This window comes from Stenella coeruleoalba (genome assembly GCF_951394435.1).
Source record: "Stenella coeruleoalba genome assembly, chromosome: 2".
Classification (NCBI taxonomy): Eukaryota; Metazoa; Chordata; class Mammalia; order Artiodactyla; family Delphinidae; genus Stenella; species Stenella coeruleoalba.
In genome coordinates this window covers 87219648-87291736 of record NC_137147.1, presented here as the reverse complement: position 1 = coordinate 87291736, position 72089 = coordinate 87219648, and the positions used below count along the sequence as shown (strand labels likewise).

The 72089-nt window shown below is 38.0% G+C and overlaps 2 protein-coding genes and 1 long non-coding RNA gene across 4 annotated transcripts; 1 reads left to right on the top strand and 2 right to left on the bottom strand.

Annotated features, from left to right (window-relative positions):
• Positions 1–18651: 18651 nt before the first annotated feature.
• On the bottom strand, positions 18652–39947 carry TERB2 (telomere repeat binding bouquet formation protein 2). Of its 2 annotated transcripts, XM_079912252.1 has the most exons (7): positions 39800–39947; positions 39602–39683; positions 38675–38814; positions 36376–36437; positions 32772–32857; positions 24682–24770; positions 18652–19363 (listed from the first exon to the last, which is right to left on the bottom strand). In XM_079912252.1, exons 1-7 carry the CDS (start codon positions 39861–39863, stop codon positions 19221–19223), a joined length of 666 nt encoding a protein of 221 aa, XP_079768378.1. In that variant the 5' UTR covers positions 39864–39947; the 3' UTR covers positions 18652–19220. The 2 variants fall into 2 exon arrangements, with proteins under 2 accessions (XP_079768378.1, XP_079768379.1); XM_079912253.1 differs by lacking the exons at positions 18652–19363; positions 24682–24770 and adding an exon at positions 29582–29969.
• A 36-nt stretch (positions 39948–39983) lies between these two features.
• Positions 39984–56646, top strand: LOC307181623. The gene is made up of 3 exons (XR_013826977.1): positions 39984–40094; positions 55266–55344; positions 56510–56646. It is a non-coding gene; the product is annotated as an uncharacterized lncRNA (long non-coding RNA).
• On the bottom strand, positions 45464–61929 carry TRIM69 (tripartite motif containing 69). The gene is made up of 5 exons (XM_079912250.1): positions 60170–61929; positions 56696–56998; positions 55902–55924; positions 55695–55819; positions 45464–46364 (listed from the first exon to the last, which is right to left on the bottom strand). The coding sequence occupies exons 1-5, from the start codon at positions 60557–60559 to the stop codon at positions 45823–45825; spliced, it is 1383 nt and encodes a 460-aa protein (XP_079768376.1). The 5' UTR covers positions 60560–61929; the 3' UTR covers positions 45464–45822.
• Between the last annotated feature and the right edge of the window lie 10160 nt (positions 61930–72089).

Sequence of the window (72089 nt, the reverse complement as noted above, 5' to 3'; positions counted from 1 at the left end):
CAGGAGAGGTGGTAACTCCCCTAATAAGCAAAGTCTTAGTAGATGAGTCACAAACAGAAGAACAGTACAGTGAAGATCTATTAACTCCTGTCACTGAGATTCCTAGAGCCATCTTGCACCCAGAAGATTCCCTGTTCTTGGATTTCCATGTTTCGCCTATCTTCCTTATTGCTACATGCCATCTTAAAATAAACTCCTGGGCTTCCCTGGTGGCACAGTGGTTGAGAGTCCGCCTGCCGATGCAGTGGACGCAGGGCCCGTGAGCCATGGCTGCTGAGCCTGCACGTCTGGAGCCTGTGCTCCGCCACAGGAGAGGCCACAACAGTGAGAGGCCCGCGTACCGCAAAAAAACCCCAAAAAACTCCTATTACTTGAGCTGGACTATTAATCCTTATTTCTTACAAAAGAGCTTAATTAAAACAAAAAGAATCCATGTGGTAGTTTCATCTCATTTTTAAAAATGGATCATGAAACAGTGGGGACTAAGGGAAACAGGAAACTATTCCTGGCACAGGGAATACCTTGGAGAGAATATTAAGGGTGGTGGGCAGAATCTGAAAGCATTAGTCAGAGGGCTGTGGGAGATCAGAACCAAAGGGTAAAAGCAGTAGGGTAGGGTAGGGCACTTGGGAACCTAGATGCCCATGATGGGTAGCTTTACTGTGTTATCAAGGGCTGAAGCTCCTCCACTAAGACTTTGTTGTTCTCACACCCTCAGGGTTTTATTTTAGTAATGCATATCATCTTAAAGTTCTTTAAAGAACAGTGAGCAATTTGATATAAGTGCCACCCTCACCTTGGGCAAGCAGTATACCAACCTAACTGATTAATGATCAAAGGCCTTGTTGTTATTATGGAAGACTCCACCAGACCAGCCCCTTATCTTTGCCTTTCAGAAACTTCAAGGAAGCTGCTTGAAAGAAACACAGAAGAGAAACCAACTCCCTGTCATGTTTGTCCCTGTGACCTTAGTCACAAGGAAATGCAGTAGGGAGAGAACCAACTTTCCCATCTGTGGCCTAACTCTGCCCCAGCCCAGACCCAAGTGATGACTGAAGTCCCTGAGGGTTTGGATCCAGGTCAGGAATGGTAAATACCACTGGGCCTGGGTCCTGGTTCAGTATCAAAATCTGTCTATGTGTTTTCCAAATTTTCTAGGTTCCCTGAACCTGGGGAACAGACTTCAGAACAGTGCTGCCCAACAGAAGTATAATGCAAACCCTGTATCTATTTTTTTATTTAATTAATTCATTAATTAGTTTTATTTTTGGCTGCATTGGGTCTTCGTTGCTGTGCGCGGGCTTTCTCTAGTTGCAGCAAGCAGGGGCAATGCTTCATTGTGGTGCACAGGCTTCTCAATGCGGTGGCTTCTCTTCGTTGCAGAGCACTGGCTCTAGGCGCGTGGGTTTCAGTAGTTGTGGCTCAAGGGCTCAGTAGTTGTGGCTCACAGGCTCTAGAGCACAGGCTCAGTAGCTGTGGCCCACGGGCTTAGTTGCGCGGCATGTGGGATCTTCCCAGACCAGGGCTCAAACCTGTGTCCCCTGCATTGGCAGGCGGATTCTTAACCACTGCGCCACCAGGGAAGTCCTGCTGTATCTAATTTTAAATTGTCAAGTAGTCACATTAAAAAGGTAAAAAGAGGGCTTCCCTGGTGGCGCAGTGGTTGAGAGTCCACCTGCCGATGCAGGAGACACGGGTTCGTGTCCCAGTCCGGGAAGACGGGAGAGGCCACAACAGCGAGAGGCCCGTGTACAGCAAAAAAAAAAAAAAAAAGGTAAAAAGAAACAGGTGAAATTAATTTTAAGAATATATTGTATTTGACCCAATATATTCAAAATATTATTTTCAACATGTAATCAATATAAAATTAATTCTTTGTACTAAATTTTCAAAATCCACTGAATATTTTATACTTAGGTACATCTCAATTCGGACTAGCCACATTTCAAGCGTCCAGTAGTAGCAACATCTGGCTAGTGGCTACTGTATTAGACGGCTCAGGTCTAGAGTAACCTGACTTGCTTCCTCCTTCCTATTCTTACCTCCTATTCCCATCAGGTGCAGGGATTTGAGGGGTGAGCCAGAAAAGTTCAGGGGCCTTGTTGTCACGCTGATGCTATGAGTCCAATAGGAAAAACAAAGCTGCTCGTCTTCTGAGCCATCATCATCTATTCCAGTGTCCCCCTACCTTCCCCCTCCTGAAATCAAGGACTAATGTTCTCAGAGAATTTGGTCTATACTTTATTATAGTACCTATTTCACTTTGCCTTACAGTCAGTTTGCCTTTCAAACTTCTAAACAAGATTACTAATGTCTTAATGGCATTTTTCCTATTCCTTGTAATCTCTCTTCACTAGGTTTAGCACTTAGTCTCAATAGGTGTTTGTTGATGAATGAATGAGACAATTCTTACAAGATTGATGAACATGCTTTATGGAAGCCTTCGTTTCATCTGGGACCTCCAGATTCATACAACCCATTTCCTGATTAAACAATGAAGCCACTCAGGGCACTGTTGGTCTCAGCCTGAAAACTGAGGGAAACACTTGCCTTTATCCTCTGGGGTCTCATATTCATGAATTCAATTTAACAAATAGTCCCTGAACAGCTCCCATGTTCCAGGCACCATGCTGGGTGCTTTGGGAGCTGCAAAGATGAGTAAAAAATATCCTTGCCCTCAAGTCCCTAAGTATCTAGTAGAGAGCACAAATAATTATATACAATAATTATACACAAATAATTATAATTTTAGATTGAGTAAACTAAGTTCTATAAGTAGAATAAATAGTCCTGTGGGGAGAGGGGGTAAGAAGAGGCACTTGCAAAAGCTTCATTCAGACTTATCCTTTGAGATGATACTTGAAGGTAGGACAGGATTTGAACAGTTGGAATGGAGGGAGGGAAAGAAACAGCTTTAAAAATTTGACAGATGGGAAGAAACACAATGCAGAGGAGGTATGGTGAAGAGACTAATTAAGACAAGGAAATGAAATGGACTCCAAAGAGCAGGGTGGAAGAAATCACAGGGTGGCAGAGAAAAAAAACCCATTAGAGGGGTTAGGGCTCCATAGGTCCTTCTTCTTTTTTTTTTTTTTTTTTTTTTTGCGGTACGCAGGCCTCTCACTGCTGTGGCCTCCCCCATTGCGGACACAGGTTCCGGACACACAGGCCCAGCGGCCATGGCTCACGGGCCCAGCCGCTCCGCGGCATGTGGGATCTTCCCGGACCGGGGCACGAACCCGTGTCCCCTGCCTCGGCAGGCGGACTCCCAACCGCTGCGCCACCAGGGAAGCCCCTTTCTTCTTTTTTTAAAAAAATTTTTTATTGGAATATAGTTGATTTACAATCTTGTTATTTACAAGACAGAAATAGAGTCACAGATGTAGAAAACAAACCTATGGTTACGGGTGGGGGGTGCGGTGCGGTGAGAGGGAGGGATAAATTGGGACATTGGGATTGACATATAAACACCTCCTTCTCAAACTCTTGTTTAAGAAGGCAATGCTGCGAAGAAGAACTCGCCTGGAGAGGGAGCAAAGCTGGGAATTCCAGGTGGTGAGGTAAGTCTGTGTCACAAACTCAGAGCGGCGGAGGCAGGGACTAGAGGTATGAAGAGCCCTCCGACCAAGGAAAGGGAAATCTCCTAAAGAATGTTACACAACCAGATCTGAGCAAAGCCCCAGAGTGACAAAGTATGAGTAGAGATCAGATAAGGCAAAAAGAACTTTATGTGACGTGGGCGATATTCTAGCTAGAAAGTACTGAATGCCCGGAGATCAAGGAGCAGTAAGAACAAGAATCAGACAACAGCCTGGGAGACAGAAGAAGAATGGAAACAGCCATTGACTGGGTTGGAGTATAAATTACAAGTTCTGACAGCCTTTTCCAAGCCACTAAAGTCGAGATTCATGCCTGGAGGTGTGTAGGCAGTTCTGCACACAAATGTAAGTTGCACCCACAGTGGCAGGAAAAATTGTACACTGAGGCAGGTGTACAAAAGGAAAGCAGAAAGAATCTGATTTAAGGACAAAACTGATTTACTTTCAATTTTATTTTAAAATTTCAAATGCATCTAGTGCCCCCAACCACTTTTACTTCAGAAAAAGAGAGACCAGGCCCTTTTACCTTTCAGAACACGCATACTAGGGCACCTGCAGAGCACGTTTTTGCATTCAGTGATACACACCCAGAGCTGTAAAGGAGACTCAATGGCTAGCTTACACTGAGCAGGTGACAACTACTAGGCCATGGGCAAAGTGTTTTTACAGGCATTATCTCATTTAATCCTCACAGTGTTACCTATGACATTATGTTATTATCTTCATTTCTCATATGGGGAAACAGGTACATAGCTTGGCAAGATCACAACACTAGTAACTCATGGGGCTGTAGGAAGTTTTTTATCTTATAAATTCATATTTTTTATAGTTATAAGACTAATCAGATTTCCTCTTTTCTGTGTGTCAGTTTTAGTAAAATATATTTCCTAGGAATTTAGACAGTTCTTTTTTTTTTGCGGTACGTGGGCCTCTCACTGTTGTGGCCTCTCCCGTTGCGGAGCAAGGCTCCGGACGCGCAGGCTCAGTGGCCATGGCTCATGGGCCCAGCCGCTCCGCGGCATGTGGGATCTTCCCGGACCGGGGCACGAACCCATGTCCCCTGCATCAGCAGGCGGACTCTCAACCACTGTGCCACCAGGGAAGCCCTAGACAGTTCTTTTAAATCTTCAAACTTACTGGCATAAATTTGGTCAAATTTATCTCATAATTTTTTTAAGGTCTATTGGGTCTGAGATGTATTCCTCTTCATTTCTGCTATTGGCTTTATATGCTTCTTTCTCTTTTTCTTAACTAGTCTTGCCAGAAATGTATCAATTTAATTAGTCTTTTCAAAGAAATATTTTCTTGATTTGCTGGTCCCTTCTATTATAGGTTTGTTTCTTACTTCATTAATTTCTCCTCTTAACCATATTATTCCCTTCCTTCTATTTTCCTTGGGGGTTTTTGGTGATTATTTTTCTAGTTTCTTGAGATGGATGCTTATTAGATCGATTTTTAGCCTTTGTTCTTGTCTAAAGTGTGTATTTAAGACTATACAACTTCCTAAAGCACACATCCCACATGTTTTGCTTGCTGCATCCCACGACTTTTGTATTTTATTATCATTTAGTTTAAAATATTTTCTAATTTCCACTGTGATTTCTTTTTTGATGCATGGGTCATTTAGACATATTTATATCTCTTATTATTCAAATGTGAGGGTTTTCCAGTTATTATTTTCATTGATTTCTTGCTTAATTGCACTGTGGTTAGAGAACATACTTTGACTATTTCAATTATTTGAAATTTGTTGAGACTAGCTTTATGGCCCAGCATATGGTCTGTAGAAGATTATATTTTCCAGAGATGGCCACAACAATATCCCAATGCCACATACCCTTTTGCTATGTGGCTTTGCCACTGGCCCATCAAGGGGCGAGTCTATGTTTTCATCCCCTTTAATCTAGGAAGGCCTGTAACTAACCAGGATAAAATAGCTGTCCTGGTAAATTTTCCTTCCAGCTTCTTGGAAGATGGGCACCATGTTAAGAAGGTTGACTACCCTGAGACCACCAAGCTGTGAAAGACTCAAGCCATGTGGAAAGACCTGGAGGATGAGATACACTGAGAAGAGAAAGAGAGGGCAAGGAGCACCAAGATGCCAGGACATGTGACTAAAGGAGCCATCTTGGATATCTGTCTGCAGTCACATAGGAGATGCCAAGTGAAAACCACCCATCTGAGCCCAGTCAACCCACAGAACCTTGAAAGATAATAATAATAAAGATAATAATAATAAAAAATTGCTGGGAATTCCCTGGCGGTTCAGTGGTTAGGGCTCTGCGCTTTCACTGCCGAGGGCCCCGGGTTTGATCCCTGGTCGGGGAACTAAGATCCCACAAGCTGTGCAGTGTAGCCAAAAAAAAAATAATAATAATAAATTGTTATTTTGAGTTCTACATTTAATGATAATTTGTAATGCAGCAATAGTTATCCAGAACATGGTCAATTTGTTTAAATGTTCTGTGCATATTTAAGAAGAATTAAGAACTGTAATTTCAAGGTGTGATGTTCTATGTGTCAATTAAGCCAAGTTCACTGGTTTGTATATCCAAACATATATCCTTAATGATTCAGTTTGCATTCCATAAATTACTGAGAGAGGTATTTTGAAAAGCTCTCAATATGATTCTGTATTTGCCTATTTCTCCTTTTAGTTCTATAAATCTTTGTTTTATTTGAGGCTAAGTTATTAGGTTAGTATAAATTTAGAGTTGTATATCTTCCTGGTGAACACAATCTTTTATCATTCTTACTGAAGTCCGCGCGCCCAGAGCCCATACTCTGCAACAAGAAAAGCCACCACAATGAGAAGCCCGTATAGCACAACAAAGAGTAGACCCCGCTCACCACAACTAGAGCCCGCGTGAAGCAACGAAGACCCGATGCAGCCATAAATAAATAAATAAATTAATTAATTAATTAATTTTAAAAATCAAAAAATAAACAGGGCAATCTGACTCTGTGCTCTTAGCCACTCCTTTTTATTGATATTGAGATGTGATGCCCTCTCCAGTGCAGAGAGATGAGTGCAAGTATCATTTAGGAGCATGTTTGCTTGGCATAATGAAGAATACAAAGTAGGAAATAAAAAAGAACAGATGGGTATTCCAGGAAAGATCTGTATATTTTAATAAAAGTATTAATAGCTTAAAGTGGGTTCCCCTGGTATAGACTAGTAACAAGATGATAGATACATCACTGGGCCACTAGGCCCTTCATTTGAGTCCTTCAGGGAATCACCCATGTTAAATAGGAAGTTATGCTAAATAGTATTTCTGGGAATAATTTGTACCTAGTTAAATTTTATATACACATAGGTGTGGAAGGTCCCTTAGAGATCAATTATTCCAGACCACTCATTTATAGTATTAACAGTTATTATCTTTGGAGGTAGAATTCTAAGGGCCTTTTACTTTTTATATTATTTATTTACATGCCATTTAATTTTTTATAGGAACACATCGCACATAATGAGAAAAATAAAAGAGTTAGTCCTGCTATGACAATTAAATGGGAGAAAGAATAGTCTTTTCAACAAATGGTATTAGAACAACTGAATATCCACATGCAGAAGAACGAATTTGTACTCCTTCCTCACACCATGAACAAAAATTAACTTGAAATGAATCACAGACCTAAATGTAAGAATTAAAACTATAATAGTCTTAGAAGAGAACATAGGACTAAACTTCATGATCTTGGTTTAGGCAAAGACTTCATAGATACAAAACTAACAGCACAACCAACAAAATAAAAATAGAAAAAGTGGATTTCATCAAAATTAAAAACTTGTGGGCTGCAAACAGTGCCATCAAGAAAGTGAAAAACCGGTCTCTGGCGTTTGAAGCTGATGCTCACAACAGTCGAGCTCCATGCCATAGCAACAAGAGGCGGCTATGAAATTATCACAAGACTATGGGAAATCATCTCTAGGGATCTTATAAGAACTTCTTATGAAACAAGATTCAAATTGGCTTATTCTAAGAGGTAAACATACCATAAGACCTCTGGATCTGTTGCGAAAATCAAGGATAGCAATGTTGCTATGCCATGAAATGACAGAGTGAAAATTTTCTTTGACTCTCAACTTTGCTTGTCTGGCCGTGTGGCTGACAGGGTATTGGTGCTCTGGCCAGGTGTCAGGCCTGAGCCTCTGAGGTGGGAGACCTGAGTTCAGGACATTGGACCACCAGAGACCTCCTGTCCCCACATAGTATCAATCGGCGAGAGCTCTCCCAAAGGTCTCCGTCTCAACGCTAGGACCAAGCTCCACTCAACAACCAGCAAGCTCCAGTGCTGGACACCCCATGCCAAACAGCTAGCAAGACAGGAACACAACACCACCCATTAGCAGAAAGGCTGCCTAAAATCATACTAAGTTCACAGACACACCAAAACACACCACCGGACGCAGTCCTGTGCACCAGAAAGACAAGATCCAGCCTCATCCACCAGAACATAGGCACCAGCTCCTCCCCCAGGAAGCCTACACAGCCCACTGAACCAAGCCTTACCCACTGGGAGCAGACACCAAAAACAATGGGAACTACGAACCTGCAGCCTGCAAAAAGGAGACCCCAAACACAGTAAGTTAAGCAAAATAATAAGACAGAGAAATACACAGCAGATAAAGGAGCAAGGTAAAAATCCACCAGACCAAACAAATGAAGAGGAAATAGGCAGTCTACCTGAAAAAGATTTCAGAGTAATGATAGTAAAGATGATCCAAAATTTTGGAAAGAGAATGGAGAAAATACAAGAAACCCTTAACAAGGACCTAGAAGAACTAAAGAGCAAACAAACAATGATGAACAACACAATAAATGAAACTAAAAATTCTCTAGAAGGAATCAATAGCAGAATAATAACTGAGGCAGAAGAATGGATAAGTGACCTGGAAGATAAAATAGTGCAAATAACCACTGCAGAGCAGAAAAAAGAAAAAAGAATGAAAAGAACTGAGGACAGTCTCAGAGATCTCTGGGACAATGTTAAATGCACCAACATTTGAATTACAGGGGTCCCAGAAGAAGAAGAGAAAAAGAAAGGGACTGAGAAAATATTTGAAGAGATTATAGTTGAAAACTTCCCTAATATGGGAAAGGAAATAGTCAATCAACTCCAGGAAGCACAGAGAGTCCCATACAGGATAAATCCAAGGAGAAACATGCCAAGACACATATTAATCAAACTATCAAAGATTAAGTACAAAGAAAACATATCGAAAGCAGCAAGGGAAAAGCACCAAATAACATACAAGGGAATCCCCAAAAGGTTAACAGCTGATCTTTCAGCAGAAACTCTGCAAGCCAGAAGGGAGTGGTAGGACATATTTAAAGTGATGAAAGAGAAAAACCTACAACCAAGATTACTCTACCCAGCAAGGATCTCATTCAGATTCAACGGAGAAATCAAAAGCTTTACAGACAAGCAAAAGCTAAGAGAATTCAGCACCACCAAACCAGCTTTACAACAAATGCCAAAGGAACTTCTCTAGGCAGCAAACACAAGAGAAGGAAAAGACCTACAATAATAAACCCAAAACAATTAAGAAAATGGGAATAGAAACATACCTATCGATAATTACCTTAAATGTAAATGGATTAAATGCTCCCACCAAAAGACAGACTGGCTGAACGGATACAAAAACAAGACCCATATATATGCTGTCTACAAGAGACCCACTTCAGACCTACAGACACATACAGACTGAAAGTGAGGGGATGGAAAAAGATATTCCGTGCAAATTGAAACCAAAAGAAAGCTGGAGTAGCAATTCTCATATCAGACAAAATAGACTTTAAAATAAAGACTATTAGAAGAGACAAAGAAGGACACTACATAATGATCAAGGGATCGATCCAAGAAGAAGATATAACAATTGTAAATATTTACGCACCCAACATAGGAGCACGTCAATATACAAGGCAAATACTAACAGCATAAAAGGGGAAATCAACAGTAACACAATCATAGGAGGGGACTTTAACACCCCACTTTCACCAATGGACAGATCACCCAAAATGAAAATAAAGAAGGAACCACAAGCTTTAAATGACACATTAAACAAGATGGACTTAATTGATATTTATACGACATTCCATCCAAAAACAACAGAATATGTTTTCTTCTCAAGTGCTCATGGAACATTCTCCAGGATAGATCATACCTTGGGTCACAAATCAAGCCTTGGTAAATTTAAGAAAACTGAAATTATATCAAGTATCTTTTCCAACCACAATGCTATGAGACTAGATATCAATTACAGGAAAAAAATCTGTAAAAAATACAAACACGTGGAGGCTAAACAATACACTACTAAATAACCAAGAGATCACTGAAGAAATCAAAGAGGAAATCAAAAAATACCTAGAAACAAATGACAATGAAAACACGACGGCCAAAGCCTATGGGATGCAGCAAAAGCAGTTCTAAGAGGGAAGTTTATAGCAATACAATCCTACCTCAAGAAACAAGAAACATCTCAAATAAACAACCTAAACTTACACCTAAAGCAATCAGAGAAAGAAGAACAAAAAACCCCAAAGTTAGCAGAAGGAAACAAATCATAAAGATCAGATCAGAAATAAAAGAAAAAGAAATGAAGAAAACGATAACAAAGATCAATAAAACTAAAAGCTGGGGGTTTTCCTGGTGGCGCAGTGGTGGAGAGTCTACCTGCCGATGCAGGGGACACGGGTTTGTGCCCCGGTCTGGGAAGATTCCACATGCCGTGGCGCGGCTGAGCCTGTGAGCCATGGCCACTGAGCCTGGGTGCCCGGAGCCTGTGCTCCGCAGCGGTAAAGCCCACAACAGTGAGAGGCCCATGTACCGAAAAAATTTTTAAAAATTAAAAAAAACTAAAAGCTTGTTCTTTGAGAAGATAAACAAAATTGATAAACCATTAGCCAGACTCATCAAGAAAAAAAGGGAGAAGACTCAAGTCAGAAGAATTAGAAATGAAAAAGGAGAAGTAACAAGTGACACTGCAGAAATACAAAGGATCATGAAAGATTACTACAAGCAACCATATGCCAATAAAATGGACAACCTGGAAGAAATGGACAAATTCTTAGAAAACCACAACCTTCCGAGACTAAACCAGGAAAAAATAGAAAATATAAACAGGCCAATCACAAGCACTGAAATTGAAACTGTGATTAAAAATCTTCCAACAAACAAAAGCCCAGGACCAGATGGCTTCACAGCTGAATTCTATCAAATATTTAGAAAAGAGCTAACACCTATCCTTCTCAAACTCTTCCAAAATATAGCAGAGGGAGGAACTCTCCCAAACTCATTCTAAGAGGCCACCATCACCCTGATACCAAAAGCAGACAAAGATACTATAAAAAAAGAAAATTACAGACCAATATCACTGATGAATATAGATGCAAAAATCCTCAAGAAAATACTAGCAAACAGAATCCAGTAGCATATTAAATGGATCATACACCGTGATCAAGAGGGGTTTATCCCAGGAACGCAAGGATTCTTCAATACACACAAATCAATCAATGATATACACCATATTAACAAACTGAAGGATAAAAACCATATGATAATCTCAATAGATGCAGAAAAAGCTTTTGACAAAATTAAACACTCATTTATGATAAAAACTCTCCAGAAAGTAGGCATAGAGGGAACTTACCTCAAGATAATAAAGGCCATATATGACAAACCCACAGCCAACATTGTTCTCAATGGTGAAAAACTGAAACCATTTCCACTAAGATCAGAAAAAAGACAAGGTTGCCCACTCTCACCACTATTATTCAACATAGTTTTGGAAGTTTTAGTCACAACAATCAGAGAAGAAAAAGAAATAAAAGGAATCCACATTGGAAAAGAAGAAGTAAAACTGTCACTTTTTGCAGATGACATGATACTATGCATAGAGAATCCTAAAGATGCTACCAGAAAACTACTAGAGCTAATCAATGAATTTGGTAAAGCAGCAGGATACAATATTAATGCACAGATATCTCTTGAATTCCTATACACTAATGATGAAAAATCTGAAAGAGAAATTAAGGAAACACTCCCATTTACCATTGCAACAAAAAGTATAAAATACCTAGGAATAAACCTACCTAAGGGGACAAAAGACCTGTATGAGAAATCTATAAGACACTGATGAAAGAAATTAAAGATGATACAAACAGATGGAGGGATATACCATGTTCTTGGATTGGAAGAATCAACATTGTGAAAATGACTATATTACCCAAAGCAATCTACAGATTCAATGCAATCCCTATCAAACTACCAATGGCATTTTTCATAGAACTAGAACAAAAAAATGTACAATTTGTATGGAAACACAAAAGACCCCGAATAGCCAAAGCAGTCTTGAGAAAGAAAAACGGAGCTGTAGGAATCAGGCTCCCTGAGTTCAGACTATACTACAAAGCTCCATTAATCAAGACAGTATAGGGGACTTCCCTGGTGGTGCAGTGGTTAAGAATCCACCTGCCAATGCAGGAGACATGGGTTCGAGCCCTGGTCCAGGAAGATCCCACATGCTGTGTGCAACTAAGCAACTAAGCTCGTGTGCCACAAATACTGAACCTGCACTCCAGAGCCTGCGAGCCACAACTACTGAGCCCACACACCACAACTACTGAAGCCTGCATGCCTAGAGCCCGTGCTCCACAAGGAGAAGCCACCACAGTGAGAAGCTCGCGCACCACAAAGAGTAGCCCCCCCACCACAATTAGAGAAAGCCTGCATGCAGCAACGAAGACCCAATGCAGCCAAAAATAAATAAACAAAATTTTTAAAAGTAAAATAAAAAAATAAAAATTCTAGAATGAAAAATTAAAAAAAAAAAAAAGACAGCATGGTACTGGCACAAAAAGAGAAATATAAATCAGTGGTACAGGATAGAAAGCCCAGAGATAAACCCACACACATATGGTCACCTTATCTTTGATAAAGGTGGCAAGAATATACAATGTAGAAAAGACAGCCTCTTCAATAAGTGGTGCTGGGAAAACTGGACAGCTATATGTAAAAGAATGAAATTAGAACACTCCCTAACACCATACACAAAAATAAACTCAAAATGGATTAAAGACCTAAATGTAAGGCCAGAAACTATAAAACTCTTAGAGGAAAACATAGGCAGAACAGTCCATGACATAACTCACATCAAGATCCTTTTTGACCCACCTCCTAGAGAAATGGAAATAAAAACAAAAATAAACAAATGGGACCTAAAAAAACTTAAAAGCTTTTACACAGCAAAGGAAACCATAAACAAGACGAAAAGACAACCCTCAGAATGGGAGAAAATATTTGCAAATGAAGCAACTGACAAAGGATTAATCTCCAAAATTTACAAGCAGCTCATGCAGCTCAATTACAAAAAAACAAACAACCCAATCCAAAAATGGGCAGAAGACATAAATACACATTTCTCCAAAGAAGATATACAAATTGCCAACAAACACATGAAAGGATGCTCAACATCACTAATCACTAGAGAAATGCATATCAAAACTACAATGAGGTATCACCTCACAGTGGTCAGATGGCCATCATCAAAAAATCTAGAAACAATAAATGCTGGAGAGGGTGTGGAGAAAAGGGAACCCTCTTGCACTGTTGGTTGGAACATAAATTGATACAGCCACTATGGAGAACAGTATGGAGGTTCCTCAAAAAACTAAAAATAGAACTACCATACAACCCAGCAATCCCACTCTGGGCATATACCCTGAGAAAACCATAATTCAAAAAGAGTCATGTACCACAATGTTCATTGCAGCTCTATTTACAATAGCCAGGACATGGAAGCAACCTAAGTGTCCATCGAGAGATGAATGGATAAAGAAGATGTGGCACATATATTCAATGGAATATTACTCAGCCATAAAAAGAAACAAAATTGAGTTATTTGTAGTGAGGTGGATGGACCTAGAGTCTGTCCTACAGAGTGAAGTAAGTCAAAAAGAGAAAAACAAATACTGTATGCTAACACATTAATATGGAATCTAAAAAAAAAAATGGTTCTGAAGAACCTAGGGGCAGGACAGGAATAAAGACGCAGACATAGAGAATGGACTTGAGGACATGGGGAGGGGGAAGGGTAAGCTGGGACGAAATGAGAGAGTGGCATGGACATATATACACTACCAAATGTAAAACAGCTAGTGGGAAGCAGCAGCATAGCACAGGGAGATCAGCTCGGTGTTTTGTGATTACCTAGAGGGGTGGGATAGGGATGGTGGGAGGGAGACGCAAGAGGGAGGGGATATGGGGATATATGTATACATATAGCTGATTCACTTTGTTATACAGCACCAACTAACACAACAATGTAAAGCAATTATACTCCAATAAAGATGAAAAAAAAGAAATTAAAAAAAAGAGTCCAAATATAGAATGGCAATTTCATAAACGCTTAATTAAAAAATAAATTTATACATAAAAAGAAAAAGGAAAGTAAAAAACAACTGACATAGTGGGGGGAAGTATTTACAATTTATATATATAAGTGACTTGTATCCAGAGTATATAAAGATCTCTTATAACTTAATAATAAAAAGACAACCCAAATTTAAAATGGGCAAAGGAAGAAAAACATAAACAAACAAACCAAAACAACAAAACAAATAAAATGGGCAAAGGACTCGAATAGCTATTGGTTGGCAAACTTGGGAGCTTCCCAGGTAAAATCTGTAACTGGTCCCCCTACATGGAGGGTAAGGAGAGACCAAAAGAAAAGGCAGACCACTGCAGATTAGAAGAGGGCAGTTTCAATAAGCAAGGGAAGTGACATATGAGGCTTGTCTTGTGTGGCCACAATACGAGTAGATCTCCACACCCATCCACTGGAATCTGAGAAGTTTATAAAGAGTCCTTAACTGGGTTCAGTCATGTATATTGTCCAGATGGTCTCAACAACACATTACTCTCTCAAGGATGCGTCCTTTTTTTTTTTCTCTTTTTTAAATTTTATTTTTTGGCCGCACTGCATGGCATGTGGGATCTTAGTTCCTTGACCAGGGATTGAACCCAAGCCCCCTGCATTGGAAGCACTGAGTCTTAACCACTGGACCGCCAGGGAAGTTCCAAGGCTGTGTCCTTGAAAGTGCCTCCCAACTGTGGGAACAGTGGGCAGAACAAACATTCCAAAGATAGGGGATGGGATGGTAAGCCACTGACCCCAGGTCCAGCTCACAGGTCAACCAGTGGTCACATCCTCTTGATGACCAACTATATCCCCAACAATAGACACCAATGAGATACCACTTCACACCTACAAGGATGACTATATTCAAAAAGATAGATAATAACAAGCATTGGTGAGGATGTGGAGAAACTGGAACCCTCACACGTTGCTGGTGGATATGTAAAATGATACAGCTACTTTGGAAAACAGTTGGCAGTTCATCAAAATGTTAAACGTAGTTTCCATGTGATCCAGCAATTTCATTCTTAGATATATACCCAAGAGAACTGAAAACACACATCTACACAAAAACTTGTGCATGAAATATTCATAGCAGCATTATTCACAATAGCCAAAAAGTGGAAACTCAAGTATCCATCAGTTGATGAATAGATAAATAAAATGTGGTATGTCCATACAATAGAACACTACTTGGCGATAAAAAGGAATAAAGTATTGATACCTCATGCTATAACATGAATAAACTCTACATTATGCTAAGTGAAAGAAGTTTGTCACAAAAGAGCATGTGTTATATGATTCCATTCATATAAAATGTCCAGAATGGGCAAATCTACAGAGACAGAAAGTAGATTAGTGGTTGTCTAGGGCTAGCAGTATGGGTGTGGGAGAGGGGCATAGGTGTTGACTTCTAGTGGGCAAGAGGTTCCTCTCTGGGGTGATGAAAAAGTTCTAAATCAGACTGTGGTGATGGTTGCACAACTCTGTCACTATACTAAAAACCATTAAGTTGTACCATTAAATGGGTGAATTGTGTGATATGTGATTATATCTTAATAAAGCTGTTAAAAAGAAAAAAATTACTATTCCATTAAATTGATACAATATGATTTAAGGTGCCATTCTATTAATTCATTATTAAATACTGAGGTCATTTTCAGTTTTTCCACACTGCTGAGTAACAGTGTAACCAAATATTCCATTTGAAAGACTATTTTCTACTAAAGCTGCTATAAATCTAATAGGCATGTAATGTCACTAAGGTCATCTTTATAACTTCAAGATCAATACTTTACAGATGTAAAGAACTAGTTATCTTCCACACAATTATCTTCCATAAAACAAGGTCAGTAGCCTGTTCTTAAGCCTCATTTATGGTTAGTTTGGCAGTAAGAGACACAAAACTATAGTGCCTTAAACAAAGGAGAAGCTTATTTCTCTGTCACATAAAGTTCTAAGGCTTCCCTGGTGGCACAGTGTTTAAGAACCTGTCTGCCAATATAGGGGACATGGGTTCGAGCCCTGGTCTGGGAAGATCCCACATACTGCGGAGCAACTAAGCCCGTGCGCCACAACTACTGAGCCTGCACTCTAGAGCTCGCAAGCCACAACTACTGAGCCCGCGTGCCTAGAGTCCGTGCTCCACAACAAGAAACGCCACCGCAATGAGAAGCCCGCGCACCACAACAAAGACCCAATGCAGCCAGAAATAAATAAATAAATAAATTTATTTTTTTTTAAAAAAAGTCTAGAGGTAGGCAACCCAGGGCTGGGGTGGCAGATATCTCCACAATGTCCTCAGGACCCCAGGCTCCTTTTAGTTTACTGCTTTGCAAATCGTAGAGTATGCTTTTACAGTTCAAATAGTAGCTATCACATCCCCATTCCAAGCAACAGGATAAAAGAAGTAGGAAAAATGAGTGGAAGGAAAAGGGCAACAAAGGGGACGTGCCAGATGTCATTAAGAAAAGTTCCCAGGGAATTCCCTGGTGGTCCAGTGGTTAGGACTTGGCGCTTTCACTGCCGAGGGCCTGGGTTTGAGCCCTGGTCAGGGAACTAAGATCCTACAAGCCATGCAGCGTGGAAAAAAAAAAGAAAGTTCCCAGAAGCCATTTCTACTGTGCATCCATTGACCAAAACATTGTTACACAGCTATACTTAATTTCAAGTAAAACTGAGAATATCATCTTTATTCTAGGTAGCATGTGCCCAGATAGAAATTAGGGGTTCTGTCATCATGGAAGAAAGGGTAACAAACAGACATTCAGAAGTTAGTAGCAGACTCTGCCAATGACTCATAGCTTATCTAATGACATAAAACCCTACCAAAAGCTAGAAAGAAAAATAATCTGATCACGAAGGATGAAATAAATAAGATGAACTAAGAACTACACACTAAATAAACAGTATGAGGAATAACTATGCCTAATAGTGAAAAGCATCATAGGAGACATGATTGCAGAAGGGCAGAGAAGTAACCAAAAGTTCTAGTGTGGGGCAGCATTTTAAACAAAATGGGAGCCAGAGGCAATCTATCAGATACAGAAAGGCAAATAAAAAGAAACAGTTTAAATGATCAATGAAAAAATCATACTGCTTTTCACTTCCCATTTATGTTCCTTAAAAAACTAAAAATAGAACTACCATACAACACAGCAATCCCACTACTGGGCATATACCCTGAGAAAACCGTAATTCAAAAAGAGTCATGTACCAGAATGTTCATTGCAGCTCTATTTACAATAGCCAGGACATGGAAGCAACCTAAGTGTCCATCAACAGATGAATGGATAAAGAAGACAATAGATTTTTAACAAAACAGTTTATCTTTGCCTATTTTATTTGTTCACATGCTTCTAATTCCTGAAAGGCTTATATTAGCAACTGATTTTATTGCTTCTGGTTCTATTTCAAGCATATATATTGCATCTGACCTTTTCTATATACACTTAAAGATATAATCACTTCTGTTTGGGAATCACTTTTGTTGTAATTTTTTATTTACTTTGTTAATACATGCACACTACCTATGTCAGAAAAATACCGGAACACTCCCAAGAAATCCCAAGTACATAACTTGGTGTAAATTTACTTAATCCTTTTAATCAATTCAAGATACACAGACAGGGGCTTCCCTAGTGGCACAGTGGTTGAGAGTCCGCCTGCCGATGCAAGGGACACAGGTTCGTGCCCCAATCTGGGAAGATCCCACATGCCGCGGAGCGGCTGGGCCCGTGAGCCATGGCCGCTGAGGCTGCGCGTCTGGAGCCTGTGCTCCACAACGGGAGAGGCCACAGCAGTGAGAGGCCCACGTACCGAAAAAAAAAAAAAAAAAAAAATACACAGACAGGCTTGGTTTTTACATAAGAAACATAATCAACTGGATGTGACTAAGATAAAGTGTTCAGGAGAGATAATATTTAATACGTTTCAGGAAAAAGATAATTGATACTTAGGTGTTCAGAAGAATTTAACCACAAATATGAAGATATATAAGCAAAAGTTACCATATGGGAAAAACAGAACTTTCTCAGCTGATGCTGAGATTAGTGTTAAAATTTTGTATTATGAATTTGAGTCATGAGAGAAAGTCCGGGGCCCACATATACACAAATGATCCAAACACTAAAAAATTTCATTTTCTTTAGATAATTCTACAACTGGTATGCACTTCCCAGAAGAAAGTACAGTTTTAATAAGATCATAGCTTCACAGGTATGTCATTTACAAGTCTCCAAAATGTAATAAACCCACCAGATTCTACATAGCATGATCATATGAATAAAGATAAGAAGCTGCCTCTTGAAACCACTAAATCTCAACACTATTTCAGCTTATTTAAAAGACAAGCCAAGCATGCTTGCTTGTTTCTGAGTCCCCTTTGCAGATCTGCTATTATAACTGACATAGACTACAGCGTATACCATGTGGGAGAGTGGGGAAGCACTGGCCTGGAAAATCAAGAGGGTTGTGTTCCAGTCCTGGTTTAGCTCCCAGTTAGTCACTCTAAGCAAGACAACTTCTCAAGGCCTTCATTTTCTCATTAAAAACAAACAGGCTGGACTCAGTATTCTCTAAGGTCCTTTCCAGCGCTGTGATTCTATGGCGCCTTTTGGGTTCATTTCAGAAGACATAACACTTGTTTACATTAAATCACTTCTGATACATTTATTATCAGAAACTGTCCATACATGAAGTCTGAATTATTAAAATGTTTTACTTTTACTTTCTTACATATTTTTCAAGTCCGAAACAGTAATTCAAAACTCAACTATCGCGTTCTAATTTTTTAGTCAAAATAAGATGACCAGAATCATAAAACTTAGCATTCACAACATTAACCCTAGAAAAAATATGCATAATTAATAGAACATTAAAGCCAAAAGAATATCTGACAGAGCGAGAGAGAAATTAAGACTTCTTATGAAGTATGTTTCATTGACAATTACTCCATAACAACTGTGCACTCAGAATTTGTGGACATAACCTTACAAGCAGGGGAAAAGTCCAGCCCAAATGTCAAAACACAGAGCCAAATGAATCTGAATTTCCTAAAGAGACATTTTGAGGAAGAATGAATTCTTTCTTCTCCATTTCCCCATCCCTCTGTCCCAAAGAGGAGAATTTAAAATTATGTACTCTTTTGGCAATATTTTACAGAAAATAAATGCCGAGATAGAAGGACAATATTTAACTTAGTATTTCCTCTTCAATTCGTTTTTTATAGCAGACATGTTAATTTCATTTTGAACATGGTATGCCAAATAACCTGAACTTCCAGGAATGAAGTCATGTAGCTCCCCAAGAAATTTCTTCATGGCATCAATTGATATATAACCTACAGAATAAAATATATATATAGGAAATTCTATCATATTATCTGCTTTTCAATGTCTTTGATTTATTAGATAAGATTCCCAAAGAATGTTTTTAGAAAAGAAGTAAAAAGAAGAAATACCAGTGAGAAGATTCTCCGTGAAACTTGATAATTATCAGGGAACACCTCCCTCCCCCCTTCACCACCATCCCCCCAGGCTTCTACCTCCTTTTAAAACACAGATTCTTGATTTGCCACTTTGACTACAGAGAGTGTGATGTACAGGTTAGGGATGGAACATAAAAGTACCTAGACCAAAATAACTGGGACATGTGTCTGGCTTAGAATGTAATCACTTAGAATTACCTATCCAACTAGCTACTCACAGCACAAACAGCTAGCTCATCTTCCCTAGTAGAGCAAGCGACACTTTCCTGCACTGCTAACACTGAGATAACAGTCTTTATTAAAAAATTAATAGGAAAATTGTTATCACTGCTTGGTCAACAAAGGTTACAGGTGTGAGGAATTCTGATGTCATTAATAATCTGAAATAGATATGAGAATCAAAAAGAAAACCTAGAATGGGGAGAGCTTAAGGACTCAATGACTTTAAGCAATATTTCCTTGATAGCAGCTGCTCATCTGAGTGATAATGTTTCATGTGTAATATATGTTTGTGGTTTATACTAAAGTTGAAACCTGGTTTAAAAGTAGATACTGTATGAAAAAAATTCTGGTAGAGCTCAGGGATGACTGAATTTAGACCACCACCATTATCACCAGGTTATCTATACAGTTTGATTGTTTATAATAATAGATAATAAATTCACAGTTAATAAATTAACTATGAAGCCAATCATATAAAATAGACTCCTATCTTTAAAGATATTTCAATCATAGCCATTTACTTCAGAAAATCTTTTAAAGCACAATTACTATACTCCATATTGTTCATGGTCTTTGCCTAACAGCTAGATTTCTATGTAAAATAAACTAGCACATAAAAATATTAATGTTTAATTAATTGCACATATACACTGTGTGAAGTTTCTAAAGATATATATGAGGATACAAAAATTTAAAATAATTACCATATTAATAAAAATATTCCTGTAAGTTAAAGAAGGATAGGACATTTATGCATAAAAATGGATTATTGTAGCAGTTTTGGAGTAGTTAGGACTTTAGGCTGAAGTTCACATACACCCAATTTAAACTAGCTTAAACAAAAGAGGAGTTTACTGGAAGGACATTGCCATATCAGTCAAACTATGAGGAAGGCAAACATATTGCTGGGAGTTGGAAATAACAAACATATTGCTGGGAGTCAGAAATAACTAGCACCAGCTCTCATGGCCATGTCACTAACCTCCAGTTTTTTCCTCTGCATGTTAGTTTCATTTTCCTCTCTTGACACAAGCTGGCTTTCCGTACATGGTAGAAAACATGCCCGCTGATAGCTCTTAAGTTTTATATCTTAGAGCTATGGTCACTTGAATAAGAATGACATGACTTGTTGCATTCCATGTCTAGAAATCCAGACAAAGAACTGTGATTGGCCCAGCTCAGATCAGGCATTCACTCCCAAACCAACTGTTGCGGGTAGGAGCAAGCTCATGTTTTAGAAAATGTAACCCAAATGAATTGGGAAGAAGAAAAGAGAGTTCTTAGGAAAGGCATTCTTGGTGGACAATTCCATATGAGTCTGTGGTAGCCAGCCCCCCCCAGATGGCCCTGAATGATCCCTATCTCCTGGTATTTACGAATTTGTGTAGTCTCCTCCTACTTTGTACTTGGGTTGGTCTATATGACCAGCAGCACTTGGCAGAAGTAATGATATGTCACTTCTGAGAATAGGATATAAAAAAGACATGGCTTCTGTCTGTCTTGGGCACACTCTTTCTCCCACTTGCATTTCACACTCTGAGGAAAGAAAGCTACCATGTTGTGAACAGCCCTATGGAAAAGTCCACTTGGTGAGGAGTCTAAGCCTTTTGCCAAAACCCAGCAAAAATCCAAGGCCTGCCAACAACCACATGCATGAGCTTTGAAATGGATTTTCCAGTCCCAGCTGTCCCTTGAAATAACTGCAGCCTGGCAAACAACGTGACTGCAACCTTATTAGAGGTTATGAGACAGAAGAATCCAACTAAGATGCTCCAGGATTCCTGGCCCTCAGAAACTATGTAATAGTAAGTGTCCATTGTTTTAAACTGCTAAGTTTTGGAGCAATTTGTTACACAGCAATAGATAATTAATACAGTATCTACTATAAGTTCCCAAACTTTTAATTATCAGAATTTTTGTTTAAAAATTTTTGCCTGCAAGATATTTATCATTATTAGTAATTTTTTTCCTTTTATTAATCACACATGTAGCTGTTAATCAGAACTTTTTATCATGGGTAATAACCAGTGATATCAGACCTAGAGGATTTAATTCCAGTCAAAAACAAAAAACAGACCAAAAAAAAATCCGTTGATATTTTATGGGACATTGGTAATGCCTGTATATATTTTTGGTTGTCACAACTTAGGGGTAACGGGGGTGGGGAAAGGTTTCTGGATGGGATACTACTGGCATCTAGTGGGCACTGGCCAGGGTTGCCCTCTCCAACAAAGAATACCTGTCCTAAAATGCTGGCAGTTCCAGGACTGAGAAACCCTGTTCTACAGTATAGTCCAACTTGTACTTTCTAAAACCAAACATCTAATTAGTTTTATTTTAAGAGATTTAACATTCACTGAGTTGAACTCAACCCATTTTGAGGAAGAGACAGTCAAGGTATAGTCACAAAAATTGATACCACTGCCTAAATTAGAACTCTCATTCACAACATTTTCAATTAACACAAGATGATTTTCCCAACAAGAAGTTATTTCTTCCTGTACAAGCAGATGGGCATGACAAAAAAGGAAGGACTGTCACTTTACCTCAAAATTAAAGACAAATGAATTATCTTTTTTTTTTTGGCCATACCATGCAGGATCTTAGTTCTCCAACCAGGGATCAAACCCGTGCCCCCTGAAATGGAAGCATGGAGTCTTAAGGGGCATGGAGTCTTAACCACTGGACCACCAGAGAAGTCCCTGAATTATCTTTTAAAAAATGAAGCTTTCTTCCAAGAAAGTGTTATTTTAAAATTTAATTTAGAAATATAAAGAAGGAAGATAATTATTCAATTGCACAAATTAAAAAAATCAAAAATTTTACTTCTACTGATAAAATCAATACCAGCTTACCACAGGTTAAAATTATACTTTAAAGATTCTACTAATGATTATTTTTACAGTTCTTTTTTAGTTTGCTTTTATATAACACTGTCATGTCTTTTTGAACAGTCAGACGGCAATGAAACATAGAGCAACATTGTTACTTGTCCAAAACTAAGCATTTGTCTTTATTATGTGGCTGATTTTAATATTTATCATTGATCTTTATAATATGTTATCAAACACTTGGTAAGTCCAAATGAACAAAAGATATTTAGTACCTGGTGATGGAGTTGCCTGAAGCAAAATCAATACCAGTACTATACCACAACCATGGTTTAAGGTACCTACACTTTATCTGAATATGTAGGTGTAAGGATAAATCTAGGCAGCAATCAGCTACTCCCAGTCTTAGTACTTAAGTACAGTTGACTCACCAGTAAGGTTGGGGTTAAGGGTGCCAACCCACCCTGTAGTCGAAAATCCACTTATAATATATAGCTAGCCCTGGGGATTCAAGGTTCCTCTTATCTGTAGTTCTACATCCACAAACTCAACCAACTGAGGATTATGTAGAACTGTAGCATTTATTATTGAAAAACATCCTCTTATAAGTGGACCCTCATAGTTCAAACCCATGTTGTCCAAAGGTCAACTGTACTTCTACTTAGTTCATTGTCCTTTGGAGTCAACAATTGCTCCTAAGAGTTCCAAAACTGACTTTTCTACTATCACAGTTGGATAGAAGTTTTCTTTGATGTCTCCAACACTCAGCCCAAAACTACACATTAAACGTTCTTTTTGAAGTGCTTTTCTGAAAGCTATTTTACATCAAATGAACAGAAGAAAAAAAATAATAAAACAAATGTCTAGACAAATTGGTTAGAAGGAACAGTAATATGAGAGAAGACATTTAGGAATTTGTGAACTAGCTGCAAGAGGTAGTTTTGACACTGCTAAATAAAGAGAAAATGATAAATGTACAAATGATTTTATAATGAAATGTCAAAAAGCCTATACTGTTTAATTGCAGTGTCTTAAAAACAATTTTTTTAAAACCTCTATTTTTAAAATTATCAATGACCCTGCTGAATACTACCCAGATCAAATTATCCAAATATTATTTCCTTATCTCACCTCACGTAGCACTATCCAAATCCCAATGGTCACTTTTCAACTAGTTCCCTTGTTTGCACCCTCTCAATGTCAGCCTCAGTTAGCTGTCTTCTCTTTATGTTGGGCACTAGGAAACCCAAATATGGAGTCCATTGACACCTGGATGATCCATGAAAGGGCTTCTGGGCATAAGTGAGCCTCTTTAAATTACACGTAAATTTGTGTGTTATGTTTGTGTGTGTGTATGCTTAGGGAAAGGGACTTATGTTTCATCAGATTCTCAAAGGAAACTATAATTAGAATTGTCCATACAATTAATCTTCCAAATTGGGACACTTAAGAGTAAAGCAGAAACTAACACACCATTGTAAAGAAATTATACTCCGATAAAGATGTTAAAAAAATAAAAAAGAGTAAACGCTAATGCCAGGACAACACGCATAAATTGGGACTGTCTTATGTAAACAGGGGTGTGTTTTCACCTTACCCATAGACCAGGATTTTTTTTTAACATCTTTATTGGAGTATAATTGCTTTACAATGGCGTGTTAGTTTCTGCTTCATGACAAATTGAATCAGCTATACATATACATATATCCCCATATCTCCTCCCTCTTGCGTCTCCCTCCCACCTTCCCTATCCCACCTCTCTTGGTGGCCACAAAGCACCAAGCTGATCTCCCTATGCTATGTGGCTGCTTTCCAGCAGCTCTCTATTTTACATTTGGTAGTGTATATATGTCCATGCCACTCTCTTACTTCGTCTCAGCTTACCCTTCCCCCTCCCCGTGTCCTCAAGTCTATTCTCTACGTCTAGGGGCAGGACAGACCAGCATTTTAACACAGAAAATATGGAGCCTGTCTTTGGATTAGTTCTGCAGATTAATTTATTTAACGTGTGAATGATGTCTTCTATTAGCATGTATAATAGAGGGGGCTCTACTTTGTACAAAATATTCCCTTGTTTCTTCCCTACTTGGGTTGACTCTAAATTTTATTTTAAATTACCTGTTACCATGTTGTTCACTGGATAATTCTGAAGAGGGAAGTACATCTGCTTTTCTACAACTGGAGTCCTTATAAAATGCTTTTCTGTGCTATAAAATATGGAAACACATAGAAAGTCATGTTTATATTTTTTTGGACTTGTTTTACAAATGAGAAATGATTCCAGGCAATATATATAGCAATCTAATTGCTCTGTGATCAGACTTCAGTCTTACTGGGTGAAAACATTAACTACGAACTTCTTTGTGCTTCTAAGTAATACAAGGGCCCATACAGATATTTTTGGCTTTCTGGGCTGCTTCCTAAAACAAATATTTACTGAGTAAATACAGATGTGGGTCTTTTTCTCAATATTTTTGAAAGTATAATAATGCAATAATACTTTATAATTAGATAAAAAACAGATATACATATGTAATCTCAAATATGTTAAAAGAAAAGGCTCCATTTTAAATAATCACAGCATTTATTATTATTCAGTGTTCAAATAATTGGAACTCTATTAATTCGTATTTCCACACTTTAAAATAAATAAAAAATGATGTCTGGGAAAATCATGAGGTATACTAAGTGACTTCTGAGTTAAAAAGAAAAAAAGTTAAATTATTCTGAGTGTGGTTGTATAGTATATAATTAATTATATTCTAATGTTTAAAGAGCTAAGCAGTTTTCAACTAAAATATCCTATTTTCTAACTGCCAAATAACAATTTACTATATTTAGACTACATATAATCCATAGGTAATACAATTGTATGAAAATAAAAACCTTAATAAAAAATTGGAGTCATCCTTAAATTTATTTTCCTAAAAATTCTAAAATTACACTGAGTAATAACAAAGGTTTTACTTTCAATTTGTTTAAAAGTTAGAGTTCATCTAAACTCTTCTAAAAGAAACCATAGCTCAGTTAGGATGAGATCCTACAAATAAAGCAAAACAATATTCCCAGAAAACTCAGGGACTAAACAAGGATACCCATTATCATTGCTATTATTTGCCATGGCTCTAAAATTTCTGGCCAAGCAAAAAGAGATGAGGGAGGGGAGAGAAAGAAATGGAAGAGATATCTAGTGAAATGGAAGAGTTATATAGTGAAACGGAAGAAGAAATAGTTTCATTATTAACAAATGATATAAACGTGTACCCTGAAAAGCCAAGAGAATCAACTGAAATATTTTTAGAATCTTAAAGATTTCAAGTGGGTAAATATAAGACAAATACCCTCAAATAAATGACTTTTCTATGTTAGCAATAACTAATGAAGGAAGAAATGATCCAATCCACAATAGCAACAAAATTCATAAAAATCTAGGAATAACATAATAAGCAGTTTCTGATTCTATCTGTTGAAAAATCAGGAAACTTTACTAAGATATAGAAAAGAAAAATAAAGAAAAACAAAAAAGCATTGTCTTGGATAGGAATATTGAAAATTATAAAGACATCAATTCTTCTCAACCTTTAATATAATTCTCAATAAAATCCCAAAGGGATTTTAGTGTTTAAGAAAAAAATAATTCTAAAATTCACATGAACAATCACATGTTAGAAGATCTAATAGGAGGCAAGAACAAATTTACAATAGAATGAAAAAAAAAACCTAGGAATAATCTTAAAAGAAGTATAAGATTTATATGAAGGAAATATGAAAGTGTTTTTTAAGGGCCACAAAAGAAAACTTGAACAAGTAAGGAAAAAAATACCATTTTCTCAGATAGGAAGATTCAGCATCAAAGTCTCCCTAAATTAATCTATATTTTTTTGTAATGTCACTAAAAATAACAACAGAAGTTTTTGTTTTAATATGAACAAGCTGGTTCCAAAAGTCAGATGGAAAAGTAAACCAGGAAGAATAGTTAACTAAGAAAATTTGGAAAAGAGTAAGGAGGAGGAACTAGCTCTAGATATTAAATCATATTATAAACAACTGAAACAGAATGGCACTGTTGCATGACAAATTAATGGAATCGAATATAAAGTCCAGAAATAGACCCAGATACTTATGTGGATTTAACCTAGGATAAAGGTGGCATTTCAGTAGAGTGGGGAAAAAGATGAATTATTCAATCAATAGCCAAGAGTAGGTAACTATCTGAAAAAAAAAAGAAGGTAGATCGCCACCTCATATCTTACACCAAGATATATTCCAAACGTATCAAAGATTTGAATTTAAAAATAAAGAAATCACTAAGAAGAAACCATAGCAAAATAATAGTAATCTTAGAGAAGACTTTCCTAATTATGACATAAAACTCAAAAAGCCATTAAAGAAAATATTAATAAGAATGAATACATATAGTAAAAAATTTCTGAATGCAAAACCCAACATTTTTAAAGTCAAAAGACAAACATAAGCTAATAACTGTAATTTATTTCACAAAAAATTAATTCTCCTAAACGTAAAGGGTTCTTGCAAAAAAATAAAAGTCAATAGAAAAACGTGCAAAGGATATGAACAAACAGTTCACACAATAGGAACTATAAATGGTTCTTAAACATATGAAAAGACATTCAACCTCACTCATAATGGCAATTCAGACAAAAAACTAGAGTAAGATACCACTTTATATCTATCAGATTAGGAAAGACCAAAACATATGTTAGCACACTGTGTTGGAGAAAGTATAGAAGAAAGAATGGTGACTAACCATCCCAGTTTACCCTAGATTGAGGGGTTTCTCAGGACATGGGCTTTTCAGTGCTAAAACCAGGACAGTCCCAAGCAAACCTGGATGGCTGGTTACCCTAGCCTGGAAAAGGTACTTAAATACACAAACAATAGGAATGTAAACTGGTTTAACCTCTATGGAGGGCAATTTGACAATGATTGTATCAAGGATACAAAATGTATATGCCTTTTGACCTAGCAATTCCCCTTCTAAGAATTACCCTAAAGACACTCGCACACATGCAAAATGACATTACATGATCAATCACTGAAGCACTGTTTTTAACAGCAACTTAGAAATTACCTGAAAGTCCAGTAAAATAGGAGACTAGTTAAATAAATTATGGTAAATCCATACAATAAAATAGTACACAGCACAAAAATGAAAAAGCTCTTTATGTAGTAATATGGAATGATCTCCAAGGTAAATTATTAAGAGAAAAAAGGCAAGGTGCTGAACAATGTTTACAGAATACTACTATTTGTGAAGTAGTATATGCATATATAAGAAACTGATAACATTGGGGTTGCCTCTGAGAGGGAAACTGGCTATCTAGGAGCCAGTATATTTCATAGTTTCCCCTTTTGTGTATCTTGGATTTTGAACCATATGAATATACTTCCTAAAAAATAATTAAAATTTGAAAGTAGAAAAATAATAAGTAGGCATGAAGAACTAAGGAAGAGATTTTTAAAAGGAGAGTATCACACTGGTCAGAATGGCCATCATCAAAAAATCTACAAACAATAAATGCTGGAGAGGGTGTGGAGAAAAGGGGACCCTCTTGCACTGTTGGTGGGAATGTAAATTGATACAGCCACTATGGAGAACAGTATGGAGGTTCCTTAAAAAACTAAAAATAGAACTACCATACGACCCAGCAATCCCACTCTGGGCATATACCCTGAGAAAACCATAATTCAAAAAGAGTCATGTACCACAATGTTCATTGCAGCTCTATTTACAATAGCCAGGACATGGAAGCAACCTAAGTGTCCATCAACAGATGAATGGATGAAGAAGATGTGGCACATATATACAATGGAACATTACTCAGCCATAAAAAGAAACGAAGTTATCTGTAGTGAGGTGGATGGACCTAGAGTCTGTCATACAGAGTGAAGTCAGAAAGAGAAAAACAAATACCATGTGCTAACACATATATATGGAATCTAAAAAAAAAAAAAGGTCATGAAGAACCTAGGGGCAAGATGGGAATAAAGACGCAGACCTACTAGAGGATGGACTTGAGGACATGGGGAGGGGGAAGGGTAAGCTGGGACAAAGTGAGAGAGTGGCATGGACATATATACACTACCAAATGTAAAACAGCTAGCTAGTGAGAAGCAGCCGCATAGCACAGGGAGATCAGCTCGGTGCTTTGTGACCACCTAGAGGGGTGGGATAGGGAGGGTGGGAGGGAGGGAGATGCAAGAGGGAAGAGATATGGGGATATATGTATATGTATAATTGATTTACTTTGTTATAAAGCAGAAACTAACACACCATTGTAAAGCAATTATACTCCAATAAAGATGTTAAAAAAAAAATTCCCTGTGCTATACAGTAGGTCCTTGTTGACGATCTGTTTTATATAGAGTAGAGTGTGTATGTTAATCCCATGCTCCTAATTTATCCCTCCCCCCACCTTTCCCCTTTGGTAACCATAAGTTTGCTTTCTATGTCTGTGGGTCTGTTTATGTTTTGCATATAAGTTCATTTGTATCATTTTTTTAGATTCCACATATAAACAGTATCATTTGAAATAAATAAATAAATAAAAATAAGAGGAGAGTAATGAGTTTGGTACTTACTTGCCTTGTCAGGTATTAAAATACATAAAGTTATATAACTTAAAAGAATATTATGTTTATATCAAAATAGATCCATAGATTAATGGAATAAAACAAATAGTCTAAAAACAGATCTCCAGACATTAAACACAACATATGAGAATGGAAATCACATCAGTTGGAGATAGATTTATTCTTAAAAAACTGGTGGAAAATTCTTATTTGTAAGACAAAAATAAACTTCGATCTTCACCTATTACCATACATCAAAATAACTATCTGCAGAATTAAAAACCAATTTGATACCTGAATGGGAAAGGACTTTTCTGAACATAAAAGCGATAGAAGAAACAATAAAGGAAAAGTGATTAGTTTAACAATGTAAAAACTCAAAGCTTGTATCTCTAAAAAATATAAGCCAGAGAACAATCTGAGGAAATAATGTGACAAACTGGCAAAAGGATAATATAGCTAAAAATGTCAGACAAGTTGATAAGAAAAGCAATAAGACTCCCAATAGAAAATGGAGAAAGGATAAAAACAAGTCACAGAAAAGAAAATGTAAAATGCTAATAAATTCAAAAAGATTCAAACCTACTAGTAATCAAAGAAAAATGCAAATTAAAACAAGATGCTGGGCTTCCCTGGTGGCACAGTGGTTGAGAGTCCGCCTGCCGATGCAGGGGACACGGGTTCGTGCCCTGGTCCGGGAAGATCCCACATGCCGCAGAGCGGCTGGGCCCGTGAGCCATGGTCGCTGAGCCTGCGCATCCGGAGCTTGTGCTCCACAACGGGAGAGGCCACAGCAGTGAGAGGCCCGCGTACTGCAAAAAAATCCCACAAAAAACAAGATGCTATTTTTCATCTATTAAATTAGCACAAGCCTTCTTATTAATACTCAATATACTGATGAGGATGTGGTGAGACCAACACTGGTGGCAGTTTTAAATTTGTACTTTTGAGGAAAGCAACTGACAATAGGCATCATGGCCTTTAAAAACACTCATACCTCATTAATACCGTAAATTCCACATCTGAGAATTTACATTAAGAAAATTATCAAGGGAATTCCCTGGTGGTCGAGTGGTTAGGACTCTGTGCTTTCACTGCCAAGGGCCCGGGTTCTATCCCTGGTTGGGGAATTAAGATCCCACAAGCTACATGCCACAGCCAAAAGAAAAAAAAATCTAAAAAGTAGAGAAAGATTTATTTTTAAAAAGATGTTCATGAAGGTGCCACAAGAGTAACAAATTGTAATTTTTAAAAAAAAATTAAAGGAAGGTGGTTAAACAGACAATAAGATTAAATGCCATATACAGCCATTACAAATCATAATATTAAATAAGGTTTTTCAGAATGGGGAACTGCCCATAGAATATTAAATGGAAAATCAAGAGACAGACTATATCTGCAGTCTGACCTCAACTCTGCTTAATGTGTATGTCTATAAAAAGCTAGCAAGAAATGTACTAATGTTGATGGTGGTTATCTGAGTGGTGGGTTTGCTTATAATTTAAATTTTCTTTATTCTTTTCTTTTTTAGTAGTTTTTCTTTTTTTAGCATTTTCCATCTTGACAAATTACATGCTTTATATTTATAATAAAATAATTAAGAACAAGAAAAATAAGCAAAAATTCATGCCATTTTCAGAAGATCTGGGAACTTACTGGGAAAGGAAAACAGCATAGTGATTAAGAGTTTGGACTCTGGATCAGCTAGAGTCGGTGTCAAATTATGTTCACTACTTAAATAATATTGGGTGAATTATTTAGCTCTCTGAACCTGTTTCCTCAATTGTGAAATGAGGCTAATGCTATTTAACTATCTTATAAGGTTGTGAGCATCAAATGAAATACTGTGAACTGCTTAGCTCACAAATGTCTTGTATTTGGCAAGTGTTCAAAAACTAGCTCACCACTTAGTGTTCACTATCACTAGTAGCATGCCAAAAAAATAAACTTCGAGTAGGGACAAAGTGTATTTTATCTATGTTTGCACTGCACCCTCTGGTGGTTCTACAAAGAAAAAGGCTCTAACTAGACACCTACTTTGTCTATTTTTGTTGTTGTTATTGGAAAATACTGGACATATTTTCCCCAGATTTGTAAGCCCTCTTTGTATATTAAGGAAAATAGCCTTTGTCAAATACTTTTTCAAGTGTATATTTTTCTTTTGTCTTGGTTTATGGTATTTTTATTTCCATGTGCAAGTTTAAAATATTTTTGGTAGTCATATTATCAATCTTTTCCTTATGCTTCTGCATTTTGCAGGACAACCATTTCTTTTTTCTTTTTTTTTTTAATTCTTTTTTTAAAAAATTTATTTGCTTGTGCCAGGTCTTAGTTGCGGCACTCGGGATCTTTAGTTGTGGCATGTGGGATATTTTAGTTGCAGCATTCAGGCTCTTAGTTGCAGCATGCAGGATCTAGTTCCCTGACCAGGGATCAAACATGGGCCCCATGCATTGGGAGTGGAGTCTTAACCCCTGGACCTCCAGGAAAGTCCCAGGACAACCATTTCTTGAAAAAAAAAAAAACCATATATATCTGATGTCTTTCCAAGTCAAGTGAATCACTGGGAGTTACTTTACTTTTTAATTTCTATTTCCCATTCTTCTCTTACAAGGTCACTTAGGATAACCATTTTCTTCTACTTCTATTTCATTTTTCTTCCTCTCCTTACCAGCTTCTTATCTCAGAAACCATAACAAGTTCAAAGGAGTGCTATACATAGAGATCCCAAAGACCTAGAATATGGATACTCAAACCCAAGCGGTGGATTATCTAGAAGTCATAGGACCATGAAGCAATAGTTTACTAAACTTAAAATAATTAAATATAAAACTTTATGTTAAATCAGATAATAACTTATTTCAAATTAAAGAAAAACAGGAGGTACAAAAGGTATAAAAAATTATGGGAAAAAACTTAAAATTAAAAAAACTATATAAATTAAACTCATTAATTCTTATATTGAAGAAAGATCATTTTTATTTCAGCAGCTAAATACCAGACTTTCATATAGTTAATGCTCCCTATGAACATATGAAAACCACTGAACTGGAAAATACGGAATTAGGACTAGATAATGAGTAAGTCTGAAACAAGGGGGCCTCTCAGAGATTGGACCTAACACGATGGCAAGTCCATGTCTGTTTGTCTTTTAAGATATAATTTTAATTTCTTAAACCAAAGTAGCCACTTTACGAACAATTTGGGAAGGAAAGGGGGAAATCACCCAGAACTCCCAATCCTAATAAAATTACTGCTAATATTTCTTTCTTTCTTATTATAATACATAGTTTAAAAATAATGTAACAGTGATCAAAATATACATAAAATTTTTGTTTATTTTCTGCAAGGATAGTCTAGCATAATAGTTAAATGCATGCATTCTGGAATTAGACTGACCCAGTTCAAATCCTGCTTCTTCTCATTTAGTAAAAGTTTGTATGACTTTGGGCAAATTACTTAATCTATATATACTTGATCTCTTTTTCTGTATGGCAATGGTGATAATGATATCAATCTCATAAGACGACTGTGAAAATTAAATGAGATAAACACACAGTGTTCAAAGGTGTCTATACTTAATTGAATATCAGTGAAGTATACAAATTCAGTACCTTTTAGATAATTCTTTTTTGTGATCCGTTGCTAGTACACTGCTTTCCCTAAGGGACTTTATTTCATTTGGTGTTACTTCATCATGCTGAGAGCAAAAGAAATCACATTTAAAAAAATCAGCACACCAATGATGCAATCAATAATTTTTTTAAAAAAGTAAAGAAAAAAATTGGCAATATATATCAAGAGTCACAAAAATATTTATACACTCAGGTCCATCCCATCTAGTTTGGTGGGAAAAACTCACAAAATTTTGTACACACACACATACACACACAGAATTATATTATATATTTCTAGAGATACGTAAAGAAAGAAGACCAGGATTTTTAAAATATCAGCTGTGTTTGTATTAGATAGTAAAACTGACTGATTTTATTCTCTTTTTGATTTTTTGAAATTTTCCCTAATGTGGTCATATTACTTTTTAGTTTAAAAAAATAAGGAAACCAAAAAAAGTATTATTAATTTAAACTTTCTTAAAATCCTTGACTTGAAAACTCCTAGGCTTCCTGTGAGCTACAAATCAAAAATATGAAGTAAGCTGAACAAATTAAGTTTCCCCTTAAAAATTAAAGTGGAGTATTTAGCTATGAAGTTACAAAAGAACTAAATGTATATTAAGCTTTTCCAAAAGATTATGTGAAAGTGACTGACCTCAGATACTGGTACCTATCACATAATATGTTTACTTAATATGCCATTAGGAAATTTCTATATTTGGGTCACAAATCCACTCCAAACAATAATAATGTTCCCCAAATTACCTTCCAGGTTTACCCTTTATAAAAAATATTTATTTCTTTATTTGGCTGCATCAGGTCTTGGTTGCAGTGTGAAGGCTTGTCTGTAGCTTCTCTCTAGCTGTGGCACGTGGGCTCTAGAGCTTAGTTGCCCATGGCACGTGGGATCTTAGTTACCTGACCAGGGACTGAACCCACATACCCTGTATTGGAAGGCGGATTCTTAACCACTGGACCACCAGGGAAGTCCCCAGATTTACCCTTATTATTGCCATTGGATGAAGTACCTTCTACTTACATATTCCATGGTTACATTATTATAATTGGATAATACTCAACATCAATCAATATTTGAAAGAACAAAATCCTTTATCGTATAATCATACAATTTCTAGAGTCAACAGTCAGTACAGGCATGTGCTACTAATTTTTTAGTAGAAAGAAACATTAGATTGGATTGGAGCTGATAAAATCTGGTTCCACTTTGCTAACATCTGGTTATGTGAACTAAGTCAGGTCTTTACCTTCTTACCTCAGTTTTCTCATTTCTAAAACAGAATGATTAAATTAACGAACTTTAAGGGCCTTTCAGTATACTCAATAATTATTATCAAATAATAACCATTCTACCACCACTCATGTCCCTGGAAACACTCTGACAAGTCAAGGATTAGATATTTGATCCTTAGTACAACATAGCCAACGATACTAAAAGAGCTATTATTTTCAGATGATGACGCTTTGGGAAGAAATAACAAGTTAATGAAAGGAATACAAAATGCATAAATTAATTGCTGGGCTTTAGACATAGAGATTTTCTCTCTTTTTATTTTGAAAAAATTCAAGCTTACTGAAAAGTTAAAGAATAATACAATAAGTACTATATACCTTTTGCCCAGATTCACAAAGTGTTAACATTTTTGCCACCCTGCATGCCCTCTCTCTCTCATTTTTTATTTTTGCTGGACCATTTGAAAATATTTGCAGATATTATGACATTTCACTCAATCTTTAGCATGCATTTTCTAAAAAAACAACAACATTATTTTATCATTTTAATACCACTATCATAATTAAGAAAATTAACATTAACTCAATATCACCTAATATATACATTGCATATTTAAATTTTTCCGACTGCCCTCAAAATTTCTTTTTTACATTTTTTTAAATTAAAAAATCCACAATCCATTCAAGGTTCATACATCACATTTGGTTCTTATGTCTCAATCTAGAACAGTCTGCCCTGTTTTTTTTTTGTTTCTTTATGACATCGTTTTAAAGAGTCTAAGCCAGTTAGTTGCTTTGTGACATGTTCCATAATCTGGAATTATCTGAGTATTTACTCATGATTAGATTCACAATTTTGAACAAGAACACTACAAGATAATATTGTGTACTTTTCTTTTTTTGGCACCATGAGGTGGGCGAGATCTTATTTCCCTGACCAGGATTCGAACCGGGGCCATGGCAGTGAAAGTGCCGAGTCTTAACCACTGGATCCCCAGAGAATTCCCTATATTGTGTACTTTTTATTATATCACACCGAGCTGAACATAACAAGAGGTTGTTCCAATATTGGTGATGCTAAATTTTATCAGTTGGTTATGGTGGCGTCTGCCAGGTCCCTCCATTGTAAAGGTACAAGCATTGCTTGCCTTTGTAATTAATAAGTAATCATCAATGAAGTGATCATTTTAGATCATGATTTTAACACCCATTAATGACACTTGCCTAAACCAATTATTTTACTGGGGGTGGTACAGTGCGAATTTTCTATTCTATCATCCTTTCTTCGTTTATTACCTTTTATTCTGAAAGGAAATTTTCCCTTATCCCACCCTTTCCTTCCTTCCTTCCTTGCTTCCTTCCTTCTTCCTTTTCCACCTTTGTTCCTCGTTTCCTTCCTCTGTTCTTCCTTTTTTCTTTCTTTATGCTTTTGGAGTATCACTATGGAATCACGGATTTTTAAAAAAATTTAATGTATGGGCTTCCCTGGTGGTGCAGTGGTTAAGAATCCACCTGCCAATGCAGGGGACACGGGTTCGAGCCCTGGTCTGGGAATATCCCACATGCCGCGGAGCAACTAAGCCTATGTGCCACAACTACTGAGTCTGCACTCTAGAGCCCGGAAGCCACAACTACTGAGCCTGCGTGCCACAACTATTGAAGCCCGCGCGCCTAGAGCCCGTGCTCCGCAACAAGAGAAGCCACCGCAATGAGAAGCCCACCCACCACAACGAAGAGTAGCCCCCGCTCGCTGCAACTATAGAAAGCCCGTGAGCATCAACAAAGACCCAATGCAGCCAAAAATAAATAAATTTATATTTAAAAAAAATTAATGTATATAATCCATTATTCTTTTTGATGCTCAAATTATCCCAAATTTGGCTTTGCATAAAGATTCTGAAATAAGTCACAAGCACAGGCAAATTTGAGGCAGGATGGCAAAAGCTAAAAAACTTTCAGTATTGCACACATTTATTAAGGGGTATTATTCATAACATTTAACAAATGGTACGACACAGGAATTAATCAAATAGCATCTACACTGGCAGTAAAGAACTGGTAAATACTGTGTACCTATTACTCCCTTAATATTACTGAGATTTCCAAGTTTTTTCAAATTTTCAAGTTTTTACGTGAATAATTTTATTCATACAAAAAAATCTCAATTTTACTAAGGTACTAGTGTAAAAATAATGTCAAACTAGATATGTTCAATAAAAGCATGTCCTTTAAGTTCCTTACTCTGGGTCATTGGTGCTAACATATCACAAGTAAGCATTTTTAAGATTACATTGCTTTCAAAATTTTTTGAAACTGTAGATTCTAATCGAGCACCTTAATTTACTCTTACCTTTTCTATCAGAGAATGTTGGTCTTGTTCCCAAATAAAACTACCAATTTTTCTTCTTATTTCTGTAGTAAGAAAAACAAATCCAATACTGTTTTTTAAAAAGTAACTTTGTAGAATTTTCTGAATTTTGTTTAGGTTTCAAATTTCTAAGTCAGTATTATTCCACTTGCATCAAAAGTACCTAAGATACTTGTTTAAAATGCAGATTCTTATTGAGCCAGATCATTGAGGAGAAGCTGGGGAATTGCATTTCTAACAAACTCTCCAGATCACTCCAGTGCATTATGAGAATCATTGTTGTAAACTTTCTTGGCTGTAATACATATCTTCATCTGATGTCAGTGTCTTTAGGCCAAGCATTATAAAGAAGACAACTGTCTAGTCAAAATAAAAGGCATAGGGCTTCCCTGGTGGCGCAGTGGTTGAGAGTCTGCCTGCCGATGCAGGGGACACGGGTTCGTGCCCCGGTCCGGGAAGATCCCACATGCCGCAGAGTGGCTGGGCCCATTCCATGGCTGCTGAGCCTGCGCGTCTGGAGCCTGTGCTCCGCAACGGGAGAGGCCACAACAGTGAGAGGCCCGCGTACAGCAAAAAATAAATAAATAAATAAAAGGCATAAAATTCCTGAATCTGTAGAGTGCTTCAAGAATTTACTTTGTTAAAAAAGAGGTTGGATGAACAACATGTCTAGTGGGCGTGGTAGTACAGGAATTCTACAATGCTCAGCATGTCAAAGGACTATGAAATTATCTTAAATCAATGATCTCAAAAGTTTCCACAGTATACCACTCAAGGACAAAAAGTTAACATTCCTCTAGACCTAAGCTGTCCAATATAGCAGCCACTAGACTAGATACATATTGAGATGTGTGGCTAGTCCAAAACGAGATGTGCTGTAAGTTTAAAATAAACAATGGATTTCAAATCCAGTATCAAAAAAGAATGTAAAATTTATCAATAATTTTTATATTGATTATATATTGAAATGATAATATTTTAGATACATTAGGTTAAATAAAATATTTCTTAAAATTAACTTCATCTCTTATTAGTTTTAATGTGGGTATTAGAAAATTTTAAATTAGTGTGTGGCTTACACTTGTTTGCCTCTCACACTTCTACTAGACAATCCTGGTCTAGGTGAATAATAATGCATACTTTTCATTTTTAAAAAGGATCATGTTTTCATTTAAAACAATTTTTTTTTAAAAATTGAATGCATTTTAATGTAAGATGCTAAACACAAAGACTTAATAGGAGTGATAATTTAAAATTAGATCAGATAGTCATTCCACAATATAAGTTCCCTGAAGGTGGGTATTCTCTGATTTGCAGTTTTTGAGTAAATCAATTCTCCTATCCAGTCATTAATTTATTTGCATAACCACTTAGAACAATTTATTTTTATAAATTATAACTAGGTCTCACCAGGACATCAACTATAGAAGGAACCCAATCTTTGGGGTTTCCAAAGCTCTTCTATAGAAACATTTTTCAAGTTTTTTTGTTTTTTTTTAAATACTCTGCTCACTGGGAATTTTTACTACTTTCAGTCTGTCTTTCTAGGGATGGACACATACACATCGAAAAACACATCAAGAATTGGACAATAATGCAAGACTTACAAAAATGGGATATTTAAAGTTAGTCCATAAAAGATAGGTAGGATTTGGACAGAACAGGATAAGAAAGGGGGTTCCAAGCAGGGAAAACTAAAAGGACCAATCTCAGAAGCAATTTATTCACTTGCCCTTTACTTGATAGGGTTGCTGAAATAATTAATGTGAAAGTACTTTCAATAATATAAAGAACAATATAAATATATGGGTTTATTATCACACTGAATCTTGAAATATCAGGAAAAACATCCAGAAAAATAATGGTGAGATTCAAAACTAGCAACGAACATTTATTATATACTCACAGGTCAGACTACTTAATATATTATCTCATTTTATCCTCAAAACAACTCGGGAGGTGACAAAATTAGTAAGTGTTGGATCCTAGCCAGTGAACACTGTGAGGACAAGATCTGTATCTTACTCACCACTGAATCCCCAGCACCTTGGTTGAAACGTGGCACACAATAAGAGCTCAATAAGAGCTCAGTGAACGTGTGAATGAATGATAAACAAAGCGAGGATGCACACCCAAGGCAATCTGATCCAAAGTACATGCTTTTCTATTTATATTAAATGATACAAAACACAAAAATCTCTGAGAACAAAGATCAGTAAAGTTGGGTGACATAGCTGGATTTGGCAGTCTAACAGAGATTAGATGAAAGATCTTTGCTAACCTTTTTGAAGGCATTCAGGAGGAAGAATAAAATGACCTAAAGCCACCGAGTTTTTTATTTCAGCATCAGCTACTGCAGAGAGATAGCAGGCGTGAAAAACTGTAGCATTATCTTCTATGTAATCAAGACTCTGATATATTCTAGGAGAAAGAAAATATTTGAAATTATGCAATGAACAAGAATGTATTCAACATTTCAAAACAGAATAAATGAACAGAAAGAGAATTATTGGTAGGTAATCAGGAGACTGGGGGTGGGGGAGTGAAGGGGTGAGAAGGGGATCAGCCAGGACGGTGATCAGACGTCTGTTTTGTAAACATAATCGGACCGCAATGTGAAGGCGGATCACAGGTGGACAGATTGGAGGCACAGCAACCTCTCAGATAGACTACTGTGATTTGGGGGTAAGAGGTAATTTACGCTGTATACTAAGATAGTGGCAGGAAGAACAAAGAACATTTACAGGGGCACAATCCATGGTGTTTGGTCATGGATTAATTGGATTAATTAATGGATTAATGGGGATAGGGGTTATTATTCAAAAGAAATTACCAAGGTTTTAAGTTTAAGAACACAGCAGCTGGTACAGGTATGAGAGGCAATCAGGAGATTTGGTTTAAACATGTTGAATATGAGGGTCCTTCAAGGCGCCACGGGGATGTGGGAGATTCAAATAGAAACACACCACTGGAACTCGGGAAAAGATCTGAGGACCAGGTAGGAAGCCATGCCATTGCGGCAGAAAAGAGAGGAGAAAGGTTAGCTATTCCCGCGCCTACTTCCTCCCCGCACATCTAGGATTGGACTGAAACCTTGCTCGTTTCCAGTATCTTCCTATTATCAATATTTATTAGTGGACTGCAACTTCTATCTCCAAATCCTGGCTCCTCATGACCCAAAAGGTACTGCCTGGTGGGCTTCAGGTACCTCAGCGTGTCTGGGTGTGAGGCATCGCAGCTGAACAAGAAATCGGCGGCCCTCGGGTCACTGATGGTCCCCCCTTCGGCCACTGTGGAGGCAAGAGCACAGGGTAAGCCCATCAAGTGTCCTGCGGCCAAGGTACCAGAGGGAGGAAGGGGTGCTCCCCTCCCCACCTCAGCCACCCGCTTCTGCCCAGCTTCCTACCCCAGAACTGCCTCAGGTTGCAGCTGACGCTGCGGCAGAACCAAGCCCGCTGCCCTTGAAACATGGCGCCGCCTCACACGCCTCACAGGCGAAGAGGTGGGGGGAGGGGGCCAGGAGCCGAGATCACTGATTGGTCGGACGTCTGAAGCCAGCTCCATGATTGGTTCTCAGAGTAATGGGCGGGGAAAGCCTGAGGCGCAACGGAGAAGGTTCCCGTCGCTGCCAGCCTGTGCGGACCAGCTCGTGGTATTGTGAGGAGGACACTCAGCTTCCCCGGACTCGGTGGAGGACGCAGGTCAGTCGTGCTTGTGAAATTTAAACCCTAAGTATTAACAAAGTTGTTGTGCTGTGTTATTATTTTGAAGCAAAACTCATTTTATCACTTCATCTATAAATGTTTCAGCTGGAATCTCTAAAAGATGAAGACGTCTTAAAAAACAGTACCATTGGGGCTTCCCTGGTGGCGCAGTGGTTGAGAGTCCGTCTGCCAATGCAGGGGACACGGGTTCTGTGCCCCGGTCCGCGAAGATCCCACATGCCGCGGAGCGGCTGGCCCTGTGAGCTATGGCCGCTGAGCCTGTGTGTCCGGAGCCTGTGCTCCACAACGGGAGAGGCCACAACAGTGAGAGGCCCGCGTACCACAAAAAAAAAAAAAAAAAAAAAATCATTGGACTTCCCTGGCGGTCCAGTGGTTAACACTCCGCACTTCCACTGCAGGGGACAGGGCTTCTATCCCTGTTCCGGGAACTAAGATCCCACATGGTACATCCCACATGCCGAATGGTGCAGGCAAAAAAAAAAAAAAATTAAAAAATAGCAATTCTTCAATATAGTCATATATCACCAGTGTTCAAATTATGTTTTCTTTATAGTTTCCCCATCCCCCGCCTTACATAAGTTTTAATAAGCTATATTTTTCTGGCGTTGGGTCCACTTAATCTAAAATTTCAAAAATATTGATATAAAGTTGACCATAAAACCTTATATAATATTTTGTAATGTCTGCAGGCTCTGTGGCAGTTGTTCCTTTTCCATTTCTGATATTAGTTACTGATGTTAGTGCCTTCTTTTCATTTCTTAGTCTCACCAGAAGTTTGTCATTTTTTTTTTTTTTTTTTGCGTTATGCGGGCCTCTCACTGCTGTGGGCTCTCCCGCCGCGGAGCACAGGCTCCGGACGCTTAGGCTCAGCAGCCATGGCTCCCGGGCCCAGCTGCTCCGCGGCATGTGGGATCTTCCCGGACCTGGGCACGAACCCGTGTCCCTGCATCGGCAGGCGGACTCTCAACCACTGCGCCACCAAGGAAGCCCGAAGTTTGTCATTTTTATTAGACTTTTCAAAGAACAAACTTATGACATTTTTTATATGACTCCCATATATTTCTTTTGTATATCCTTAATTTCTGCCCTTATAATTTCCTTCTACTTTTTTTTTTTGGCTTTAAATTGCTGTTCTTTTTCTAATTTCTTGAAAGAGATGACTGATTTTCATCCTTTGTTGTTCTAATATGTGCATATAAGACTTATCGATTCCCTTTAAACTGTGTGCCAGTTTTTCAGATGTCATTTTTCATTATCATTCAATTCAAAATATTTTCAGATTTCCAATAGGAGTTTTTTTGATCCATGGGTTATTTAAAATATTTTAAAATTTCCAAATACATGTGATTAGTTATTTTGTTATCGATGTCTGGTTTAAATGAATTAAGGTCAAAGAATATAGCTTGTGTGATTATAATCTTTTTAAATTTGTTGTAATTTTCCTTCTGACTGAAGTATATGGTCAGTGTTCTGTGTGTGTTTACAAAGAATGCCCTGCAGCTGTTGGATGTTCTCAGGTGTTGGGTACACTGTTTTAACATATGTTCATTGAGTCAAGTTTGTTAATCATATTGTCTGATTCTTCTATCAGTTACTGAGAGAGGCATGTTAAAAATCTCCTAAGTTGTTTGTAGATTTATTAATTTATTGTTAATTACTGCTTTATCTATACAGAAATTATGTTGTTAGGTGCATGCAAATTTATACTTGTTACTTTTAGTTGATTGAACAAGCATTGAAATATAAAACGCAGAACTTTAAAACATGTAGAATAAAACATAGGAGAATATCTCTCTGACCTCTGAGAAGGATTTTTTTGTAAATGAGACACAAGTATTAAGCCATAGGAGAAGATATTTGCAGTGCAAATAACCAACAAAGGATTGGTATCCAGAACATATAAGTAACCCTATGAATCAATAAGAGACAATCTGATGCAAAAATGGGCAAACATCTGTATAGGCATTTCACAGAAGAGGAAACTTAAAGTGGTTAATAAAATTATGAAAAGATGCTTCAACCACAGTGGTAATTAGGGAAATGCAAACTAAAACCAGGAGATACCATTATGTGTACCCACCTTACTGATAAAAACTGAACTGTCAAAGACATAGATTAATGGGAACTCCCACTGCTGGTGGCAGTGTAAATTGGCACAATAGAGTTGACCAACTGTTCAGCATTACTTACTTGAAGATGTGCATACCCTATGTACCAATGCTTATCAGGTGTAAACCTAGAGAATTCTTGCTCCCATTTACCAGGTCACATATCCAATAATGTTAATGGCAACATTGTTGCTAATAGCAATAGCAACAGCAACAATTAAAAAAATGAAACAACTAGAACCAACTACTTACCTATTAACAGTAGTTTGGATGTTTAAATTGTTGAATTTTCATACACTGGAATACAACATAAGTTTGAATTTTAAAAAAGCTAAGGAAGGCGTACAACATGATTCCATTCATTTAAAGTTCAAAGAACAGACGTAATGATACTATACTTTCTAGGAATACATACATATGTAGAATGGAAAAAACTAAACAATACATTTGTTGGAAAAACATACCTATGAATTATTTGCAAAAAAGAAAAATCCAGACACAAAATGTAGAATAGTGATTACCTCGGGGCTGGGAGAGATACATAGGGGCCTTCAAAGGTTTTGATACTGTTCTATTTCCAAAGCTAGATGGTGAATTAATGAGTGTTTGTTTCTTCGTATTATTCTCCAAACTGTACATATACATTGCATACATGCTTCTGAATGTATTTTACAAGGCATTTTCCTTTTGAGGTTCTCACCTCAGTGAATCCCAACACACTGACTGGGGCCTCTTTATACTCTACTTCATTTTTTGGTTACTATCAGCCTCATCTCCTGTGGCCTGAGAGAAAACAGTATATAAGATAGCCCCAGTCATGCTTCTTAGTGAATACTATTCAGAGTCTATTTCTAGCAGGGAAATCCCGTATTGGTGTTTCATAATTCATACTTGTTAGAAGAATTCCTGCCTTTTTTAAAATGTTATTTTATTTATTTATTTATTTACGACTGCGTTAGGTCTTCGCTGCTGCGCATGGGCTTTCTCTAGTTGCGGCGAGCGGGGGCTTGTGGTTCACGGGCTCTACAGCACAGGCTCAGTACTTGTGGCGCACAGGCTCAGTTGCTCCGCGGCATGTGGGAACTTCCCGGACCAGGGATCGAACCCATGTCCCCTGCACTGGCAGGTGGATTCTTAACCACCATGCCACCAGGGAAGTCCCGAATTCCTGCCTTTAATTATAGTCTGAGTTCTAAGTAGAGGGATTGTTCAAATTACTCAGTATAGAATAACCAATTATAAAAATAACCAATTATCTGGGAAAACTGGGGGAAAATTTGTGTCATCTGTGTTAAGACAAGTACTGGAGAGCTGAGATAGTATATCAGAAAAAGTATTAAGGTTGACTCCTACAGATAGTGGAAAATATGTATACACCTGTGGCCTGTTCTAATTCCCCTGGTGATCTGAATAAAACATGCATTTTTTTCTTTCCCTTTTTTTAAACACAGCTTTATTGTGGTATAATTTACATCTCAAAAAGTTGCCCATTATAAGTTTACAGTTCATTTATTTCTAGTATATTTATATAGCTATGCAACCATCAATACAAAACATTCATTTTTAAGAAGTATATTTTCCAAATCTAGATTAGAATTTATATCCATTCCTACTCATCTTTCATTATGTCCAACTTAATCTGTCTTTTCCTTAGAATTTTCTCCTATTCTGGTGAATACTGACCTCCCCTTTCTTTGAACTCTGTAGCACTCGTCTGTCCCCAAGGACAGACTTTAGATATCAGTTATCTAGAATTCTGTCTATGGCTTAACTAGACCCTCTTCTTTCTCCCAAATTCTTTGTCACATTACTTGAAATTTTACAGTGCCTAAAATCCCACCATTAGAATTATTTACTTATTTATATGGACTGTATATTAGCTAGTAAGTAGTATTGTGTTGATGTTAAATTTTCTGAATTTGATAATTTAGTACTGTGATTATGTAAGAGAATACCTTGGTTCTTAGAAGATACTTGCCGATGTATTTAGGAATAAGAATTATAATGCCTGCAACTTAATCTAAAGTAGTTCAGCAAAAATAACATTAGTAATAATTATACTCACACACAAAATCATATGGGGTGGATGTGGGGGAGAGAGACTAAGAAAATGTAGCAAAATGTTAATAACTGGTAATGTAGGTGGAGAGTATATGGGAGTTATCATATAAATATGTAATTTTTCCTCTACATTTGAATTTTTTTTAAAGATTAAAAAAGGAGAGAAATCATGTTCCTTTAGTTCAGTGGTTCCCTGCCCTAGCCACACGTTAGTAAGCTTTTAGAAACTACGAATGCCTAGGCCCCATCTGCTAGAGATTTTTATTTAATTGGTCTTAGGTGGGGTCCAGGCACCTGAATTTCTTTTATATCCCCCTAGATGAACCTTTTTCTTTCTTTTTATGCTTCTTTTATATCCTTTGAAACATCTAGCAAGGCTCCAGGCACAAAATAGGCCCTTATTACATTCCAGTTAAAATGAATTCATTTTTTTTTTAAAAAGGTAATTTCTTAAATGTAGCCATAACATGTCATGGCTGTTTGCCCAAATCAGCAGCTATAAATGTATGTATATTGTATATACCAACACTACACGAATATTACCTGTAGTTGTATGTATCCTTCCCACTGTGACAGATAGGATAGAGGGCTTTTATCCTGCCCAAAGAGCTGTGCTAATTGTAATTTTAGAGGGCCATACTGCAGGTCCTAAGTACTGCCCCCCATCTCTCCCAAAAAACCTGTCAGATATAGAGCATGAAGCCCAGTTAGATGGGACTTCCAAAGGAAGGGAAATAAGGGTGGTTCATCAAGGGTACTGCTGAGATCAATAAGCCTAAGAAGTTTAGGCTTAGAAAGAAGGAACAAGCTAGAGGATGAGTATATTGGAGAGGACACAATGAAATATATGGGTATTTAAATTATAGGCAGGAATGACTAAAAGGATATGATCAAAAGTAAATGAAAATACTTAAATGTATTTGAATACAGAAAAACAAGTGCTCCATAGGTAGGTAAAGCAAGAAAAAGGGACTGAGAAAGAGTCAGAGATTTGCTGGACTAAAAAGTATCTTGAGAGAATTCAAGACAAGAATATAAACTAGCCCAGAACATTTTATTCTTTAAATCTCTGGAACAATTTTTTTTTAAATTACAGTAACAAGTTCCAGAAAATAAATGTGTTGCAAAATGTATATTAAAAGATAATTAAATAGGAAGAAGAGCACACATTAAAAATTAGTCTATTGAGTCATTATGTTGGAGAATAAGGACGGTATGATAGAATTTCTGAGCACGTTTTAAAAGGGTTCCTGAGCATCACAAACTCAAGTTGCATTTTGCTCCAGTTATAATAGGATGATGATCATGCTCATGAGAATGGCTCCTGTGTCATAGTAGACCCCAGAGAGTTAGAATGACAGCTTGAAAAGCTCCAGTGAAATCCACTTAGAACAGTGAGAACAGAATTCAATTTGTGAATCCTCTTTTCATTATTCCAGAGTTCCCCATAAATTGGGAAGAGAAACCAGTGAGACTGGTAAACTATTTCAATACCTCTTTAATAATGCTCTGAATTTATACAATAGTATGACAAATTACTGTGGATGTAAGATATGCAATGGTTCTTTATTCTCTCCACCATCATTAAGGCAAGGGCAGAAGTAGGGATAAAGTTTCTCCATGAAGGTGCTACTGAAGGTGTAAATGTGGGTCATAGTTTTAGCATTGTAGAAGGATACCTGCCCTCCTTCATAATCCAGGTATATGCCCACCTTGTTGAGATTGTTAGTCAGTTTCATACTACAGGAAGGCAAATCCAGAGCCTTTAGATCAGTTTGGTTCCTTAGTCTTAAAAGCCAGAATCCTTGCTCAGGAGTTAGAGGACAGCTGCCCTTCCGAAGGATGGATTCTCTGACGACTCCAACTGTCCATTTTGTCTTCTTTGCTACTTCTACTTCCCAGTACCACCTTCCAGATGTGAAGCCTTTTGAGCCCAGCACAGCCACACTTGAGTCAAACCTCTCTGGATCATCAGGCATTACCTGCTTCATGTCACCATGCCACACACTGGTTTGGTTTTTGGAGAGCACTAGATTTGGGTGAGCAGTTTTAGGGTCCAGAGTTAATGGAGATAGGCCTAGTAAGAAAATAAGAGAAATCAGGGAGGGCATGGGGGAAAAGGGATGAATGCAGGTTCCCATAGATAGTATTCACATAGACACCAGTGCTTTATCTCCCCATGCCATATACTCTTAGACAGGCAGGTAATTACTTATATACTTTATATTGTTTTGATATCCATGTGGCTATATTCTAGACATTTTTATATTTGTGGTAAAAATCAGACTTTACTCTGAAGCAATTATTATACTCTAATAAAAAATGCAAATAAGATAAATCTGTACTAATAAATATAAGAAAATACAAATGCTGAAAGGGTAAAGATTAGGTAAGTGGGTCCTAGGAAAGCTTTCTAAGGGCAATAACCATTTTAGTTTTGATGTAACATCTATGAGATGTATCAGGATGCTTTGGGTAAAAAAAGGCAAAAAAGGAATGAGTTAAAAACAGTAGCTTGCATGAGAGAGAAGATAAGGGCTTGCCCGTTAGAAGCAGGTGAGACTGAGCTAACTGGCACAGAATTTAGAGGACAATGGTGATAAGTTTACATTTGGTTTAATAGACACTGGAACTTTTGAGGTCTGGAATGGTTGATGCCACTGATAATCAGAATGTGGTTCACAAACTGTGTAGTTGCCAGTTTGTGACAGGATAGTACAGAATTGAGAGTAAGCTCTTGGAAACTTTCATAGAATTCTGACAGTAATTTTGCCAGTTGATTTTGTTAAAAAACTGGGCTTGCACTTTGTAATCTTTGTTATTTTAATTCCACTTTTCAAGTAATTAATTTATATCGTATTCTACAAACATAATCAGTTTTAAAAACTGATCCTTTATCACAGGTAATTTGAGAAGTATTGGTTTAAACAAATCAATAGGCAGCAGTATAAAAAAGAACTTCTAAATAAAGAGAGATTGGAAGCATATCAGCAAGAAGGTGACACAAATACTAGATGTGAGGTAATTGAACCTTGGCACAAAATTTGATACAGGAAACACAAAAACTATTGTATGTTCACATCATGGACACAGATACAAATATGCATACATTTGTTGTTAATGGATTTACTTATACTTGGAAGGAAGATCAATCCAGTCTATCTCTCTCTTCTCAGAAAAGCTTGAATCTTTTCCATCATCCCAAGGATTTTTTCTTTCTAACAAGAGGCTTTGAAGAATCCTGAAAAGTTCCCATATAGGCTGAATCTTCTCTCTCACACAGATCCTCATCCACTTTGGGTTGTTACTTTTTCCAGTATGAGAACTAGGATTTCTTTGGAGGTATCATAAAGAATTCCTGCCAACCTTTTAAGAACCACAGTCTGCTCTCATCACCAAACCTCTGACACCTCCAGCTAGCTCAGCCGGCCTTGGTTTTGAGGATTCCTAGGAGTCAGCTTTGCATCCCCGCTTTTCTTCTTATGCCATGTTCAATCCAACAGTAAGTTCTGTCAGCTCCACATTTAAAATATATTCTGAGCCTACTCAGAATATATAGACAGATAACTTCCACAAATACCACTGGCTTCGAACTACTGCAATAGCTTTTTAACTGTTCTGTTTCCACTCTTGCCTATCTGCAGCCTATTCTGCCCATAACATGAATGAGATCATCCAGTTCTCCTACTCAAAATGCACTTATGCTTCCCATCACCCAAGGTAAAATCCAGAGTCCTTACAGACCAAACAAGACATACATGATTTACCCACTTCTTTGACCTCATTTCCCACCACTTACCACCCCCTCGCCCCATTTAGTTTGGTCCAACCACCTTTGCCTTTTGGCTGTTCCTTGAACATACTAAGCTCATTCCTACTTCAGAGACTTTACACTTTTCTTTCCTTGTCCCTAAACACTCTTTCCCCATATGTTCACTCCTTCACATCATTCAGGACTTTATTCATGCAAGTTCAGTAAAATGTTAATGATAGAATCTAGGTAGGTGTAGGAGTGTTCATTGTAAAAGTCTTTAAACTTTTCAGTATGTTTAGAAATGTCCACAGTAAAACATAGGGAGAGGGGACTGTTTGCTCAGAGAGGTTTTCTCTGGCCATTCTAGCTAAAATAGCATGTTCATCTGTCTATCACTGTTTGTACTCTTATCCTGCTTTATTTTCTCTCATGAATAATTATTTACTGAGTATACCATGCTTTGTTTTCTTCACAGTAATCATCACTATGTGAAATTATTTACTTGTTCATTGTCTCTTCCACTGGAGTGTAGTCTCTAGAAGGGCAGGGACCATATCTGTTTTGTTTCCTCATATATCTTCAAAATTTGGAACTGTTCCTAGGTATTCAAGTAACTATTTATTAAACAAATAAATGAACTTCAATTAGAGTTCCATTTGAAACCTTGACACTAATTAATTTCACCATGCTTCATATTCCTGTTATCCTTGGCATAAATGCCCAGAATGTAGACTCCTCTAATGATTTATTCTCTACTGTACTTTTATCCCCACTCTTCTGTTCTTTACCTCCTCTGCCTTCACCCATCCTTCCACTGTTCCCACCCAACCCTTTCCACTCTGCCCTTTAGAACTACCTCCCTAATTATCTCTCCTGTATCCTCAGTTTACAGAATTCTCTCATCACCTCCTTAATTTAACATAAATCTGGCTGGTTCTTCCAAAAAACAAACTAACTAAAAAACAGCTTCCAGAAGTTCATGAGACTATTCATTTTCTAAATTCAGATGCCAGAGATCAGGTTGCCACCACTGCTACTTCCAGACCCATACTCTACTCCTCATCCTCATGTAAAAACATCACTCTTCATTTGAGACTCTTGTCATTCCATTTCATATTTCCCTCTATCTCTATTTGATGCTATTATGTACAAAGTTCCTGGTTATACCCCCTGCACTTTGGGTTAACCTTACTTCTCTACCCCAAATCCAGCCCATCATCTCAAGTGATTTTACTATCTTTTATATACAGCTACTCTTCTATTCTTGCATGTCCTTGACTTTACTGCTGGTGACTTTTGACTCCATTACATCCAAGCTGTCCATATCAATGACTATATTCTGGATCTTGTAGTCATCAGGAACTATTCATTCTCTAAAATCTTCAATTCAGATATGCCATACTCTTTATTTTTTGAGCTTTCTCACTCTCATCTCTCCCTACAACCATTACTTGACTTCATTAACATCTCTGGTCCCCTATCTCTCTTTATTATCTCTCTTTCCTTCCTGGCTTAAAATCCTTCCCTAAACAGTTAGCAGTGATAGCTTTGTTGTCAATAGCCTCAACACTTTTATCCTCTTATGCTATTTCTGCAGCATCTGCCATGCAACTCTCTAACCTTGGATTTATTCAACTATTCAAATTAACACCCCAATTCCTGACCATTGCAGGAGGAAAATCACAAAATTGTGCATACAGGTACCACTACAAATTCATTATTTCCACTCTATGCTTGGCCATCAGCACTGCCCAGAACTCTTATATTTCCCAAATCAAATCCTCTCCAATTCCTCACAACAGCAATTTCAAACCTTCAACTCCCACCTCAAACCCCTATTCCAACACTTCCCTTCTCACTCCCAGGCAGAAGACTTCATCTCCTGTTTCACAGAGAAGCTACAGTACGTCTTATAGGAATCCCTCAATTCTTCCCACTCATACTGCAAACCCCACCCCACAGAATTGTTCACTTCTACCATCTTTATCTCCTTTCCAGTTTCAGAGGAAACTGTGGAAAGTCAATACCTCTCTCTGCTGTAGCTCTCACTCTTCCCTACTTCCACCAATTATTCCCTTTCTTATACTGTTGATTTCTGCCTTTCTACAGGCTACTTCCCTTCAGCATGTTTTCCATTCATACATCTTCCCTTCTTAGTGAAACTTCTCAAATGAGTGATCTATTCACTTCATTACCGCCTCATTCCAAATTACTCCTGAACCCTACACAATAACTTCTACTCATTCCACTCTTTTGAAATTGGCCTTGCCAAAGTCACCAGTTGTGGTTTAAAATATCTCTTTTCCAGTCATTTTCTAAATTGATCTTCGCATTTGGCGTGAATGACCATTCCCTTCTCTTTGACAGTCTCTTTGTTTTAGATTCCATGTGGACTTCATTTCCTGGTTTTTCTTTTATTTCTGTTGCCAGAATTCCTCAGTCTCTTCTGACGCTTCATTGACCTTCATCTGTTGTTATTCTCTATAACACGCTCTCTCTTTGACTGTATGTTCTCAGTTTCCTTAGGAAATCTCATTTACATGAATAGCTTCAGCTACCCCCACTCTATATTGATTATTCCAGCTCTGGCCTCTCTCCTAAGCTCCAGTTAGAATAATTACCCATTTGAATATATTCACTTAGTTGTCCTGTAGGTCAACACAACATGGCCAAAACTGAACTCATCAGCACCCTCCAAAATCTGCATCTCCTGTATTTCCATCCTTGACATCACCTTTCTCTATCCCTTACCACCAGTTACTGTCCTGTATATTTCAGCTCCAGGAATTCTGTCTCCAGAATCTATTCTTTATTTTCCATTCCCATTCCCATGCCTCTCTCTGGCTTACATCTTAATAATGTTTTACCTAGAGGGTTGCTATAGACTCTAACTTGGTCTTCTAGCCTTTCCTGAGGAGCAGAAACTGTCTTTTATTTCCATATCCTTGGAGCCCAACTTAATGCTTAGCATGTAGTAGGCCCTCTAGAAGAGTGTGTTGAATGAATGAGTGAACTTTGGTGATATTTTACTAATACACACAAAACTAAAGGAAATATATTAAAATATTTTAAGTTAAACAATTCCCTACCCTGGAATACATGAAAAGCCATATTGTCCATGGTTGCTTTTTCACTGCAATGGCATAGTTAAGTACTTTCAACAAAGACCAAACAGCCCAAAAAGCCTAAAATATTTACTGTCTGACCCTTTACAGAAAAAGTATCAGCCCCTATCCTAAAGCAACAGCCTCATTTATAAGGCAGGAAAGAAGAAAATATGAATCTGCAGAATAAGCAAAGGCCTAGAAATAAGAAGTATAAAGTATATTTTACCAGCGTTTTACCATGGTACATTATTATTAAAATAGCCATCTATTAAATAAATCCCATTTGATTTTCTTAAATGTAAAGTTGTACCAAAAAGAAAAAAATCAGTTTGTGCTTTAAATGATTGCTAAAAGTGAAATTTGATTTTACAGGCAAAGAATACAAGAAGAAAAACACTGTGATCCTGAGACAGCTAGAATTTGCAGGGTAGAGTAACACAGAGGAGGGAGCTGTACATAGACTTTCAAACATCTACAAAGGGATTCCCTCAAGGCTGTGGCTGAATATTGCCACATGCATGCGGTGAAACTCACTAAGTCCAGAGAGAAAATCTCCAGAAAGCAGTAGGCCTAATAATTTCTAGAGCTCACACAAGACTGGGAATAGTTTTCAATCCTGTCAGCCAGAATGGAAAAATGTTATAGTATGTAGAACATCAGACAGAGTACTCAGAAGGTTAATACCTTAGAAAATTGACAAAGTTAACCCTAGATTAAAGGCTGCTCTTGAACCACTCTCACAAAGCTTAAAGGCTCAGCAAAGCTTAAAGTGTCAAAACGAACAAAGTTATTTCAAATAACTTCACTAAATGCCAAAGTTAAATCCATAGAGCTTAAAGGATTACAACAAAATTCAGCAAATAGCAATGTAAAACTGATCATGTTTGACAGCCAGAAGAGACAAATCTCTCATGCAAAATTCCAAATAATTTATGTAGATACTCCACTCTCAAGGAGGAGGGAGCATAACTACCTACTCCTTAAGTGTGGGCTACACATAGTAACTTGCTTCCAAAGTATACAGTATGGAAAAGGGAGGGGGGAATAACTTTACAGTGGAGAAACTTGACAAACACTACCTCAGCTAGGTGATTAAAACCAACATCAGCAGTCGTAAATTATGTTGACAGTATGTATGCTTGATATGATGTGATGAAAATGGCACTTTAACTCTGTGGTTTTCCTCTCAATAACTCATAACCCTGGTCTTATCATGAGAAAATCATCAGACAAATTGCAATAATGCGGCATCCTACGAAATACATGACTAGTATTCCCCAAAACTGTCAAAGTCATCAAAAAACAAGGAAAGTCTGAGAAACTGTCACAGCCAAGAAGAGCTTAAAGAAAAATGACAGCTAAATGTAATGTGAAACCTTAGATGGGATCCTGGAATAGGAAAATGACATTAGGTAAAAAAAGAAGGAAATCTAAAGAAACTATTGACTTTAGTTAATAGTAATGTATTAGTATTGATTCATTAATTATAAATCATGTATCACACTAAATATAAGATAATAATATAAACTAGGAATGAGGTATACAAGAACTCTCTGTACTATCTTTTCAATTTTTCTGTAAATCTAAAAGTATTCTAAAAAAATTAAGTCAATTAAAAATTTAAAAAAATACCAGCCATGCAATGCAGCAGGAAAATATGACCTAGAGTCTCAAGAAAACTCATGCAATAACATGTTAGAAATTACAATAGTGGTGGAATTAGCAAAGACATTAACACAGCTATTATATATATCTTCCATTTGCATGAGAATGTAGACGAAACAATAACATGGTATGGAGAGAAACTGAAGATATAAAAAGACCCAACTTTTTGAAGAAATGAAATGTATCTGAAATGAAAAACATCTTGAACAGGATTAACAGAAGATTAGACAGTGCAGGTGAAAAGATGAGAGAACTGGGCTTCCCTGGTGGCTCAGTGGTTGAGAGTCCGCCTGCCGATGCAGGGGACACGGGTTCGTGCCCCCGTCTGGGAAGATCCCAAATGCCATGGAGCGGCTGGGCCCGTGAGCTATGGCTGCTGAGCCTGCGCGTCTGGAGCCTGTGCTCCGCAACGGGAGAGGCCACAGCAGTGAGAGGCCCACGTACCGCAAAAAAAAAAAAAAAAAAAATGAGAGAACGTCAATAGCAAGAGAAGCTATTCAAAATGAAGCACAGAAAGAAAAAAGGCTAAAAAATGCTGAACATCAATGACAAGTGAGACAATTTTAGGTGGTCTGACATATGTAAAATTAGAGTTCCAGAAGGAGAGAAGAAAAGGTGGATAGGTAAAAAAAGCTCTTGAAGAAATAATAGCTGACATTTTCCCAAACTTGGTGAAAACAATAAACCCATTGATCCAAGAAACTCAATGAACCACAAACTAAATAAATAAAAAGAAAACACACCAAGATCCAGCATAATCAAACTGGTGGAAACAAGTGACAAAAAAAGTAAATCTTACAAGGAGAAAAGAGATGGTACATACAGAGAAATGAATATAAAAATGATAATAGACATCTCATCAGAAACTATACAAGTAAGAAAACAATGGAGTGACTTTTTATATTAGTGAAAAGAAGTCTATTAACCCAGAATTCTATATGAGGGAATGTATCTTTCAAAAAAATAAGGTAAAATGAAACTGTGGTGGTATCCAAACATTGTCAAGAGAAAACCCAATATGTAGTGAAAGATGAAAAAAGTGACATAAAAATGGAGATTGATATTAAGAGAAACAAAAAGAGTCTTCTAGATCAGCGTGGACAGTACTCCATATGGATGAACCAGAGGCCAAAGGGAGGGAAAAAAAAGAAGCTGAAGGCAAAGCGAAAGAAAGAAAAGGGGGAAAGCAAAGCAAAGGCAGTAAAGGCAGTGAAGGGTTTGGCCTGGTAGACTCTTAAAAACAAAAAATGTCACATGGGCTAGATCTTTGATTAGAATGTATACATTAGTTTCAGCTTCCACCAAATGAAAACTTTATTTCCATATTTTAACTTGGCCTTTTTCAATTTAAACGCAGCGTAACTTCTCAAATTTGTTTTGGGAACTTTAATAAAATACCTTTTTTTTTTTTTTTTTTTTTTTTTGCGGTACGTGGGCCTCTCACTGTTGTGGCCTCTCCCGTTGCGGAGCACAGGCTCTGGACGCCCAGGCTCAGCGGCCATGGCTTACGGGCCCAGCTGCTCCGCGGCATGTGGGATCTTCCCAGACCGGGGCACGAACCCGTGTCCCGTGTCCCCTGCATCGGCAAGCGGACTCTCAACCACTGCGCCACCAGGGAAGCCCCCTAAAATATCTTTTTTGATGGAGTTAAAAAAATCAAAAAGATCGACATTATCAAGTTTTAGCAAGGATTTGGAGAAACCAGGACTCTCATTCACTGGAGGTGGGAATTAAGACAGTACCACCACTTAAGAAAAAAAATGTGATAGTTTCTTATAGTTAAGCATATACCTAACATACAACCTAGCAATCCCATCACGAGATATTTACCCTAAAGAAATTAAAACACAAAGATTTGTAAACAAATGTTCAGGCAAGTTTATTCATACTAGCCATAAACTAGAAACTACCCAAACGTCCATCAGTTGGTGAATGAATAAGCAAATTGTGATGTATCCATAAAATACAGTGATTGATACATGCAACAACATAGGTGAATCTCAAAAAGCATTTTGCTAAGTGAAAAAAGCCAAACAGAAAAGACTACATAATGTATGGTTCCACTTATATGAGATTTTAGAAAAGACAACTAAAGTGAAATAAAGTAGATCAGTGAGTGTCAGTGGCTGAGGCTAGAAGAAAAGGATTGACTGCAAAGGGGTATGCGGGAACTTTCTGGGATGACAGAAATTTTCTATATCTTGATTTTGGAGATGTTTACATAAGTGTATACATTTGTCACACTCATCGAATTGTACTTTACAATTGGTGAATTTTATTCTATGTTAATTATACCTCGGTACTGTTTTTTTTTCAGTGTCAGTTACCTGGAAAAATTAACAGGGATAGATTTGTGATTTTCATTAAATCAGTAACTACAAATAATAATGAGTCTATATGAAGTCTATAAAAAACTTTATTTAGAGCTTTATTTCTGTAATGATTTTTATAGATCTCTAAACAGTCTCCTAAGATGAGATAACTCCATGTTATAAACGTCAAGCACAAGAGAAACTGTATTCATACACACGGTGAGTATGTACAGTAACCTCCTCCTCCAGGGCAGAGATGCCTCAGGGAGTTACATAACTGTTTTAGAAAAACATTAAAATATTGGTTGTCACATTTGATAGAACAATCAAACAAAATGGTAGGCTGAGAAGTAATTCGGACATCAGACTCTGTTTACCAGTACAGAGTCATAAATTCTTAGATGACGGTAAGAGAAGAAATTCAGTCATACCAACTAGCCTTCTTTTGGCTAAACTTCACCCCTCCCTCTGTCCAGACTCTAATGTACTATTTAGGGCCACAGAAGACATCCCACAGATGAAACATAAAGTGGGAGCCCCAGGAACAAATAACTACTACCCACTGATACCTGGAGAGAGAGTGGACTGCATTTCCCTCCACATCATATACTGGATGGGACCTTTGAACAGGCCTGGGTTCAGCTTTCTGGAGATAAGCTCTCTGGGTGTCAGCACCCTCATTCCTTGCTCCAAGCTGCAGGGGACATAAATCATTTATTCTTAGACATCCTCCAGGGACTGAAGGAAGGGTATTAATACCACAGGGAAACACTTACCTATCCAAGAGAGGTATGATGTCCTAGGAGAGGAAAGGAGAAATAGAAAGGTTAGATGCCTGTTCATCAGCTCCAGAAATTTCTTTGGTCCTACTGGCCACCACCAGAATTTGATGGTCAAAACTGTGATCCTATGCAGATGGTCCCCATCCCATTGCCACCAACTCCTCTCCTCCATATGCCTTTTCTGATCTTCATCCTTCATCTATCCCAGGATAAACTGGCTTACTTTGCTCTGATTTTCTAGAGTTCCCTTTTACAGGGAACAAGAAAGAAATTAAGGTTAAGCTATTTTTGCCTACACTGCCACATAGTCTCAGGAGAAAAACACAGTAGGTATTCCAACCCCAAGGCCACTTTTCCTTACTCTGGCTAATCAAGCTTCTGATCACTGAGGTAGTAACCAATGCCACTTTAGAGGTGAAGCGTGAGGAAGCAAAAATTGACCAACAGCTTTTCAAACAGGTCAATTTATGATTGCTGAGAGCCAGTAAAAGATACAACTTTTTGGCAACATTCTTACTTTTGAGAAATAAAGCTTCAAATTTCTTTATGGAGAAATATTAAAACATGCTGTTTTAATGGCATTTTATTATCTTCTTTTCTAGGAGTGTGAAAGTAAAGCTTTCAACTGAGTATAAGGTAAAAGCAGCCTCCTGCTTTTCTCCCAAGGAATCTTAAAAGCACTATAGCAATTTTTTTACCCTCCTGGAGGGGAAAATCTGCTTCTACACCGTTTCCAACCCTCTTTCCCCCTCTATTGTACCCATAGTCATGTTGGTATGGAGTCTCACTTTGAGAAAGTCGAAGGAGTTCTGCTGTTCCATCCGTGCCTGGATGCTCACCAACATCTCCCTGGCTAGGAGGCACTGTTCTTGAATGTGGCTCAGATTCAGCTCCATCTCCTCATTCAAGGCTTTCCCCTCTTCTCGGAGCTCATTTAAAGCGTCCTTTTCTTTGCTGTGCAGGAACTGATGCAGCTTTAGAACCTCTGAGGAGATGTGTTGCTGCAGATGTAGCTTGTTTTCCTGGAAAACTCCATGATCATCACGATGGTAGTTATTGAGATTGACACTTGAGGATGGGGGCCCACACCACTAACACTCATACAACTTGGGAAACATTATAACAGAAAAATGCATGCAAATGGCTGACTATCAACATTCAACTGTACGAAAAGGAGCCCTTTGGGAGACTTACTCTGTCTTTCCCAGCTAGTTTAATAGTTCAGCACGAAATAGTCAAAAGTCATCCTAGGTTCCTATTACAGTACTGAGGTGGTAACCAATGCCATATTAAATAAGACCATGGGGTTAATCAGACATTTTTAAATGAATGATAATTCCCTTTTATCCAGAAGTACAAACCAATATCTACCAAGTGATTCTGTTAGACTGGGTCCATATGAGGCTGGAAGAACTGTCCTTTTTTAAGAAATGAGAACTAGGGGAGATGCAATTCCTGCTGCCAGGACAATATAGAAAAAGCAAGAGATGGGCAATGTCTGAAGCACTGAAATTGATAACTGCTACACTGGCATCTCTTTTCTTAGGTGACCTCAACATCCTCATGGGTACGCCATCTGACATCCTGGCTTCTCAGTTCCTCATCATCATTTCTAGTGATTTTTACCTTTATCTACTCGTTCTTTTAGTCACATTGAGGATTTTATCATCCCCAGCAATTGTACCATCTCTAAAATTACTTTTTATGCTCAGTTACTCAGGAACCCCTATTGCAACAATTATTGGGTCTCATTGAAACTTCCTGTTTATTGACCCCTTCATTTCCATTCATCAACTTCTCTCTCTTCGTGTCCCCTATTATCCAGCTTACATTCTATGGTCAGTCATTATAATTGCACTCTTAAAATAGTCTTAACTCTCCCTGTCCTCTAGGTCAGACTTTTCCATTTTTCCTTTTACCTATTTCACCACTATCTCTCAGTCTTATTTGTTGGTTCTGTCTCCTCTAACCAAGCTCTAAATATTAGATTACTTGATATTCTTCCTGGGGCTCTTTCCCCTTCTCATTCTACACTCTCTTTCTAGGTAATAGCCTCTCCTTTCACAACTTTAAATACAATCTATATGCTGACTTCTTATTTTCATCCTAGTGCAACTTCTGAGCTCCAGATTCCTATATCCAACTGTCTGTTTGATATCATCACTCACCTCTCACATCTAATCAATCCCCACATGCAGGTAATTTTTATTTCCAAAGCATATGCTGAAGCTATTTATTTCTTTTGATCTCTACTGCCTTTCTAGTCCAAGCCATCATCATCCTCTGGGATCACTGCCGCAGCCCTCTGCTAACCATTATCCTTGTCATTGTCTTTCTCCAATCCATAGTCCACATAGCCACCAGACTGATGCTTTCAAAATGAGATGAAGCCATGTCCTATTTAAACCCTTTAATGACTTCTCATTATTCCCTGGATGAAGTTCAAAATTCCTAACATTATCTACAAGGGCCTACATGATTGGCCCCATATCTGCCTTTTCAGTCTCATCTTGCTTACCATGATCCAGCTTAATTGGCCTTCTCTCTGTTTAACATAACAACTAACTTCCTGTCTCAGAACTTTTCCGTATGCTCTTTCCTCTTCACAGAACATTTTCCAGGCAATTTCCTTCATATTCACCTGACCCAGTTCACTTGGCTAAGGATAACACTTATCCTTTCAATTCTCAATTTTTAATAAGTGGCTTCTTCAAAGAACACCCAGTCTAGATTAGGTTCTCCATTTATATGCTCTAATATACCCTATATTTTCATTTATAGTAGTTACCACAGTTGTTGTTTTATTGTTATTGGTGGGATTGTTTAATTAACATCTATCTCCCACCATGGTAGGAATATAGTGTCTAGTATAATACCTGACCCACTCAATAAATATTTGTTGAATGAATGATGTTGACTGTAATAGCTGAACTAGGAACTCTTACAACAAGAACAAGATTCTCTTGAGACATCATTTCCATCTATCCTTCTTCTTTCCCTCATTGTACATATTTCTTCTTCCAGATGCCAAATGCCAGAGAAGACACCCCTCTACAGAATAATTAATGAAGAAACAGAACTCCCAGTTTATTCCCCCAACCTAGGAACTGATTTGCCAAGTCTCTAACCATTAACCTCCTGTGAAGTTGAAAGTATAAGCAATAGTTTTATTTAGTTTTAGGGAAGCTAGGAAAGATCAAATCAGATGAGAAAAGCCAGCAATCTGAGAGACCTGGGTTCAAAGGTGCCTGGTATGTAAAGGTACCTTTCCACTCACATAGCTGAAGTTACAAGGAGGGTATATTCCGGTTGTATCTCATAACCCCTCTACCCTGCTCCTCACCTTGTGAGCAGCAATAGCATCTCTCTGCATGTTCCTCAGGGACTGAAGTTCCTTCAGGGTTGCCTCCAGTTGACCCTGATGGATAGTAAGCTCCTCCTGGGAATACCATGTAGAATTAACACAAGGTAATTGAGAGATAAAGGGCCATCTCCCCCAAAGCCCCAGGGTGTCAGGGGTAAAAAAAGCAAGCTCTTGTTACAAAAGTCTCCTTTAGCCTGTATCGTAATTCCTGTCTCTTGCAAAAATTGTGAAGAAAATTACAAGCAGCAGAAAAACTTAGTTTTATCCTCTTATTAGCTAACTTCAGGGGTTTGAAGAACATACCAGAGCTCTATATATTTTCTGCTCTAGTTACATTGTTCTCACTCTCTATACTTTTACTTGCATTGTTCTCACTTAAAACACTCATTTCTTCCTTCTGCCCATCCAAATTCAAATAATTTTCCAGTTCAAGCTTTCTTTCACCATGCCTCCCCTGACTATTTCAGTTTTCTCTAATCTCCTCTGAAATTCTAAATATTTGTGAATTACAAATGTGACAAAAATTTAGCTCACAACAGTAGACTATCTTATATTGCTTTGGTTGTTTTATTCATTTTAAACTGGACTAAATTTCAAGACTTTTATAACAAAAGCAGTATCTTATATGTCCATATTCTGTACAGTGTCTAGTAGAATGCTGTCGTGGCAGGGTTTGGGTAAATATTTGATTGACTGAGGGAGTAGACCAGAGCTCCTTCACTGCTTTCCTATAATTGGCAACTATAGAAAAAGAACTTTGCAAGATATATTGTATTTTCTGAGCACTCTGAGCTTTCTAGTAATCATCTGAATAAAGGGGTGGTGTTGGAAGAGAGAAGAAGTCCAACAAAAGATTTTTCCCAGCCTTCCTAAGGAATTGCTCAAGATTGCTCAAAACCCAGGGCTCACCCACCGTGAAGAAACGGACAGCATCAGAGATCTGCAGGAATTCGTTAGACTGCCCCACAGACAATCGAACATCTTTGCATTGAAAGCAAATCAGTTTCCTGTCTGGCTTACTGAACAGTTTCAGGTTCTCTCCGTGCTCTGGGCACTGTGGATGGCCCTTGAATAGGGGTAGCTTCTTAATCTTCTCTACCAGCTTCTCCAGTACAAGGTTAAATGTACAGTTGCTGTATTGACATAGCATCTTACACTCAGGACAGAATGTTTCTTGTGCTTGCTGCTTCCAAAAGTTTTGGATACAAGACTGACAGAAGTTGTGGCCACAGCTTAGCATCAGTGGATCACAAAACCAATCATTACACAGTGGGCAGTGTAACTCCATAGTAATATCTTGTATCTGCACTTTAGAGGGTATCTGGGTGATGAAATCATTCACTTCAACGTAGTTGTCTGGGTCAATGTTGACAGAGGGGTTGGAAGATACCTTTGGAAAAGAACAGCTAAAATGAGTTTCTCTTTCTCATTGCCCATTTCAGCATTCCAGGATAGTGGGCTCTATTCCTAAAGGAGCTGAGAATTGATGCAGTCTGAGTAAAGGCACCATAATCTCTTCTTTGAAAGTGATCAATAAATTCATTGTTATCTAACATCATAGTTTATTACTACTCCCAACATTATTGAACTTTAATAGAGAACCAAGGCAGAAGAAGACAGAGTACTCAATCAAAGAAATGTATTTCGTTGTACATCGCTTCTTCCACCCACTTTCTCTATGTATCAGTTGAAAGCTTTACTTCCAACTTCTGTTCTACTAGTTATTACCTTTTTGTTTTGTTTTGTTTTCTGGAAGTCATATGCAAAGAATTGGAAGATCAGTCAGATTCCTCAGTCAATGGCATAATATCACCAACTATAATATCATCCAGGCCCTCCACCCATCCTTTTTATTTGTTTTTGTTTTTGTTTTTTGCGGTACGTGGGCCTCCCACTGCTGTGGCCTCTCCCGTTGCAGAGCACAGGCTCCTGACGCGCAGGCCCAGCGGCCATGGCCCACAGGCCCAGCCGCTCCGCGGCACGTGGGATCCTCCCGGACCAGGGCACAAACCCGTGTCCCCTGCATCGGCAGGCGGACTCTCAACCACTGCACCACCAGGGAAGTCCCACCCATCCTTTTTAAAAAACACATTACAGAAATAACATTTATACAGAAAAATGCAGAATCATAAGTGTACAGCTCAATAACTTTTCACAAAATGAACACATCTGTGTAATCATCACCCCAATCAAGAAACATTTTCAGCATCCTAGAAGCTCCCCATATGCCTGCTTCAAGTCACTATCCCTCATCAAGGTTGACCCCCATCCTGACTTCCAACACTATACATTAGTTTTGCCTGTTTTTGAATTTTATATAAATGCAGCCATGCAATATATACTCTTTTGTTGTTGGATTCTTTGGTCAACATTATATTTGTGAGATTTATTCATATTGTTCTATATAATTGTGGTCCATTCATCCTCGTTGCTGTATAGTATCCATTGTGTAAATATACCATAATTTATTTCTCCATTCTACTGTTGATAGACTTTTAGGTAATTACCAGTGTGGAGCTATAATAAATAGTGTTGCTAAGAACATTCCTGCTCATGTTCTTTGGTGAAAAATGTTATATACAGACATACCTTGGAGATGTTGCAGGTTGGGTTCCATACCACCACAATAAAGTGAATATCACAGTAAAGTGAGTAACACAAAATTTTTGGTTTTCCTTGCATATAAAAGTTATTACTGTAGTCTATTACATGTGCAATAACATAATGTCTAAAAAATGTACATACCTTAATTAAAAAATACTGTATTGGGACTTCCGGGAAGATGGCAGAAGAGTAAGACGCGGAGATCACCTTCCTCTCCACAGATACACCAGAAATACATCTACGCGTGGAGCAACTCCTACAAAACACCTACTGAACGCTGGCAGAAGACCTCAGACCTCCCAAAAGGCAAGGAACCCCCCACGTACCTGGTTAGGGCAAAAGAAAAAACTAAACAGAGACAAAAGGATAGGGACGGGTCCTGCACCAGCGGGAGAGAGCTGTGAAGGAGGAAAAGTGTCCACACACTAAGAAGCCCCTTCGCGGGTGGAGACTTCGGGAGGCGGAGTGGGGGAGCTTGGGAGCCGCGGAGGAGAGCACAGCAACAGGGGTGCGGAGGGCAAAGCGGACAGATTCCAGCGCAGAGGATCGGGCCGACCGGCACTCACCAGCCGAGAGGCTTGTCTGCTCGCCCGCCGGGGCGGGCGGGACTGGGAGCTGAGGCTCCGGCTTTTGTCGGAGCGCCGGGAGAGGACTGAGGTTGGCGGCGTGAACACAGCCTGCAGGGCGTTGGTGCGCCGCGGCTGGCCGGGAGAGAGTCCAGGGAGGGGTCTGGACCTGCCGAAGAGGCAAGAGACTTTTACGTCCCTCTTTGTTTCCTGGTGCACGAGGAGAGGGAATTAAGAACGCTGCTTGAGAGAGCTCCAGGGACGGGCGCGAGCCGCGGCTAAGAGTGCAGAGCCCAGAGACGGACATGGGACGCTAAGGCCGCTGCTGCCGCCGCCAGGAGGCCTGTGTGCGAACACAGGTCACTGGCCACACGCCCTTCCGGGGAGCCTGTGCAGCCCGCCACTGCCAGGGTCCCGGGATCCAGGGACGGCTCCCCGGGAGAGCGCACGGCGCGCCTCAGGCTGCAGCGTCACGCCGGCCTCTGCCGCTGCAGGCCCGCCCCGCACTCCGTGACCCTCCCTACCCCCCGGCCTGGGTGAGCCAGAGGCTCCGAATCAGCGGCTCCTTTAACCTCGTCCTGTCTGAGCAAATAACAGACGCCCTCCGGCGACCTACACGCACAGGCGGGGCCAAATCCAAAGCTGAGCCCCTGGGAACTGTCAGAACAAAGAAGAGAAAGGGAAATCTCTCCCAGCAGCCTCAGAAGCAGCGGATTAAAGCTCCACAATCAACTTGATATACCCTGCATCTGTGGAATACCTGAATAGACAACGAATCATCCCAAATTAAGGAGCCCTGTGGATGAAAGGCTCTTGGTGCTGCAGCCAGGACTCAGTGCTGTGCCTCTGAGGTGGGAGAGCCAACTTCAGGACACTGGTCCACAAGAGGCCTCCCAGCTGCACATAATATCAAACAGCAAAAATCTCCGAGAGATCTCCATCTCAACGCCAGCACCCAGCTTCACTCAACGACCAGCAAGCTACAGTGCTGGACATCCTATGCCAAACAACTAGCAAGACAGGAACACAACCCCACCCATTAGCAGAGAGGCTGCCCAAAATCATAGTAAGTCTACAGACACCCCAAAACACACCACCAGACGTGGACCTGCCCACCAGAAAGACAAGATCCAGCCTCATCCACCAGAACACAGGCACTAGTACCCTCCACCAGGAAGCCTACACAACCCACTGAACCAACCTTAGCCACTGGGGACAGACACCAAAAACAACAGGAACTACGAACCTTCAGCCTGCAAAAAAGGAGACCCCAAACACAGTAAGATAAGCAAAATGAAAAGACAGAAAAACACACAGCAGATGAAGGAGCAAGATAAAAACCCACCAGACCTAACAAATGAAGAGGAAATAGGCAGTCTACCTGAAAAAGAATTCAGAATAATGATAGTAAGGTTGATCCGAAATCTTGGAGATAGAATGGACAATAGAATGGACAAATTGCAAGAATCAGTTAACAAGGACCTAGAAGAACTAAAGATGAAGCAAGCAACGATGAACAACACAATAAATGAAATTAAAAGTACTCTAGATGGGATCAATAGCAGAATAACTGAGGCAGAAGAACGGATAAGTGACCTGGAAGATAAAATAGTGGAAATAACTACTGCAGAGCAGAATAAAGAAAAAAGAATGAAAAGAACTGAGGACAGCCTCAGAGACCTCTGGGACAACATTAAACGCACCAACATTCGAATTATAGGGGTTCCAGAAGAAGAAGAGAAAAAGAAAGGGACTGAGAAAATATTTGAAGAGATTATAGTTGAAAACTTCCCTAATATGGGAAAAGAAATCGTTAATCAAGTCCAGGAAGCACAGAGAGTCCCATACAGGATAAATCCAAGGAGAAATACGCCAAGACACATATTAATCAAATTGTCAAAAATTAAATACAAAGAAAACATATTAAAAGCAGCAAGGGAAAAACAACAAATAACACACAAGGGAATCCCCATAAGGTTAACAGCTGATCTTTCAGCAGAAACTCTGCAAGCCAGAAGGGAGTGGCAGGACATATTGAAAGTGTTGAAGGAGAAAAACCTGCAACCAAGATTACTCTACCCAGCAAGGATCTCATTCAGATTTGATGGAGAAATTAAAACCTTTACAGACAAGCAAAAGCTGAGAGAGTTCAGCACCACCAAACCAGCTCTACAACAACTGCTAAAGGAACTTCTCTAGGCAAGAAACACAAAAGAAGGAAAGGACCTACAATAACGAACCCAAAACAATTAAGAAAATGGGAATAGGAACACACATATCAATAATTACCTTAAATGTAAATGGACTAAATGCTCCCACCAAAAGACACAGATTGGCTGAATGGATACAAAAACAAGACCCATATATTTGCTGTCTACAAGAGACCCACTTCAGACCTAGAGACACATACAGACTGAAAGTAAGGGGATGGAAAAAGGTATTTCATGCAAATGGAAACCAAAAGAAAGCTGGAGTAGCAATTCTCATATCAGACAAAATAGACTTTAAAACAAAGACTATTAGAAGAGACAAAGAAGGACACTACATAATGATCAAGGGATCGATCCAAGAGGAAGATATAACAATTGTAAATATTTATGCACCCAACATAGGTGCACCTCAATACATAAGGCAAATACTGACAACCATAAAAGGGGAAATCGACAGTAACACATTCATAGTAGGGGACTTTAACACCCCACTTTCACCAATGGACAGATCATCCAAAATGAAAATAAATAAGGAAACACAAGCTTTAAATGATACATTAAACGAGATGGAGTTAATTGATATTTATAGGACATTCCATCCAAAAACAACAGAATACACATTTTTCTCAAGTGCTCATGGAACATTCTCCAGGATAGATCATATCTTGGGTCACAAATCAAGCCTTGGTAAATTTAAGAAAATTGAAATTGTATCAAGTATCTTTTCTGACCACAACGCCATGAGACTAGATATCAATTACAGGAAAAGATCTGTAAAAAATACAAACACATGGAGGCTAAACAATACACTACTTAATAATGAAGTGATCACTGAAGAAATCAAAGAGGAAATCAAAAAATACCTAGAAACAAATGACAATGGAGACACAACGACCCAAAACCTGTGGGATGCAGCAAAAGCAGTTCTAAGGGGGAAGTTTATAGCAATACAAGCCCACCTTAAGAAGCAGGAAACATCTCGAATAAACAACCTAACCTTGCACCTAAAGCAATTAGAGAAAGAAGAACAAAAAAACCCCAAAGCTAGCAGAAGGAAAGAAATCATAAAAATCAGATCAGAAATAAATGAAAAAGAAATGAAGGAAACAATAGCAAAGATCAATAAAACTAAAAGCTGGTTCTTTGAGAAGATAAACAAAATAGATAAACCACTAGCCAGACTCATTAAGAAAAAAAGGGAGAAGACTCAAATCAATAGAATTAGAAATGAAAAAGGAGAGGTAACAACTGACACTGCAGAAATAAAAGAGATCATGAGAGATTACTACAAGCAACTCTATGCCAATAAAATGGACAATCTGGAAGAAATGGACAAATTCTTAGAAATGCACAACCTGCCAAGACTGAATCAGGAAGAAATAGAAAATATGAACAGACCAATCACAAGCACTGAAATTGAAACTGTGATTAAAAATCTTCCAACAAAGAAAAGCCCAGGACCAGATGGCTTCACAGGCGAATTCTATCAAACATTTAGAGAAGAGCTAACACCTATGCTTCTCAAACTCTTCCAAAATATAGCAGAGGGAGGAACACTCCGAAACTCCTTCTACGAGGCCACCATCACCTTGATACCAAAACCAGACAAGGATGTCACAAAGAAAGAAAACTACAGGCCAATATCACTGATGAACATAGATGCAAAAATCCTCAACAAAATACTAGCAAACAGAATCCAACAGCACATTAAAAGGATCATACACCATGATCAAGTGGGGTTTATTCCAGGAATGCAAGGATTCTTCAATATACGCAAATCTATCAATGTGATAAACCATATTAACAAACTGAAGGAGAAAAACCATATGATCATCTCAATAGATGCAGAGAAAGCTTTTGACAAAATTCAACACCCATTTATGATAAAAACCCTGCAGAAAGTAGGCATAGAGGGAACTTTCCTCAACATAATAAAGGCCATATATGACAAGCCCACAGCAAACATCATCCTCAATGGTGAAAAACTGAAAGCATTTCCACTAAGATCAGGAACAAGACAAGGTTGCCCACTCTCACCACTCTTATTCAACATAGTTTTGGAAGTTTTAGCCACAGCAATCAGAGAAGAAAAGGAAATAAAAGGAATCCAAATCGGAAAAGAAGAAGTAAAGCTGTCACTGTTTGCAGATGACATGATCCTATACATAGAGAACCCTAAAGATGCTACCAGAAAACTACTAGAGCTAATCAATGAATTTGGTAAAGTGGCAGGATACAAAATTAATGCACAGAAATCTCTGGCATTCCTATATACTAATGACGAAAAATCTGAAAGTGAAATCAAGAAAACACTCCCATTTACCATTGCAACAAAAAGAATAAAATATCTAGGAATAAACCTACCTAAGGAGACAAAAGATCTGTATGCAGAAAATTATAAGACACTGATGAAAGAAATTAAAGATGATACAAATAGATGGAGACATATACCATGTTCTTGGATTGGAAGAATCAACATTGTGAAAATGACTCTACTACCGAAAGCAATCTATAGATTCAATGCAATCCCTATCAAACTACCACTGGCATTTTTCACAGAACTAGAACAAAAAATTTTGCAATTTGTATGGAAACACAAAAGACCCCGAATAGCCAAAGCAATCTTGAGAACGAAAGAAGGAACTGGAGGAATCAGGCTCCCAGACTTCAGACTATACTACAAAGCTACAGTTATCAAAACGGTATGGTACTGGCACAAAAACAGAAAGATAGATCAATGGAACAGGATAGAAAGCCCAGAGATAAACCCACGCACATATGGTCAACTTATCTTTGACAAAGGAGGCAGAAATGTACCGTGGAGAAAGGACAGCCTATTCAATAAGTGGTGCTGGGAAAACTGGACAGCTACATGTAAAAGTATGAAGTTAGATCACTCCCTAACACCATACACAAAAATAAGCTCAAAATGGATTAAAGACCTAAATGTAAGGCCAGAAACTATCAAACTCTTAGAGGAAAACATAGGCAGAACACTCTATGACATAAATCACAGCAAGATTCTTTCTGACCCACCTCCTAGAGTAATGGAAATAAAAACAAGAGTAAACAAATGGGACCTAATGAAACTTAAAAGCTTTTGCGCAGCAAAGGAAACCATAAAGAAGACCAAAAGACAACCCTCAGAATGGGAGAAAATATTTGCAAATGAAGCAACTGACAAAGGATTGATCTCCAAAATTTATAAGCAGCTCATGCAGCTTAATAACAAAAAAACAAACAACCCAATCCAAAAATGGGCAGAAGACCTAAATAGACATTTCTCCAAAGAAGATATACAGAGTGCCAACAAACACATGAAAGAATGCTCAACATCACTAATCATGAGAGAAATGCAAATCAAAACTACAATGAGATATCATCTCACACCAGTCAGAATGGCCATCATCAAAAAATCTAGAAACAATAAATGCTGGAGAGGGTGTGGAGAAAAGGGAACCCTCTTACACTGTTGGTGGGAATGTAAATTGATACAGCCACTGTGGAGAACAGTATGGAGGTTCCTTAAAAAGCTACAAATAGAACTACCATATGACCCAGCAATCCCACTACTGGGCATATACCCTGAGAAAACCATAATTCAAAAAGAGTCATGTACCAAAATGTTCATTGCAGCTCTATTTACAATAGCCCAGAGATGGAAACAACCTAAGTGTCCATCATCGGATGAATGGATAAAGAAGATGTGGCACATATATACAATGGAATATTACTCAGCCATAAAAAGAGACGAAATTGAGCTATTTGTAATGAGGTGGATAGACCTAGAGTCTGTCATACAGAGTGAAGTAAGTCAGAAAGAGAGAGACAAATACCGTATGCTAACACATATATATGGAATTTAAAAAAAAAAAAAATGTCATGAAAAACCTAGGGGTGAAACAGGAATAAAGACACAGACTTACTAGAGAATGGACTTGAGGCTATGGGGAGGGGGAAGTGTAAACGGTGACAAAGCGATAAAGAGGCATGGACATATATACACTACCAAACGTAAGGTAGATAGCTAGTGGGAAGCAGCCGCATAGCACAGGGAGATCAGCTCGGTGCTTTGTGACCGCCTGGAGGGGTGGGATAGGGAGGGTGGGAGGGAGGGAGACGCAAGCGGGAAGAGATATGGGAATATATGTATATATATAACTGATTCATTTTGTTGTGAAGCTGAAACTAACATACCATTGTAAAGCAATTATACTCCAATAAAGATGTTAAAAAAAAAAAAAAAAAAATACTGTATTGCTAAAATATGCTAATCATCATCTGAGCCTTCAGTGAGTGGTAATCTTTTTGCTAGTGGAGAGTCTTGCCTTGATGTAGACAGCTGATCAGGGTGGTGGTTGCTGAAGGCTGGGGTGGCTATGGCAGTTTCTTAGAATAAGACAACAATGAAGTTTTCTGCATTGATTGACTCTTCCTTTCATGAATGATTTCTCTTTAGCATGCAGTGCTGTTTGATAACATTTTACCCACAGTAGAACTTCTTTCAAAATTGGAATCAATCCTCTCAAACCTTGCCACTGCTTTATCAACTAATTTTATGTAATATTCTAAATCCTTTGTTGTCATATCAACACTCTTTATAGTGTCTTCACCAGGAGTAAGTTTTATCTCAAGAAACCACTTTTTTCCTCATCCATAACAAGCAACTCTTCATCTATTAAAGTTTAATCATGAGATTGCAGCAATTTAGTCACATCTTCAGGCTCCACTTCCGATTCTAGTTCTCTTGCTGTTTCCACCACATCTGCAGGTACTTCCTCCACTGAAGTTTTGAAACCCTCAAAGTCATCCATGCAGGTTGGAATCAACTTCTTCCAAACTCCTGTGTATGTTAATATTTTGACCTCTTCCCATGAATCATGAATCTTCTTAATGGCATCTAGAGTGGTGAATCCTTTCCAGAAGATTTTCAATCTACTTTGCCCAGATCCATCAGAGGAATCACTATCTAAGGCAGCTATAGCCTTACAAAATGTATTTCTTATACGGTTAAGACTTGAAAGTCGAAATTACTCCTTGATCCACGGACTGCAGAATGGATGTCATGTTAGCAGGCATGAAAACAGCATGAATCTTATTGTACATCTCGATCAGAGTTCTTGAGTGATCAGATGAATTGTCAATGATATTTTGAAAGGAATCTTTTTCTGAGTAGTAGGTCTCAACAGTGGACTTAAAATATTCAGTAAACCATGTTGTCAACAGATGTGTTGTCATCTAGGCTTTGTTTATAGAGCACAGGCAGAGTAGATTTAATGTAAATCTTAAGGGTCCTAGGATTTTCAGAATGGTAAATGAGCATTGGCTTCAACTTAAAGTTATCAGCTGCATTAGCCCTTAGCAAGAGAGTCAGCCTGGCCTTTGAGGATTAGAAGCCAACCATTGACGACTCCTCTCTAGCTATGAAAGTTCTAGATGGCATCTTCTTCCAATATAAGGCTGTTTTATCTACATTGAGAATCTGTTGTTTAGTGTAGTCACCTTCACCAATGATCTTAGCTAGGTCTTGTGGATAACTTGCTGCATCTTCTACATCAGCACTTGCTACTTCACCTTGAATTTTATGTTATGGAGATGGTTCCTTAAACCTCATGAATCAACTTCGGCTAGATTCAAACTTTTCTTCTGCAGCTTCCTCACCTCTCTAAGCCTTCATAGGAAGAGAATTAGGCCCTTGCTCTAGATTAGGCTTTGACTTAAGGGAACGTTGTGGCTGGTTTGATCTTCTATCCAGAGCACTAAAGCTTTCTCCATTATCAGCAATAAGGCTGTTTCACTTTCTTACTATTCACATGCTTATTGGAGTAGCACTTTTAATTTCCTTCAAGAACATTTTCTTTGCATTCACAACTTGGCTAACTGGCACAAGAGGCCTAGCTTTTGGCCTATCTTGGCTTTTGACATGCCTTCCTCACCAAGCTTAAATCATTTCTAGCTTTTGATTTGAGGTGAGAGACATGTGGTTCTTCCTTTCACTTGAACACTTAGAGGTCATTGTAGGGTTATTAGTCAGCCAAATGTCAATATTGTTATGTCTCAGGGAATAGGGAGGCCCAGGGAAAGGGAGAGGGACAAAGGAATGACCTATCTGTGTAGCAATCAGAACACAAACAACCTTTATCGATTAAGTTCCCTGTTTTATGTGAGTGTGATCTGTGGGGCCTCAGAACAATTACAATAGTAACATCAAAGATCCCTAATCACAGATAACATTATCTGTGATAATAAATAGAATAATAATATATAATTATATAATAATAAATATAATAATATATAATACCTCAGATAATTAATATAATAACTTGAAAGTTTGAAATATTACAAGAATTATCAAAATGTGACACAGAGACACAAAGTGAGCAAATGCTTTTGGAAAAATGGCACGGATAGACTTGCACAGCACAGGGTTGACACAGACCTTCAATCTGTAAAAAATGCTCAATGCTATTAATAGCATTCTTGTTTGTGTCTCTTTGTGAACATGTGTAAGCATTTCTCAAGGATCTGTACCTAGAAATAGCATTGCTAGATCATGGGATATGTAACTCTTTACCTTTACTAGATAATACCAAACTGTTTGCCAAAATAAATGTAGCAATTTACACTACTAGCAGAGGATGAAAATTTTGGTTGTTCTATATCCTCACTAACACATATTATTGTCAAATTTTCTATTTTTTGCCAAACCAGCAGGTATGTAATGGTACCTCAATATAACTTCAATTTGCATTTTTGTGATTACTAATGCAGTTGAACATTTTTTCATGTATTTGTGGATCCTCTTTTGTTAAGAGAAGAAGTGTCCATTTAAGTCTTTTGTTCATTTTTTTCTAATGAGTTGTTTGTCCTCTTAATGATTCACAGTAGTTCTCTATATATTCCAGATACTAGTTCTATTTTGGTTGTGTTGTAAATATCTTCTCCCACCTCTCAGTATATGGCTTGTCTTTTCACCCCTATTATAGTGTCTTCCCATGAACAGAAGTTCTTAATTTTAGTGTAATTTGGTTTATAAATCTCTTCTATTTTATACTTTGCCTAGATTAAAGGTGAGTCCCTACAGAGAATATCTGTGTTTATTTCTGCTTGGAGATCCAGATTATTACCAGCCTCCACTATTTTATGTTAGTATTATTGGTTTCAAATCTCTAGATCATAAAGGGATTGTAAATTTTAAGCCTAACCCTGTATGAGGGCAAGCTTGTGGTTAAAAATTCTCTAGGGACACTCTTGTTTATCACTCAGACCCCAGATCAAGATAGTTAAGTTTTTTATTTTTTTTCTCTTTGCTACTCCTTCACTGAGGATGTAGCTCTTCAAATGTTTTACCTTTATTCAAGGTTCTCAGGTCCAACTACATACTTGATATGGGTCTAAAGATTGTTAAATCTGGGTTTTCCTGAGATACACAAAAGGT

Excerpts from the sequence above, each read along its gene's own strand:
- TERB2 (XM_079912252.1), bottom strand. The coding sequence starts at position 39,863 with ATGTTTCAAGGGCAGCGGGCTTGGTTCTGCCGCAGCGTCAGCTGCAAC. Across the intron at positions 38,815-39,601 it reads TCACACCCAGACACGCTGAG|AATATATCAGAGTCTTGATT; the intron begins GTACCTGAAGCC and ends TCTTTCTCCTAG. Across the intron at positions 19,364-24,681 it reads AGTGAACAACATGGTAACAG|GTTATATATCAATTGATGCC; the intron begins GTAATTTAAAAT and ends TTTATTCTGTAG.
- TRIM69 (XM_079912250.1), bottom strand. The coding sequence starts at position 60,559 with ATGGAGTTACACTGCCCACTGTGTAATGATTGGTTTTGTGATCCACTG. Across the intron at positions 55,925-56,695 it reads ACTCCTTCGACTTTCTCAAA|GACATCATACCTCTCTTGGA; the intron begins GTGAGACTCCAT and ends TTCCTCTCCTAG. Across the intron at positions 55,820-55,901 it reads ATCATACCTCTCTTGGATAG|CTTGGAGCAAGGAATGAGGG; the intron begins GTAAGTGTTTCC and ends TGTCCCCTGCAG.